This window comes from Armigeres subalbatus, chromosome 2 (genome assembly GCF_024139115.2).
Source record: "Armigeres subalbatus isolate Guangzhou_Male chromosome 2, GZ_Asu_2, whole genome shotgun sequence".
Classification (NCBI taxonomy): Eukaryota; Metazoa; Arthropoda; class Insecta; order Diptera; family Culicidae; genus Armigeres; species Armigeres subalbatus.
The window spans coordinates 240,736,816-240,808,904 of NC_085140.1; the positions used below are offsets into that span (position 1 = coordinate 240,736,816).

The 72,089-nt window shown below is 42.8% G+C and overlaps 2 protein-coding genes across 2 annotated transcripts in view; both read left to right on the forward strand.

Annotated features, from left to right (window-relative positions):
* LOC134211979 (DNA repair and recombination protein RAD54-like) overlaps window positions 1-1,913 on the forward strand; it is a 2,974-nt gene extending 1,061 nt beyond the window's left edge. Inside the window, exons 3-6 of the mRNA XM_062689418.1 lie at window positions 1-242; window positions 307-1,131; window positions 1,193-1,356; window positions 1,433-1,913. The exon at window positions 1-242 is cut by the window's left edge and continues 254 nt beyond it. Of these exons, the coding sequence (XP_062545402.1) occupies window positions 1-242; window positions 307-1,131; window positions 1,193-1,356; window positions 1,433-1,808 (1,607 nt within the window). The 3' untranslated portion in view covers window positions 1,809-1,913. The remainder of the gene's footprint in view (window positions 243-306; window positions 1,132-1,192; window positions 1,357-1,432) is intronic.
* Window positions 1,914-13,753: 11,840 nt separating this feature from the next.
* LOC134211981 (ER degradation-enhancing alpha-mannosidase-like protein 3) lies at window positions 13,754-60,564 on the forward strand. The gene is made up of 12 exons (XM_062689419.1): window positions 13,754-14,409; window positions 14,491-14,637; window positions 37,513-37,665; window positions 37,735-37,888; window positions 37,951-38,514; window positions 38,574-38,663; window positions 38,748-39,000; window positions 39,063-39,325; window positions 39,398-39,629; window positions 59,007-59,102; window positions 59,312-59,484; window positions 59,555-60,564. The coding sequence occupies exons 1-12, from the start codon at window positions 14,261-14,263 to the stop codon at window positions 59,699-59,701; spliced, it is 2,421 nt and encodes an 806-aa protein (XP_062545403.1). The 5' UTR covers window positions 13,754-14,260; the 3' UTR covers window positions 59,702-60,564.
* Window positions 60,565-72,089: the final 11,525 nt, after the last annotated feature.

Here is a 72,089-nt window from a genome sequence, read left to right on the forward strand (position 1 = left end):
TGATTATCAGCTACGAAACATTCCGACTGTATTCGAACATTTTAAATAATTCGGAAGTGGGAGCGGTACTGTGCGATGAAGGGCATCGGTTAAAGAATTGCGAGAATCTCACCTATCAGGCATTGATGGGACTGAAGACCAAACGAAGGGTGCTGCTGTCTGGGACACCAATTCAGAATGATCTGACCGAGTATTACAGCTTACTGCACTTCGTTAACCCGGGAATGCTCGGAAGCACTCATGTAAGTCTTTTTATATAAATTTTGGTCACACTGCGCACATTCTAAAACTATTTTAAATTCCTAGGAATTCCGCCGTCAATTCGAGAATCCGATCCTCCGAGGCCAGGATGCCAACGCGACGGAGTCGGAACGTCAGAAGGCCACCGAACGGTTGCAAGAGTTGACTGCGCAGGTGAACCGTTGTATGATTCGCCGAACAAGCGCATTGCTAACCAAATATCTGCCGATCAAATTCGAGATGGTTGTTTGTGTGAAAATGACGGAAATCCAAACTGAACTGTACAAGAGCTTTCTTCAGTCGGATTCGATCCGTCGAGGTATGCTGGAGAAAGCTAAAGTGAAGGCCAGTTTGACGGCGCTTTCGAATATTACTGCCTTGAAGAAGCTATGCAACCATCCGGATTTGGTGTATGACAAGATTCAAGAACGAGCCGAAGGATTCGAAAACGCTCATAAGATTTTGCCCAACAATTACAGTTCGAAGGAACTGCGACCGGAATTTGGTGGAAAGTTGATGGTGCTGGACTGTATGTTGGCAAGCATCAAAATGAACACGGACGACAAGATCGTGTTGGTTTCGAACTACACTCAGACATTGGATCTGTTCGAGAAGCTCTGCCGGAAACGTGGCTATTGCTACGTTCGATTAGATGGTTCGATGACAATCAAAAAGCGTGGAAAGGTCGTAGACGAGTTCAACAAACCGGATTCGAAGGAATTCATTTTTATGCTTAGTTCGAAAGCAGGCGGGTGTGGACTTAATCTGATCGGTGCGAATCGTTTGGTCATGTTCGATCCGGATTGGAACCCAGCTAATGATGAGCAAGCGATGGCTCGAGTCTGGCGTGACGGACAGAAGAAACCGTGCTTTATCTATCGACTATTGGCTGTTAGTTTTGTTAAATTGATTTCTCGGTTATCTGACTTATCCGATTTTTTGTAAATTCTAGACGGGAACCATCGAAGAGAAGATTTTCCAGCGTCAAACCCATAAAAAGGCTCTGTCGAATACGGTTGTCGATAACGATGAGGATGGAGAACGTCACTTCACCCAGGATGATTTGAAGGATTTGTTCCGATTGGATGAATCTACCATTTCCGATACACATTCCATGTAAGTTTTTTCTTATTTGGTGCAAAAACTATGATCATCGACTGTTTTACTTCTTACTTCGTTTCAATAATTCCAGATTCAAATGCAAACGGTGCGTTAACAACATCCAGATGAAGCTTCCACCGGAAGAGAGCGATTGTACCTCGGATCTGTCCCATTGGTATCACTGTTCGAACAACAAAGGTATCCCGGACGACATTCTCTCAAAGTCTTGGGACATCACCAAGTGCCTTTCTTTTGTGTTCCACCATCGATCGAACAGTGCCGTGGTGGAACAGCAAATCGCTGAGCAGAAACGAGCCGAAGCGTTGAAGGCGAAAGATGAAAAGAACAGCGAGCAGGATCTTGCGGAGGAAATTGATGAAGAAGACGATGAAGACGACGAGAAGGAGAATGATGATTCCGGTTTGGACGATGACGATAAGGATGAAGATTTCGTGCCAAGAAGATGATTGGTGATGGTGGAGGATTAACATCAATTGTAATTATTATGTGTCATAGATTTGTCCACGGAAGTTATAAGAAATCTCTGAACCCAGAGACCATCGTATATAAAACTTGTAGTTTCCATATAAACAAATATTGCAAAATTGATCCTTTTTCCCTAATTGCTTCTATTCAGTAAAATGGGAGTGAACAATGTTTGAGCAACTTTACCCACCACTAACGTACAGGACTCAGTCGCTTTAAAAACAATTTACAAAAGTAATGTTTAAGTACCCTAGATTTTATTAATATTGGTCTGGAATGTCATGAACAAAATTTTCTCTTTACCACCGTTCAAGATTGTTTATGGCGTTCGGAAAAAGTAAATAAGCAAAAAAAGCTTTGTTACAATTTGGCTTGAACAGCAATAAAAAAAAGGCCTTTCCATTGGCCATTCGAGCAACGTAGGGCTTATTTTAAAAGTAGACGAACGTCGAAATTATCTATTTTCAGTCGTTGCAATTTAAAAGAGTGCCTCCGAGAGTCCGAGGGGACGTGAACATTATTTCTCTTAGCCGGCATATTTTTATAAGGGGCCATCCACAAAGTACGTCACGCTCCTAGGGGGGAGGGGGGGTTCCGAGCAGCGTGACAAGTCATACAAACATTTTAGAGCTTTAATACAAAAAGTGTGACAAAGGGGGAGGGGGGGTAGAAAATCGCCAATTTTTGCGTGACGTACTTTATGGATCTTCCCTAAAAGGTATTACCTATAGATATTTGATTTTGCATTTCCTGTGATATATTTTATTTAGTCCTATACAAGAGTTTTAATTTTATACTAAGGACACACCTGTGTACCGACGACTTGTACCGACAAGAAAATTATTTTAAGAGTATCTTTAATAAAGACATTAATCGGTACGGTACTCATTTCAAGATTCTTGTACCATGGTACTTATACCACCAGTGTGTCATTAGTATTAGCTATCGTTCTTGAAGAAAACCATTTTCTATATTTTTGTTCAACCATACAGCTACAGCAGCACATTACCAGTCATGTAATCTTGGACCTAACACGACTATAATATTTGGGTCTGGACAGGGTTTTGGACAGATTTATTAATTTTTATTTGATACTAGCAGACCCAACGAACTTCGTTTCGCCCAAAATTGATTTATTCTCTGTTTAATTCTCAAATTATGAAGAAATTGATGTTTCATTTGTATGGGAGCCCCCCTTTCCAAAAGGGGAAGGGGTCTCGAACAATCTTAAGAACCTTCCCCGGCCCCAAAAACCTGTGCATACAAAGTTTCACGCCGATCGGTTCAGTAGTTTCGGAGTCTATAAGGTTCAGACAGACAGAAATTCATTTTTATGCATATAAGAAAGAAGAGAAGACTGGGTAGTTGACCCAGCAGACGTTGCGCGTTATGATCGAAACATAATTTTATTTTTCACGATTTACTCAACTTTACTGATAGTGGTATCCCGGATAAAAAATACAATAGAGTTGCAATAAAATATCATAAACACACAATACATTTTATTGATGAGCATTAAATTCTATTGTTTTTATATCATACCAATTAAAGTGCCATATTGTTATTCAAATAGACGTACAATAAATTCTATTGCCAGTAAAAATTCGGCAATAGAATTACAATAAATTCATTTGTAATAGCAAAATTTTGTTCGAGAAAAAATCGATTTTTTTATTTATTGTAAAGATACATAAATAACAACCCCTATTTTTTATTGTAAAACTGCCATTTACAATAGGATTTATGGTGGAAAAGCTTCAATGTAATTCTTTTGTGAGCCACAATAGAGTTTAATGTAATTACTATTAATTTTAGCGTACTGTGACAATAATTTCTATTGTAATTCTTTTGGGATTTTTTATTAGGGATAACTCGCATAAGACGATCCCCACCAGTGCGTAAATAAAGCCAAAATAGCAACCTCTATCATGACGCGAACTCGCACCGGTCGTTGGTAAACGGGTTTGGGAAATGTAAACGCAACCTTCGGTGAATAGCGAGTTGGCAAATTTGGCGACCCGCTCCAACCGTTGCCAAACCATCACACGGAAATAAAGAGTAACGCATAAATAAAAAATGTGCCGCCTTCTGAAAAATTGTTCGGTTTTTCAAAAAGATATTTTAGTTACTAGATAAAGATTGTCGCTGTCGTCGCTGTCCGGAACATCTTTTGCTGGCGAGGATAGGGGAGCTAAATGTCAAAGAAGGAAAATCCATACGATTTGACAGGTATGTACCACACATGTTTCGGACAGCAGAACAAAGGGAATCGAAGCGACAATCTTTATCTAGTAACTAAAATATCTTTTGTTTTTCATCATCAAAACCATTGTGATGGAGGTCAGTTTAGTTTGGATTTCAACTGATTGGCGGCGCTAGTGCATATGAAATAACCCGATAGGTTAGATATCTCGAAATCTGGAATTTTTAGAATATTGGCGTCTTCTACAAAGTTGTTCGGGAGGTCAAAACCATCATGACGAAAACAAGTTTAATTTGAAATACAACCGCTTGGCGGCGCTAGTGAATTGGAAATAACCTAAAAGGTTAGATATTTCGATAGTTGAAATCTTAAGAATATTGCCGTCTTCTACAAAGTTGTTCGGATGACTAAAACCATCATGACGAAAGCAAGTTTAGTTAATAATACAACCGCTTGGCGGCGTTAGTGTATTGGAAATAACTAAAGAGGCTGCACTCATAACAAAGAGACGAAGTGTCAAAATTGGAACAGCGCATTTGCTGTCAAATCAGTTGTTCCAATCGAGCACAAGGTTGTTAAAGGTAGGAGTATTGCGTCTCTTTGTTTTTTCCAGGCTCGTTACACTGAGCTGATTCCCCATCTAAAATATATGTGCAACGCACATATATTTTTGCAATCAAGCTTCGCATATGTTATCTATTAATATTGCACATAGAATGGGATACTCTGTATCCTCTTATATTTTATGTGCAGCACTTACAAAAATTATTAATGCATCCTATATATCAATTATTAGTTCATTCTAATGTATTTTAAGTGCAGCCATTAATAATAGCTATTGGACCAGTTTTAATAAACGTTCCAATCTTGTTTGGCATTTCAAATCAAAATAAATAAACAATTAAATAATACGGAGGAATGTTTATTTTTAAATAGTTTCATTTTTACAGCCACAAAATGTTTTCTTATTAATATTTAGAGCTGTTATGTATTGTAGGATTTTTTTTTCTAAAACTAAGTCTATTTGCTGCGCGTTTCTTCCAACAAGCTCCAACCGAAAATGTAGCAGGATTCATAATAAACGAAGCGGGATCAACAGACCTATCATTTAATGATGTTCGGGGAAACTGCCGCTGTTACTGTTATATCGTCGATGAGCAGAGGAGGATGCCATCCGCACGCTCATCCATCCATCAGAACTTATCTGTTCTGCTATTGGTGCTGTGATGTCTATCGTTTTCTGCTGCTGTTGGAGCTTATCGATAGATAGTAATAAAAATCATAGAATCCGCAGCAGGTGGCAGCAAAACAGATCGGTTTCTATGCATGAGCGGACGGCTAGCTCCTGTCCATCGGTGCTGTAACAGCGACAGCAGCATTTCCCCCGGACGGCATCAAATGGTAGGTAGCTTCAATCCGATAATGCACAGGACCTAGGAAATACTTTTGGTTGCCAAAGAATTATAAGAGTTCCTCGGACAGCATCAAGTGGAAGATCGCTTCGATTGTAAGCAAAAGGCAGTTTTGTTTCCTCAAAGACCTTTTTATGATTGTAAATTTCAGAGCCTAGAATAAAAAAATGGTGCAAATAATATCATTGGTGTACAAAATGGATTCTAGAAATTACCTTTTTCAAAGTCTAACGTGGGTAGTTTTCATTCCAAATACCCACAAAAGTAATGTGCCGGATTTTACACACGCTTTCCTGGACAAATAATTAAACAGCTTTATAAATAAAATAATGAAAAAACGCTATTACCTTCAATAATCTACAAAAGATTTGCTCGGGATCTAACTAACAGATGAACAGCTAACTTTCGTGTTCTTCGCACCTCCGCCATTTTGGTGATTTGATACAAATAACTATTTATTAAACGCTGATGAATTATGTGCGCGTATTGATAAATTCATCAACTATGAGCCACTGCATTAGTAATTCATCTTCCGAATAAATAAATATTGAAAGTATGACATTCATTTATTATAGTTTTGCATTTATATTCTATTGGCAGCAAATATTATTTAAATGCTGCACATGAATCCGAATCGACGAAAGCAAATTTGCTTTTATATGGTTTGCGCACATAAAAAATATTGTGGATTTGATCTCAGTGTAGAAATAACCTGATAGGTATCTCAAAATGTGTATTTTTTAGAATATTGCCGCCTTCTACAAAGTTGTTCGGGTGGTCAAAACCATTATGACCAACGCAGGTTTAGATTAAGGTATAACCGCTTGGTGGCGCTAGTGTATAAGAAATAACCTGCTAGGTTAGATATTTCGAAAACTGAAATTTTTAGAATATTGCCGTATTCCACAAAGTTGTTCGGGTGGTGAAAACCGTCATAATGCAAGCAAGTATAGTTTTAAACACAATCGCTTTGCGGCGCTAGTGTATAAGAAATAAACTGATAGGTTTAATATCTCAAAATCTGGAATTTTCAGAATATTGCCGTATTCTACAAAGTTACTTGCCATAAGACGAGTTCGTACAATTCTATTTAATTCCACCACTTGGTTGTACCTTTGACAGATACTTATTTCGACTTCTACAGTAAGGCCATCTTCAGTGTCTCGTACTTGACTCGATTCGACTCAACTCGAGCGCCAACGAGTATTGCGGTTTCAAACAAAACTTCTGGTTTGACTACGCAGAAAAATATATTGTAGAAACAACAATAATCTGGATCAAATTCAACAATAAATATTGTTAACTCAGGGCTAATAATATTTATCGTTTGATTCAATCCATAATATTGTTGTTTTTACAATCAAAGCGTTTCATGTTTTGATGCACATTATTGTAGAATCAACAATATTATTGTTGAAATAATTATTCGTACATTATTGTTTTAATGATATATACAGATCAATAGACCTTTCCCGTGAAAAAATATTATTGGCTCAAATGGCTGTTTTTATTTTTCTGAGACACTTTTCCCAAGAAACCAGTATTTTTTTACGCCTGGAACTATTGAAAAACAATCAAAAACGTTTTTTGGATTTTTTCACCCCTGTTTCCTCTTTTATTTTTTTCTCCACAAAACCCATTGAACCCAAATCTACCCTTTTCCTTCCTGTCATCTTGTGTGGTGAATTTGAAATTGTTTTTGTTTTGCTTTTTTCGCTATCGAATTTTGGCCGGACGGAGGAACGAGGACACTTTCTCCCAGCTAGATTCAAAGGACAAGAACCGCTGGACAGATACACTCCACGATCTTCAACTGGAACGCAAATCACGCCCTCTCGTTCAAAGTTGAGTTCGCTCCGGAGCCATGAAATAAATTCGAGACGTCTTCACCCCAACTCTACCTATTCCTGCCGTTCCTCAACTACCTTTGGTCAGCTGGAACTGTCGCAAAAGCTGAAAAATAGACGATGAACCTCTGTCACGATCTCAAACAGCCGGATTATTCGGGAGAAAACAACGACAGGTTGAAATCGAAGGCCAATCGAGACGACGAAAAAAGCCAGGCTGGAGTCATTTAACTGTTCGTACGTTCGAATCCAACATCTTCGGCAATCACATCGAAGTTCAGAACGATTCCAACGCAATCGAACTGGACCAAAAAGAACTGCTACGGACATACCGTTTGGATCAGGTGACCACAATCGGGACCAGCGGGGATTACTACAGATCCTATTTCTTTCAAAGTAAGTTCCACTGAATTCATTTTCCGTAGAGTGAATATGATGAATATTCGCCTCCATCTTTTAGGGATTATTATCATTACTGCGGATTGTGTGTTCCAACACGACACGGCAGCAAAAAATCATTGCCAATGCCCATGATACGTGGCGTTCACTATATCACCATGATCCCAGCCAACTTCATCCTCGAATTATAACGAATCAGCTACATATCCAGGCCGATATGAAGCCCTGTCGTTCGATATGGTCTCGACCGAGTGCAAGCCAAAGTTTCAGGTCGAATACAAGAGAAAAAAACCAAAAACTGTTTAGTTCAATAATAGAGGAAACCAGTTCCATGATGCTGATGAAAACCGCTGTCTATTTGGGCAAGACGGTGTGCAATGCCGTTGTAATAGTACATGTGAACTGTTCAATGACAGCGTCTGTACTATGTCCGGAAAACACCGTGTATGTAATGAACACACAGCCACTGCCATTGCCTACGGGTGGTCTGGACGAAAAGACCGCTGACAAGCATTACGTTCAGATTTTCGATCTTGGTGGCTGAATCTATCCATGGTATTTTCGAGTTCATGATCACTGTCTGTGACATCCATCTTGGAGTAGAGAACTACGGCATTCATCTGATGAATCACTTCGCCTAGAAATGCAAGGGCAGTTATGAAGGTCTGTCGACACCCTGTGTTGTCTCCTCATTGAATGTGAACGCGTAAATACTCTATTGTAATCGACCCAGGCCAGCACTGGAATTAACTCACCGACCTCTACACCCGTGCCTGTTTCGAAGAACTGAACGCCGAAGATCGCCAACAATCAGCAGTCGCACGAACTCATCAAAACTGATAATTTGTTTACTTTTAATAAAATATGTATTTAGTCGAATATATTTCGTATTCCAAAACTTACATTTTCTCAGAATAACGAATACTGTTGAACCTAAATAAGAAATCGACTATATACATAATTGAAAATAGTTCAGAATTTAACAGAAACTGGTTTCCACACCCACTATTTATTAGACGAATCGAATCGTCTTTCAGGGTTATGCTATCTTAAACCATAAGGGAAGAACTGTAGAACTGATGCCTGTATCAAAATTCACAAAACATTCAAAAAATCTAAATAGGAGGAGGGCCGTAAAATACGCATAAACCAAGCAAAGCCATGGTAAAGTGGGCCCAGTTCAATATTCCGGTAATTATAACTAGAGCAGATGATAGAAGTTTAAAGCAACGATCACTAATATGGCCACCACAGGGATTGGGATGATGCATTGTATAGTGCTGAGGTCAAGGTTTAGGTCGTAAAATTTGACCTAGCACAGCTTGAAATGTGCAAAAGTGTAAACATATAAGGGGTCGTTCAACAAAGATGTCACAGGTTTTAGGGGGGGAGAGGTTTAAGATTTTGTGACACTACATATACTGCCGTTATACGCATAACTGTCCCATGTACATAGGAATTCCAGCAATCATGGGACAACTAGTCGTATGACGGCAGTATACTAGGTATACAAAAAAGTGTTTAAACGAGGTGGGAGGTGGGGTCTAAATATCTCAAATAGTAGTGAACGTCATATATGAATCGCCCATATATAGACCACAGTGGAATATGGAATCAATTGGAAACCCAGTAGAAGCATAAGTCCTTTTGAATCAACTGGAAACCCAATCAACATAACCAGTTGTGTGCTTGTCGAGATCAACCATAGCAAAGCCGTAATACAAGAGGGATGTCTTCAGTTTGCGACAGCGTTTAGCAGGCAATTTGGGAAATTATATATTCGTCTTTTTATTAGTACGTTATCGTTATCACACAATTTTAAACTTATCTTATAGCGCCAGCTTTAAATACTAAGTGGATTGTTCCAGCCGTGGACAGTTCCTCCGGAAAAAGTTGTCAGCAGGTGGACGTGGTGGAAATCGCTGTCCATAAAATCCTTTTCGCAATGATGGCAGCTCCTAATGGTGGTGCAAGCACACCTGATTCTTACGAACACCGCACTGTTCCAGTTTCTGAAAGATTGAAACAGACGATTGCGTACACAATATTACAAGCATTACCCGACAGCGTACGAGTATCTAAACCGCTTGAAACTTTCTGCGATGTTATTTCACAGACGATGTAAAGTAAACATTTATGAGACTTTGTACATACACGCACGCACAGAAATCACCTTAATTCGTCGAGCTGAGTCGATGGGTACCACGACGGGTTTCCGGGCTGTCAATTAAAAGTTTGTTCCTGGAGCAAACACATAGCCTTTAGGATAATTAGGAGACTTGGTTCTCATGTAGTGTTCAACCGTCAATTTGATTCAATTTGATTTGGCCTCCATGATCATTTCTCTGCTGGTTTGTTGAAAAATTGATCCTGAACACAAGTCTTTTGAGGTATTATAGAACCATGCGGAAAGCTTCTTGATCAGACTAACAGGTACTGCCATGAATCTGCTTCGAGGCCTGAACATCCTTGTTGCAATCGCCCTTATCACCTCCATTCGTATCGTATGGTATAGCAGCTCCACCGCATCCATCGGGAAGTTCTATTCCCACGTGTTGAAATCCGCCAAATCAATCTGGAGCGTAACGTAAAATTATAGATACTTGCTTTGCAACGCCTTCCCAGTCCAGAGCTCTGAATACGCACACTTCGAATACACACACTGCTATTTACTTCCGCTGGGTCGTAGTTCTCCCAGAATTCAGTGGTCGTTCTATTTAATCGATTTTGCTACTATAGTATATATGTACTACACTTTTTTTTAACTCGATCTTCAGTACTGGTGAAACGGTGTCGGAAGTTTTGCAATACCTATTTTCTTTGCAGGAGTACTGCACTTCAATCGCGTAGCTGATCCTCATCAATAATCAGCTCATCTCTGTCGATCCGCTGGTATCCAAGTCTGTCGTGGAAATCCCTCCAAAGTTCTAGTGTCGCCGCGTCTTCCGGGAAGGGGGCCAATGGTTGACCCAGTACGATGGAAGTGCAGCAATTCCGAAATATATTATTGTAACTGGAACTGATGGATTGATGTTTACACCGTTTGCACTCGTAAAGGGTGCCTAGAAGTGCTGAAGTCAACTGCATTTCGGTGGTTATAAGCGAAAAAGTATCCATTATCTTTGGAAAATACTGAAAATCTCGCGCACAAACTTATTTTTGTTTTGTTGGCTGGACGGCAAAGCGCACGACTTTTTGACATTACTAGAGTTGAAATAAACATGAGACAGTGTTGCCAGAAAAAGTTGTTCAGCGAAATTCTCACCACTGTATAGTGTTGCCAAAGTACGATTACTTTTAGGATCACCATCGTCTGGCAGGAATATTCCCCTCAAAAAAACAGACGATGTTGATGTTTTGAAAAAATTGTAAGAAAATAACCGTTTCATAAAAACAGCTTATTTTATGCGCAATGTTACCTAAACCCAAGGACGTTTTAGAGAAAAATACAAAACATAGGTGTTTGGTCGGACGGGAAAGGTCTATTCAACAATACAATATTGTTGAAATAGTAATGTAAGTAACAAGATAATGGAAAGTTCGCATGGGTACTTTATTTCATCGTAATATCGTATCGTTATAAATAAGAGAATTACACAAAACTACACCGTTTTTCAATTTACCGCAGCTCCAACCAGCATAGAACATGATGTTTCCGGCTAACTCTATTGGATTTCTTCAATATGATGGGTAACTTACTGGTAGTTCTGCGAAGAAAGAATATATTTTCGAACGATTTCAGATGATTTTATTACCCATACATACGTGTCTTTGGTGGTAAACGAAATGCCTCCTTGCCGCATCAGCACTGGATTGTTTTCACGTCTCTACTCCCGTCGTTCTTTTAAATTTTATTAATATAATCTACTATGGAACTAACGAGAAAACCAAGTTTTAAATCGTTGGCTTGACTTTTTGTTACACATAAAAAAACACACACTGATTGATATTCAAGCACGTTTATAACAAAAAGAAATATTGTTGAAATTAAAATAACATTGTTTATTCAATCAGAGATTATTGTAGGAACAACAATCAAATTCTTTTGATTCAACAATAAAGCGATTATTGAAATCAACAATATTTATCTTTAGTTTAATCATACCGAATTTCGCTGCGTGTAAATCTTACATAATAACAAACCTAACAGATAATTCGGATAACTTTGTAAAAGATGGCCACTTTCCAACTCTAACGGATTTAGAAATATTTAACCTAACAGGTTATTTCTCATACACTAGCGCCGCTATGCGTATGAATTCCAAACTAAACTAGTCTCCATCATAAATGTTATGGCTACCCGAACAACTTTGTAGAAGACAAAATCTTTCTAAGTCTTATAGATCTCGAGATATCCACCTCACTAAATTATTGCATATAAGCTAGCGCCACCTAGCAGATGTGTGTCTAGCTAATCTGATAATCACAAAATGCATTACGCACATATTTATATTACAAAAGCTCCAACTTCTGAAAGATTTGAAAATAAATAATAATTTTTTCCTGATTTTATTTATTTCCGTGTTTGCCTCAATAGCAACCGGATATTCACCACCGGTGCGAAGCATGATTGCACTTCAACAACCTTGATAGAAACAACCGGTGCGAGAACAAGTGCATAAATAAAATATGAACGCATTTCGTTCCTATACTAGACACTCATTTGGATACACATCGGTGGGGATCGTCTAAGGAAATATCGTAAAAACCCGTCGGACACACATATCTGCTGAAGATGAAGGAAAAGAAAAGATATTTTAGTTACTAGATAAAGATTGTCGCTTCGGTTCCCTTTGTTCTGCTGTCCGAAACATGTGTGGTACATACCTGTCAAATCGTATGGATTTTCCTTCTTTGACATTTAACTCCCCTATCCTCGCAGATCCTCGCCAGCAAAAGATGTTCTGGACAGCGACGACAGCGACAATCTTTCCCAGGTAACCATTAAGCACTTTAATAAGCCTTATATAAACCATAAAACAACATTTCAGTGCCTATAAGCTGTATATATGATTTTCAAGTGCTAATTAGCCGTATAAACTTCAAGCATTAAAAGAAGCCGTATATCGGAATATAACGCTTTATAAGCCTTGTGGATTCAAGCCGAATAAGGGAATTATTATTACCAATTTAGAGCTACTATCTATGACGTTTTGGTAGAATCAATAACAATCACACCTAGAATTTTATAACCTGTTTCTTTCACTCGCATTAGAAACATTTTTTTGTAAATCATAATCTACAACACATTGCATGGACCATGCCGGATAAATGCTGTATGAGCTGTGAATGTGTTCTACGGCAATATATTTATTGGTCTTTACCAAAAAGATACCTTTAGATAGGCTTCTTAAATACAAAAAAAAGTTCCGTCAATTAATTACATATGATTCATTTTTCATTTCCAATGCCTCGTTCAATGCTTTCTCGCCAAGTTTCTCGCCCTTTGATTCAAAGGCATCAGATTAAATCCTTCTGTTTTTATCCCTTCCCAGCCAATACACCCATTCAAATCCGTGATGGATCAGATGGTAGAGCAACAAACCTGAACCAAAACCACTGAACACAGTTCAATAGTTCAATCCCGGAATTAAATAAAATAAGCAAAAAAATCATCGAATTCCAATGGGAAGAAAAAAGAAAGAAAGCAAACAATTATTTTTCATTTCTTTTTTTTCGTCCCGTTCCAACTCGTCTAAAAATTTTGACATTTTGGCATAGGCGTGGAAAAATTGGTAGGGGCAAGCACTATATCAGCCAAATAATTCGCCAAAAGCGGCTTTTGAGCAGCACTAAAATATAATTTAAATCTTATTAGCACTGTTGTTCAAGTTTTTATTCGACTATAGAACCGAAATAAAGTCGGTTTTTACGGCTTAATGGTTACTTGGGTTATCTAGTAACTAAAATATCTTTTAGGAAAAGGAATCCATCCAATTATTATAAGCGCACCGGCCCTGGTTTCTCTCAAACTTCCTATCGCTCGCTCTTGCGGCGAATCCTGGAACCAAAAATGACAGCGGATGAATGAATGATTGAATGTTTTGTTGACACTTCGTAGCCCCGAAGTCGCCAACGACGAAGGCATCAAAAAGAACGGAAGAAAATACGCGCAAGGGAAAAGTGAAGGCTGAAAGAAAAACTAGGTGGCTGCTGCACAAAAGTTTTCCTTCACCCTTTTCCCGCAGTTTATTGTGTCGGATAAAACCTCAAAAATAACGGAACAGTGTTCGGGGTCTTCGTGCGGAAATGACTTGCATTCGCAGTGGATTGTTGGACTCTATCAGCTCGCGGTCCTGATGGTGCGCGGCTCAAAGCAGAAGAAAAAAATCAGCAGCTCCAGGAAGCTGCCCCGAACGGAGCAAATTTAGTGGCAAGACAACAACAAAATCGCAGGTTGCTAAGTGTTTCGTCCTCGAATGAAGTCGTCGTCGAGAATACCGGAAGAAGTGTGGTGATTCGCTGGAAGATTGGACGATTTGTTGGTGATTTTCCGAAGGTCGTTTTGTGAAAGTGCTAAGTGTGTTGGAAGAGGAGGGAGGGGGTTTGCTTTTTAGATAGTCTCGTTTAGAATGCGGACATTGGGCGGGTTCTGCTGCTTCCTGCTGCAGTATGTGGCCGTGTCAGTGGTGGTGTTGTCCAACGGCTGTGCTGCCACAACGGACCATATTCCGTCCGTTCCGACGCACAATATGTCGCACAAAGAGCGGAATGAGCTGAAGTAAGTTTCTCCCTTTCGTAAGCTGAATACGTGTCCTTTCGAAATGGTGAATATTTGTTTATTTTTTTCTTACATTTCCAGGGAAGAAGCAAGAGACATGTTCTACCATGCCTATGAGGCCTACATGGAAAAGGCTTATCCCGCCGATGAGTTGATGCCTCTGAGCTGCACCGGGAGATACCGAGGAGTTACCCCGTCTCGAGGAGATTTGGACGACGTTCTGGGCAAGTAAGTTGAAAATGAACACAAGGGAATCATTGGCAGATTATGAAGTTAAACAAGGCTTCCACTGCTACGTGTTCGATTATGATAAGGGTAACGGCTGTAAATGAAAACAGACTTCTTGTGCTGTGTGTGCTGATAAAAGTAAACAATGATAACAAGCATTGTGTGTGGGTAGAAGAGAACACCTGTTAAGTATTATCAATTCAGTTGGAATCTAAAACAAGTCATTTGCTATCTGGTCGGGGTTCAGCCAAACCGCACCAAGCGGCTTTTTGACTGACTTGTAATATTTTGTTCGCACAAAGAAAACGGGAACCATTTCATATCAATTCATACGTATATTTGATGTATGATATCGTTAGTTATGGTGTTGTGGGATATTCGATACGATATGCGATCAATTAAATCCACTAAACGAAAGCTTGGTCAGAAAAAATGGAGATTTTTTGTTGGCGCTTGGTGTGTTTTGGCAGAACCCCGGCCATCTGTTATTACAGTGGCGTAGCTACATTATTTTTTAGGGAGATGGTCGATTGGATGAATATGGTAACGGGCTTGGTGGTCATATGGCTACCGCTTCTGCCTCATCCGCAGGAGGTCATGGGTTCAATCCCAGGCCCGTTCCATTCCTCCTACTTTGTATCTTTTCATATATTTCTCATGTTCTAGCAATCTTTCATACCGTTTCATCTTCTATCCCTATACATACCTACAACTTGATTAGTTCTAGCAGGTAACTGTTAGAATTCGAAATGAGCGAAAAAGTTCGTTTCGGCATCTAATTAGAATACTACACCACCCTTTCATAACTATCGCATTGGCAACCCGTTAACCAAGACGATCTGCCATAAAACCTTAACCCCAAGATTCCAATAAAATTCCGCAGGAACTCGTGGCGAGTGCAGAGGTTCTCGGCTTGCAGTGGGCGAGCGACTGCATCATCAATTCCTTCCCATCCCCGATGACCGTGAAGACGTGGCCAGCGCCGTTATCGACTATCCAAAAATACTAGAGCCCTCGGACTGTACACATTGAGGTTGGAGAGCAAATCCCATGCTTCCATCCATTGGTTCCCTGTGCAATTGCGATTGTTCTGGTCGATCACGGAGTAGCAACTACGAAATGCACGGTCATCATGATGCTCATGCTCATGCTCAGATGGTCGATTGGATGAATATGGATTGGAAGTTTCTGAATAATATATAAAGCTCTTTTAGTGGAATGTATTCAACCGTCTAAGACGAATTAAGTACTCTCCATTTAATTCCACCAATTAATAATTAATTGGTGGAATTAAATGAAAAGTACTTAATTTGTCTTAGACGGTTGAGTTTCTGAATGGTTGCGTTTAATGAAGCAATTTCAATGTTTCATCTCTGCATCGTTCTCTGAATCTTTAGCGTTTTCTCAGTTTCTTTCTAATGCGCAATGTATCGTTTTACAATTTTAGGAATATTTAAAACAAACTTTCCCCAGCCAATCTTTCTTCTTCTTCAATGGCTCTACATTCCAACTGAAACTTGGCCTGCGTTTCAACTTAGTATTCTATTAGCACTTCCTAAGTTATTAGTTGAAAGCTTTCCTATGCTCGCCATTGCATGAGTATGAATCTTGTGTGGTGAAATAAATAGCAGGCCGCTAACGGAGCCTATGGGGAACCTGGGCAACCCCCACAGTATAAAGTTCCCTCACCACGTTATTGCGGTGCTCTGGTGTGGCGAACCTTTTTTTCTCGCGCGACTCCTGGCACCAAAATGGCGACCAAACCAAAAAAAAACAAATTTGAGTGGAGAGGGAGAAGCGTCTGACGAAAGGGTGGGTCCCATCGCCAGACGAAGTGGTCTTAATAGGTCGCCACACCGATCGCCAGGGGCAGGCGATACAGAAAAGCGTGGCAAGTCGGAAGAGCCGGTCATCGAGATCAAGATAGCCAGAGCCACCCTGACTAGGGTTATCATGGAAGTGATGACCAGTCACAAGGAGAGCGGAGCCCACAAAATGGAGGTGTTTACAGACGTAACGGACGTAACCATGTCCTTTTTGGACAACGGCGGGAAGTACAACAAGGACCTGAAGAAGTCCGTGCTGACGCTCTGCAGCATAGTTGTAGAGACAAAGCATGAGTGGAAGTCCTTGCTACAGGCAAGTAAGGAGGCGGAACGAAAGAACCGCCAACTTACCGAGGAGAAAGAATTGGTCGTGATTTGACCAATTCGAAGATTCGAGTCCTTGCTGAAGAAAAGCAGCTGGCAGAAAGCCACTGCAGAACTCCGCAGGCGCATGGCTGTCACTGGAGCAACCCCAAAGCTAAGTTAGGTCAGTATGGCAATCGACCTGAAAGGAACCAGCGCCATTCCGGTATTGCCCGAGAAAAAGGCTACTAATATCCGTCGGTAGAAGGTTCCCTGTCCATGGATAAGGGGCTTGACGTTGATATTTCAAGTGTCTTAAAAAGATTTTTATTTTATTTTTATTTTTGTTGTTTAATAGAGTGCTTTTTTCAAACAAAGGTTAAGTTCAACACTAAATTAAAAAATTAAGATATTTTTCCATTTTTTATATCTCCTTCACAAGAATATCGTTATTTTAATGGTAATGGTTTGAAAATAAGCTCCGTAGAGAAACTTTTATCACATCTTACTTAAATAAGGTCAACAGTTATACCAAACACTTGAGGTACCATGCCTCCAAATTAACTAATGGTTAGTGTCGCACGATCTAACAACAACTGCCTATTGGTAAATTTGGAGGTGCCGGCAGTGCTCAGTAGGGGTCTAACTAACATAACTCTAATACTAACAAGACCCTGAAACAAACGCTTATCCAAATAGCATACATCTATTTATACCTGTAGTAGTAGCTAACAATAATTCATTTTGTACCCGTATAGCTGAAGTAGAATTTTAGTAGTGAAAAGTAGAATTTGTAGATTTATTAATTTGGCATTGGAGATAGTGAATGTATCTATTATATCTTCTCGATAATCTTTTTATTTTAGTCTCTCTAGCTGCATGGATCAACGCAAAAAAACTGTTTCTCTCTTCCTTCTATTAGGTTAGTTAGAAAAATTAGCGGATATATAGGGGACATGACTTAGTGTTTCTCGTATTAAGACAAATTCCTTATAATTTAACCTTATAATAAAATAAATGACCGATAGTAAAATAAATGACTGAAATTTAATGATATCAAATAAATAATAAAAAACAAAAATAAATACATGACCATCGGTGGACAGAAAGACAAGAGACAGAGTTCTGTTTAGAATAGTTAATTGAGACCATTGCACTCACAAGATAGAGAATAACTAGTATTACTATTATTGCTACAAGACTAATAACTTGACCACTTACGGAAATGAGGATAGACCATATGATGCGTTCATCCACTATTATATTGAATATTGTATACCCTGAATCTGAATAACTGAATTTTAGACCTCATTATTTTAATAACTAATAAAGGTTTGAATATTAGAAAAGGGAATAGAACTTGACCAAAAAAAAGCAATTACGGAACAACTGGACAGGAATTTTGTATAATGATCACTATTAGACTACTGAAACTTTAACATATGACATTACTGTGACTGATAGGATACAATTAACTCGACGACGTATTGACAAACATCCGATACTCAACCGTGTTAAAATAAGGGAAGCTCTTCAATGTGTCCATTTATTACAATAGTACTTAAATTAATCTATTTTGAAACTACCCTACCAGAATGATATCATTACATCTTTATTCGAAATTGTTACTTGGAAATGGCAACAGTACCACCCGTTGTCAACATAGACTAGTAACTAAGTAACTAAGTAGTACTAAGTAACTAAGTACTAAGTAACTAAGTAACTAAGTAACTAAGTAACAAGTAACTAATAATTAAATTTACATGTTAACTACTTATTCAGAAAACATCTATGTACATGTTGAGCTTCCATTATTTGTTCGGTTTATAATTGACAGACTGTAGATAGAAAGAATAATGTATCGGTATGATCACAATACAAACCCAGGCCGCAGTGACCTAGTGAGCAACATAGCTTGAGTCGTCTGCTAGTATTGTGTATCACATGGAGAGCCCAGCCGAGATACCAGTCTATTAAGACTACAACTGGTCAACCCCCGAAAAAAAAAAAAAACAAAAAAAAATATCCGTCGGTAGAAGGTTGAGCAGGTGGCCGACCCTAAGGAGCGAGGGAAACCAGTTACTCCTTCTACGAGGACTACCGAAGTTCGCCGGGAGGAAGACCTGCCCTGGAGGGGAGTTGTGAATCACAAAAAGACAAAGAAGGAGTGAAAAGTGATAGAACAGGCGAAGGCGCCATTGGCTAAGAAGGGGAGTGCTCGTAGAGGAAAGGACACACCTTCCAAAGGTCATGGCAGGAAGGACAGAGGCGAAACAATTATCGTCAAGGCTGATGGTAAGAGCTATGCTGACGTTCTGAAGGCTGTCAGCTGCTTCCGCAGAACGCAGAAGGGCGAGATGATCCTCGTCCTGAAGCGGGATGCTGCGCGGAAGAGTTCCGCGTATAAAAAGTTGGCAGAAGAGGTGATGGGTGATGCGGTTCAAGTGAAAGCATTATGCCCAGTAGAGGACAACAGACAACAAAACCCATCCGGTGGACAGGCCTGTCCGGCCTCCAGACGGGCTCGGTCATGAAATTAGCTCAGCTAAATCTCAACCACTGCGAGGCAGCGCAAGTGCTGCTACAACAGTCGGTATACGAGAAGAAGACTGATGTTGCTGTCCGACTCGTACCGCATTCCTGCTAAACACTGGCGGCGCCAGCTATTGTTATTTGGTGGGGCACCACTTAGCGCAAGAACAATAGCCTATGAGAACAAAGGTGTGGTAAATGCATCGTGTGGTGCCCCACCTCACTCTCCGCCAGTGCTGCTAAACATAGCAGTTGGGTTGCGTATAAGTCCGGAATAGTGACCATCTAGACTTGCGGGGGTATCCCACCCAGGAGATAGTGTCATCTCCTGATTTGAGAGTTTTGTTATAGCAAAGGTAAACGGAGTTTACTCTTGCAGCTGCTACTGTCCTCCAAGATGGAGCATAGAGAGTAGTATACTAGGATGTTAGATAATCTTGTAGCGAGACTAACTGGTCTTTTTTTTTTTTTTTTTTCTTCCTAAACAATGGAGGGGGAATCTGCTCAACAGACATCCTGGGTTGACCAGGAAGTGCTGGGTTAGGGGCCACCTCCAATGAGGGAGGCAGGGCTGCATCCCCGACCAGCTAAACCGTTTCCATTGCAGCCAAGCCCATCGTCCCTTCGGTACAACCAGAAAGTAATGCTTCAAAGGGGGGCCAGTGCATGACGCACCATCGAGGTTAGCTGCGTGTCCTTGCAGCATCGAACATCGTGACTCGCTTTTTTAGAAGAACACCATAGTATCGTGCCAGCGCATTGCCGGCTTTCCAGGTGGCCTTACCACGCCCTATATCCTCGGAAGGTGGGCAGGGTCGACTTCGCGCCTGCTTCCCTCTGCACGACTGGTATCAAGAATGATTATGCCGCGTGCACCCCAAATTGACCTTTCTGCGATAGGGCCTATTCGCCAGCACGCAGAGGGACTTGCCGACGCGAGGCCTACGCCTGCCCCAGCCTTGACGAGGACCCCTTTCCGTCCTCGGGCTCGGAACCCGCCCGGTTGACCGACGCCGCGAAAGCGACGATACCATGTTGTTCTTCGCGCGGCCACTTGTTCGATAAAAGGATCGAGTTCGACCACAGAGCATGACCACCGGTATGACCCATGAAGCCCACTCCGATCCCTTGACCACCTCTTATTTGCGCCTGAACTAGCCATCGCTTGAGTCCACGCGCCACCTTCTGTGTAGCTCCGAGACGATTTGGGCGATAGCCGATAAAACGGCGTTCCAGCCAACTTCGTCTTTACACATCATCCGAACTAGGTTGTCCGGGGTAGTGTCCAGACCACATGTGGCAAGCATGTGGTCACGCATTGCGCGAAAACGTGAGCACACGAACAACACGTGTTCCGCCGTTTCCTCTAAACCTGCGCACACCAAACACTCGGGCGAAGCCGAGCAAGCCAACTGCTTTACCTGCACTTTGATTTTGCAGCACGCTTAAACGCCGGGCACATCGAGCCCCCCATGGGGTGCTTGCTGTTCACAGCTTTGCTGGAACAAATCAAACAATTGGGAGGGTTCGTGCAGCATTGTGCCTTATGTCCCTCCAATCCGCAGCGTCGGCAGAGATTGCTTCTGTCAGGGCCTTTGCAGTCCCGTTGCTTGTGCCCCGGTTCCAGGCACTTGTAGCAAACTTCGGGTTGCTCGTATATGCGCACAGGGCATACCGACCATCCCACCTTGACGCTCCCTAACTTGGCTACCTTGGAGGCGTCCGCTGCAGATAGCCGAACCAATGCTACCTGCGTCCCTGCCGGACCTTTCCGTAGCCGAACGGCTGCGGTGGGCGTCTCCACTTCACACTGTCACCGCAGTGCCGTGACGAGCTCTTCGACTTCAGTGATCTCGTCCAGGTCTTTAACCCTTAGATTCACCTCCGTCGTGAGTGCCCTCACCTTGACCGTCTCGCCTAGGACCTCCTCCGCCAACTTCTTGTAGGCGGCGCCCTTTGCGAGACGCCCCGCTTCAGCTCGAGTATCATCTCGCCCATCCGGGTACGTCTTATTCGACGTACGTCGGCGCCGAGTTCACCGAGCTTGACGTCACTCCTCATCGCCTTCAAAACATCCGAGTACTTAGCCTCGTCCGCCGTGATGACTAGGGCATCGCCCCTGGAGCGATTGGCGCCTACCCTAGACTTCTTGCTACCCTCATTCGCCTGGGCCTTCTTTTCGGCCCTTGACGTCTTCGGTTTCCTCTTGTTCTTGACCAGGGTCCAGGAGGCGTCATTCCCTCTATTTCCCTGGTCTGGTGCGGCTGAGAACTTTCAGCCTGCCGTAACCCCTACCACCGTCTTGCCTGAGTGGACGGACCTTTCCAGGTCCTTCCTCCCCGGTTTTGGAGGTACCTACCTTTGAGGTAGCTTCCCAGCCCCACTACCCTTGTTCAGGGGTAGTAACCCTCCGCGTTTTGAGCGGCCCCAGGAGCTCATCCCTGGAGACTGTCTCCCCGTTTTGTGTCTGCTCCGTTGGAGTAGTCACCCCTGACGTACCCGCAAATACTTGAGCCTCAGTCTGGGTAGACTTTGGCACCACCGTCTTAGCTGGCACGCCTTCGGTCGACTCGACCTTGCCCGAGTCCGCGAATCCTTGGGCCTCAGTCTGGGTAGACCTCGACTCCACCGATTTCACGGGTTTACACTTGGCCGTCCCGACCGCCCTCTCCAGCTTGGCGTCCAGCATCGACTTTCGAAGTTTCTGCAAGCTCCTCTTGAGGTCCTTGCTGATATTATGCTTCGATGACGCAAAGTCGATGATGGCGTCCAGCTGTTCCGTCGCCACCTCGAAGGCCTGGTCTTAAACCATTAGTTGTAGCCGGTGTCTTCAACGCGTGGGCAGTGGATTGGGCCTCTCGGTTCACTAACTCTAGAGGTCATGTCATGCTAGAGTCTCTAGCGGTACTGAACGTAGTCCTGCTGAACGAAGGCCGAGCGTCAACTTAGTAGTTTGTCATAACTCATTCCAAAAGCTGAATTTCGAAATGTGTTGTATGGTGGACTTCTAGAGCGAAGGATTTTCTACAACTCTGCCTAATGGTTCGTTGCTAGAATTCAACTAATAACGGAGTTATAGCGCTAGTAGCAGTAGCTTAAACTAATTGATTGGAATTTTGTAATCATTTAATCTATGTTACTGAAACTATAGCTATAACTCTGTTACTAGTGGTATTCAAACACCAAACCGTTAGGCAGAGTTGTAGAAAAAGCTTCGCACTAAAAGTCCACCATACAACACATTTCGAAATTCAGCTTTTGGAATGAGTTATTGACAAACTACTAAATGATCGAACGCGAATTACTAAAGGATCGAACGCGAATTACTAAATGATCGATAACATCCTTAGAAGCGACGTGCTAGAACCGAAGCGGACAGGCTAGAAAGACGCCGGGTGTTCCAAACAGCTAGCAGAGCTCTGAACTACGAAATCAAATATAGTAAGAGAGCCTGCTTTGAAGAGCTGTGTAGGATGGCCAATAATACTCAATGGGGGAATGTATACAGGATAGTGACGGCTAGGACCAACAGCACATCTCCTGAGAAATCCCCGGAGATGTCAGCCAGGATCGTTGAAGGTTTGTTCCCGATGCATGACTCATTGGACTGACCCGCCACACCGTACGAGTCAGTGAACGTGGTACCGCTAGTGACTAACGATGAGCCTATCATCGTTGCAAGAAAACTTAAGCTAAACAAGGCAACAAGGCCGGATTGTATCTCTAACCTGGTCCTTAAGCACGCGATTCTTGCCGCTCCAGATATGTTCAGGAGCTGCCTCCAACGTTGCCTGGACCAAGGAAATTTCCCAGACCGTTGGAAGCGGCAGAAGTTGGTGCTATTGCCAAGCATGCGAGATCCCCGGGAGAGCTTTCGGCATACAGACCAATTTGCCTACTCGACACAACCGGTAAGTTGTTAGAGAGGGTGATCCTGAATAGATTGACGTAACCAGTATGGGTGCCATAAAGGCCGTTCTACCATCGAAGCAATTCGTTCGGTAACGGAAACGGCTAAGATAGCGCGTGGTTTGATTAGGAGAGGTATCAGGTACTGTGCATTGATTACACTAGATGTAAAGAATGCATTTAATAAGGGGCTGTTTATATACCACTTGGACAGGTTTTGGTCAGTTTCAGATACCCCCCTCCTCCAGCGTGGACAATTCTTCATATAAATTTTCAAAAATTTGTATGAACCGTGGACAGTCGACATACCCTCCCCCAAAATTGTCCACGTGGTATATGGACAGCCCCTAACGCTAGCTTGGCAGCTATAGCTGATTCCCTGCATCGCTTGAGAGTCCCGGATTATCTATGCAGGATTCTGACAAGCTATTTTCAGAACAGGGTATTGTTAGTAGACACCGACGCTAGTCAGCAGTCGATTGAAGTGTCAGCAGGTGTTCCACAGGGATCGATCTTTTGACCGGTTTATTTTTTTCAGTAGGGTGGGAATCTGCATCCAGACACCGGGGAGCTACCGACGAATGGGGCTGACTGCCGCCGACCTGCTAAAACCACTCTGTTCACAGACCTTGAGTCTCCCCGGTACAGTCTTGCGGCATTACTACCGGGAGAGTTTCTGAACTCGATTGATATTTTGAATTGCGGACTCGTGACTGTGATGAATAGCATAGACTACAATGTTGTATCGTTCTATTTTACGCTGTTTAGTATTTTCACATGGTTTGCCCCATTATCAAAAGATCGCCCGATTCGGAAGAACTCGTACCCAGAATGGATCTCTCCGACTGTTATTCAAGTTCTCAAGGATAAACGGAAAGCATGGAAGAAAAAGCGGAGAAACCCTACTCCGGAAAATATTGCCTCCTACAAGCAGCTTTTAGCAACTTTCAAAGTATTGCACCGAGAAGCGTATCAGGTGTACATCGCACGGGTTCAAAATGAAATTAAAGAGAATCCTAAATCTTTCTGGAAATTTGTGAACAGCAGACGGAAGAATGTCGGCATTCCGGAGGAGATGAAGAATGGAAACAAATCTTCCATCAATGGCCAGGACACTGCAGAACTTTTCGCTGACTACTTCAAGAGTGTTTACCGAAGTGCTCCCGTAAATGAAATCAATTTTCCAGATGTTGCTGCCACGGACTCTATGAATTTGTCACGAGATGAAGTAGAGCAAGGATTGATGGAGCTAGACGTAAGCAAGTCGGCGGGGCCCGACAGAATCCCAGCTAAGCTCCTAAAGGAATTTAAGGATGAACTTGCAGGACCATTATTTTTTCTCTTCAATTCATCGCTGTCATCTGGCTACTTTCCGCAACTATGGAAAATTTCGCACGTCACTCCAATCCACAAGAAAGGATCCCGCTCTAATGCTGAAAACTACCGTGGTGTAGCAATCCAATCCGCGATGCCGAAATTATTTGAACGACTAGTTTACTCACATCTCTATGAGCGCATCATCGAACAGGTCTCGACATCACAACATGGTTTCCTGAAAGGTAAGTCTGTTGTGACGAACCTATGTGAGTTCAGCTTCATGGTTACAGACTATATGTCTAAAGGTTTTCAAGTTGATTGTGTCTATACGGATATGAGCAAGGCATTCGATGTTGTTGGGGTGGATAGCATAATGCGCGCAGTAGGAGACTTTGCTATCAGAGGAATGCTGTTCGAATGGATTAAAACATATCTGTTGAGCAGAATTCAGTATGTGAAAGTTTTCAACAATTCTCGCTTAACTTTTCAAAAGGACCTAAGTAACATTTTTTTCATGATTTAATTTGAATAGCGCAATCAACACAAAAACATGAAAGCTTTTGATTGCAGTCAAAAATTAATTAAAATTAATTAATTCAAAAATTAATTAACTCAAATTAATTCATGAAAAAAATTTTACTTAGGACCTTTTGAAAAGTTAAGCGAGAATTCATCGGCTTCCTTCGAAGTTAATTCCGGAGTACCGCAGGGTAGTCATTTGGGCCCACTACTTTTTGTCATGGTCATGGATCAATTGCCTTCTTTCATGACTAACGCGATAGTGCTTGTCTATGCTGACGACGTAAAACTGTTCATGCCAGTGAAAGTCCTTAATGACTGCATTTTGCTGCAAAAGGATCTTCACAACTTCGAAAGATTTGTAAGCGAAAATGGACTAAGCGTTAATCCAAGCAAATGCTCGGTGATTACTTACACCAGGAGAGTTCAGCCGATATCATTTACGTACAGTTTGGGACATGCAATTCTTCAACGCGTAGATAACGTTCGGGATTTGGGCGTAATAATGGATCAGTCCCTGACATTCAACGACCATATCAATGGAGTCATTAAAGAGTCACTGCAACTTTTTGCGCTTATCCGACGATTTGGCCGTGATCTTACCGATCCTCACGCAATCCTAACAATATATACCGGCCTCGTTAGGACTAAACTGGACTTCGCGAGTGTGGTGTGGCGGCCCCAATACGACGTACACATTCAACGGCTGGAAGCAGTACAGCGGAAGTTAATTTTGTGTATAATATTTAAGCAGGGTAACGGGCTTACAGCCTATAGTCCAATATACCAAACCAAACCAACCAAAGAGGTCCGTGCGACTACGCCCACGCCCACATACTAGCTACCCGCTAGCTTCAAACTTTAACACTAGCAGCCCGCTAGTTCCTCTACCTCGTGACTTGCTACCCGCTAGTACCTCGCCCTCCTGACATCCTCTGGATAAGATTATCCGGGGTAGTGTCCCTCCCACACACCTCAAACATTCCGCTCCTTATTTCGACGAAACGAGGACATACGAATAGTACGTGCTCGGCAGTTTCGTCGACCCCTGGGCAGTCTTTTTTTTTTTTTCCAGTATGTAACTACCGATGGACATCCACACGTCCTGAGGTGGTGACGTCCATACGCCCAGGCCAGCTCACCTTCTCAGTTACCTCAGGGTCGGCTTTGGACCGGGGAAAACCGAGTAACCCTATACTTACCTCCTGCTGTCTATAGCGAACCAGGGAGAGGCCTATAATTGTGTTGGTGATTGGTCATGTACTAGTTATATAAAACAAAATGCATACTCGAGACATCAAATCTATATTCTAAGACAAGGGGGGGGGGGTTACAATGTTCTGTTTCTTACAATGCTTGTTTTTCGTTGGGGCCCATTGTTGCTGGAGGAGAGATCACGTTGTTGGGGGAGAGATGACGGAGACATACCTGGGACCACGTGTCCGATGTTGTGGTACTCGTAGAATGAGCGACGCTTGATGATCTGACGGCAATTCTTGGACTTTACGCGCCGCCGGGCGGCGGATTGGCCACTGTCAATTCGCAGAGATGCGTGCCGTGGCAAACACGGCTATTATTTGCAGGGTTGAAGAATATTCGCTGTACCGTTGACGGTAGGCACAGGAATGTGGGTATCTGGTTGTTTGTTAATCCGGGGGCCACGCGTGGAAGCGACATCGCGTGAGCCGGAACGTCCCGTTGAGGTGGAGTGGACTTTCATGCCGACGCTAACGGCGGTGCAAATCAGAAATCACTGAGCGAACAACACACCAAATTCTCCCTCCAAACTCCACCAACACTTGTTTCCATTCTATCACCCACTTCAACCAATATTTTATTGTCAGGAACTATTGCACAAAACGTGTGGTTGGCTTCCTATACCGGACTTAAGTGCCCGAGCTCAAGCGCACCATCTCTCTTCTTCCCTCCATCATCCTCGACACCTCCCCTCTCCTCCCCTCCATCATCCTGCTCCATTATATAGTCCTCCATTCCTCGGCAAAATGCCAAATTTAGTATTGTCGTACTCTAAGCTGCTCCCCATTCGGTTCAGTTTACATATAACGAGGGGTTCATGATTTTTATAAACTAGATTTAAATTTAATTTTCTTCAGGGGTTCTCAAATACTTCTCTTAACTAATGTTTATGTTTTTTTCATCTATCGGCAATTTATCATAATATAATTTATTTATTTAACTAACTAATTTTATGACCTTTCATTGTTACCGATTCTGTCGGTAACAAGTAGGGTGGGAATCTGCATCCAGACACCGGTGGGCTACCGGCGAACGGGGTTTAGCTATTGCCGACCCGCTAAAACCACCCTGTTCACAGACCCTGAGTCTCCCCGGAACAGCTTTTCGGCATTACTTCTGGGAGGGGTCCGTGCTACTACGCACGCCCACATACTAGCTACCCACTAGCTTCAAATCACAACTAGCTACCCACTAGTTCCTCTACCTCATAACTAACTACCCACTAGTTCCGCTACTACTTAACCAACTACCCGCTGGTACCTCACCCTCGAGACTAGCTACCCACTAGTCGGCGCTATCCGACTGCTGCTCGGCGCGCCAATTGCGCTGCAAGATGCTGGCAATCTGAGTGGTAGCGGCCGAGACCGCGTTCCACTTATCAACCTCTTGACACATCCTCTGGATAAGATTATCCGGAGTAGTGTCCCTCCCGCACACCTCTAGCATTCCGCTTCTAACATCGACGAAACGAGGACATACGAATAGTACGTGCTCGGCAGTTTCGTCGACCCTGGCAGTCCGGGCAGACGGAGAGTCCATATGCCCAAACCTGTGTAGGTACCACCTAAAGCAGCCATGGCCTGACAGGAACTGTGTCAGATGGAAGTGAACTTCCCATGCCTCCTATTAACCCATCTTGATACGCTAGGTATCAGCCGATGGGTCCACCTACCCTTAGAAGAGTTATCCCAGTCCCGTTGCCACTTGATAGTCGAAGTGACTCTAATGGCTTTACGGGCTCCTCTGGTTCCGCGCATGTCGAAACTCTCCTCGTCTTCCCGTATGACTAGTCCGATGGGTAACATACACGCAATCACACAAGCGGCATCCCGTGATACCGTGCGGTAGGCACTTATCACTCTGAGACACGCTAGCCTGTGTACACTCTCCAGCTTCTGCAGGTTACGTTCGACGCTAAGCGCCGAGGCCCAAGCTGGACCGCCGTATCTGAGGATAGATGCTGCAACCCCAGCTAATAACCTGCGTCTGCTGGAGCGCACTCCCGAGCTATTGGACATCATCCTGGATAATGCCGCAATAGCTGTCGAAGCTCTCCTGCAGGCGTAATCTACGTGACTGCCGAAGTTCAGTCTATCGTCGATCAGCACCCCGAGGAGCTTCACCTCCCGCTTGAAATGATCTCACAGTCGCCCACGCGAACCACTGCCTCCTGTACCGACTTACGGTTGTTAACAACAACCAACTCTGTTTTGTGATGAGCTAGCCCAGCTGCCTTGAGCTCATCCATTCCTCTACTACAGCGATCGCGTGGGCCGCCGTAAGTTCCACTTCCTCAATCGACTCTCCGTAAACCTCCAGCGTTATGTCGTCGGCGAAGCCAACGATCTTAACACCTGGGGAACTTCAGTCTTAAAACACTATCGTACATAGTGTTCCATAGCACCAGGCCCAGGATAGATCCCTGAGGGACTCCTGCGGTTTTAGAAGCACTACCCTTCATCGGTCTCGTATAAGAGTACGCGATTCTGGAAATAGCTTTCCAAAATGTTGTACAGGCCCACCGGAATGCCCAACCGGAGTAACGAGAGCGCGATGGCATCCCAGCTTGCGCTGTTGAATGCGTTCTTGACGTCGAGCGTCACTATCGCACAGAATCGAGTTCCCTCCGCTTGCGTTGTATCGCTACTTCCGCAGTTTTCACAACCGAGTTGATAGCATCCACCGTGGACCAACCCTTACGAAACCCAAACTGATTGCTTGACAGGCCGTTCGTACCTTCGGTGTACGGGTAAGCCTGTTGAGGATAATCCTCTCAAGCAACTTCCCTGTGGTGTCCAGTAGGCAGATTGGTCTGTACGCCGATGGGTCACCTGGTGGTTTTCCAGGCTTCGGCAACAGCACCAGCTTCTGTCTCTTCCACCTATCGGGGAAACTGCGCTCGTCCAGGCATCTCTGCATGGCTGTCCTGAACATGTCCGGGTTAGCCATGATCGCTGCCTTCAGAGCGAGGTTTGGAACTCCGTCGGGCCCCGGAGCTTTGTTCGTGTCAAGGGTTCGGGCCACCGCAAGCAACTCTTCGTTCGTCACCGCTGCCACTTCAGCCACTTCAGCACTCGCGTTCTGCGGTGCTGGTTGTGGCCAAGGGCTTGTGGCATGGGACGGGAAGAGAACCTCGATAATGCGATTCAACCTTTCCGGCGACCGTTCGGGAGGCGCCAGCCCCCCTCTGGTCTTCGCCATTACTATCCTGTAGGCATCGCCCCAGGGATTAGCATTGGCGTTCAGGCATAGGTTGTCAAAACACTTCCTCTTACTGCTACTGATGGCCTTGTTAAGGGCCAACTTCGCAGCTTTGAACGTCAAGCGGCGTTCATCCCTCAACTGCTCAGAGCGAGCTCTCTGCATCCTTCGCCTAGCCCTAAGGCAGGTTGACCGAAGGTCTGCGATTGCTGCACTCCACCAGTATGCTGGAGGTCTACCGTTCCTCGGTGGTGCCCTCCTCTGCATACTGGCATCGCATGCACGTGACAGGACAGCTGTCAGTGCGTCCCCTGTAAGACTGTCGGTGTTACCCTCCAGTCCCAGCGCCGCGGTGAATACTTCGCTGTCGAAGCTTTGGGCCTTCCACCCACGGACCTGACGGGATTTCTCAACCTCGACTGCTGCACACCACAGCTGATCACGTAGCGGATGGCTGGGTGGTCGCTGTGGGTGTAGCCTTCGTCGACCCTCCAGTCCCCCGGCTAGGCTGGGGCTACAGAACGTAACGTCAATGAACGACTCCACCCCGTTCCTACGGAACGTGCTGGTTGAGCCGTCATTGACTAACACGACCTCCAACTTTGCTAGAGCCTCTAGCAAAGCTTGACCTCTCTGATTGGTGCAGCGGCTTCCCCACTCCACCGCCCAAGCATTGAAGTCCCCCGCTATGACAACCGGCTTCCGACCTACAAGGTCGGACGATAGCCTATCGACCATCCGGGTGAATTGCTCTATTGGCCACCGTGGTGGGGCATAGCAGCTACAATAGAACACCCCGTTGATCTTAGCTATGGCGACACCTTCGACAGGTGTGTGTACGACCTCTTGGACCGGAAACCGGCCCGTTGTGCAGATCGCCGCCATCTTGGAGTCGTCCGCGACCCAGTTTCCATTATTGACAGGGACACGGTACGGATCTGCAAGAATAGCGACGTCGGTCTGTGACTCAGAGACCGACTGCCACAGCAGCTGCTGGGCAGTAGCACAATGGTTAAGATTCAGCTGTGCTACCCGCACGGCGATTTCTTATTGCCACCACCGAAGGGACAAGTAGGTCCACCCATAACATGGTTACGGGCTTGCTTCCTACTAGCGCAGATAAGGCACCTTGGTGCTTTATCGCAGGCCTGTGCAAAATGTCCCTCCTCTCCACAACGACGACACAGGTTACTTCGATCCGGCCCCTTGCACTCCCATGACTTGTGACCAGATTCGAAGCACCTAAAACACTTTTCGACTAAAGGTGGCTGGAATATGCTTACTGGGCATATTGACCATCCAACCTTCAGTTTCCCGACCGCCAGGACCTTTTTGGCGTCCGCTACCGGTAACTTGAACCAAGCTACCTGTGTGCCAAAAGGTCCACCTCTAAGACGAATAGAAGACCGCTCGACTTCTATATCGCACTGTACCTTTAAAGACGAAATGAGGTCCTCTGCCTCGGTGACTTCATCCAGCTGTTTACACCGGAGGGTCACCTCGGTGCCCAGAGACCTCACTTCCACTCCCTCACCCAGGATCTCCTGGGCCAACCTCTTATAGGCGGTACCGCTCGCCTTTGCTCCACGCTTCAGCACCAAGATCAGTTCGCCTGCCTTGGTGCGTCTGACGCTTCGCACGTCCTCACCCAGTGTCGAAAGTTTTTCGGCACCTCGCATGGTCTTAAGAACGTCGGCGTACCTCTCTTTGTCGGTCTTGACCAACAAGGCTTCGCCTCTGTCCCTAAGTTTCCTTGCGGGGTGAGGACCCTCTCCCCTCCTCTTAGATCTGCTAACGAGCTGCCAGGGATTTTCGGTCCGCTGAGCAGTCGTCGCAGGTTGGCTACCATCACCCTTGGGTTTAGTAGCCTGGGCCGCACCGTTGCCCTTCCCTCGTGGTTTCGCCTGATTGGGTGCCCTCTCTCGACGATCGGGTGCCCTATCGGACTCGACCGTACCGCTGTCCGTAACAGTAAGGCGCCGCTTAACGTTACCGGACCGACCCTCTGACTGCTGCCGGGCGCGTTTGGAGCGCGCCGCAGTCCCTCCCTCGCCGACACTCGGGGTGGTACCAATCACCTCTTGCGTCGAAGCCTTCCCTCCAAGGAAGGAGAAGGGTCCTGCCTCCTTCTCGCTTCCAACCTCCCTCCTGGTGAGCGTGCCATGTTCGCGTTTTACCGCTTGAACCGACTGTCGAAGTACCAGAAGTTTCTGTTTCAGATCCTTGCTGATATTATTTCGACCGCTCGTGAACTCGATGATCTCATCGAGCTGCTTGGCGACTAACCGGATACCGGTTAAAGGCTCGCCTGGTGTGTTGACTGCCTGAGCATCGCTCTGGCTGTCAACCCCTCCCGCTGGGGTAGTGCTGGGCCCGTGCAAACCAGCTACTGCCTCAACACCATTCTCCTCCCTAGTGAGAGGAGACCTCGCTAGACCCCTACTTGCGAAGGGGTCTCCCGTTGCGCCTACGGCGCCCCTACCTCTTGAAACTGGAGTAGATATAGCTCATGGGTCCCCCTTGCAGCTGCCATCGAATCCTACTGAAGTAGTCGCCTCTATGATCTCATGGTTGTCTATGCTTGCAAGCAAGCAGGGAGGCCATGCGTGGGTTGACACTTTCGTGTTCAGAGCCAGATCGGCGGTAGTCAGGGAGTTCATCTGAGCCTACTTCCGTCTGGTCACCAACCAGACAGCAGAATTGGACAGCGTGCCGCAAGGCCCGCCACGGTTTTATGGGACGGAAGGCAGCCTTGCCATTAGCCCACCCGCCGTTTCGAGTCGGTTTCACCCGGCTCTACTAAGGGAGTAGAATGACTCGGCTGTCAGCCCTCGCAATACACAATATAACAATATACAAAACACACAACCTTTAACACGCCTGCCATAACCGTAATTGAGACTTAAATGGCAGCCTAAGTCTCAATGCGCTACCGCGCTCCCTCGTTTGTAGTCCATTTAGCCGCCTAGCCCTTCAACTGCCGTTGATACGCTATCGTTTCCAGCGAGCACCGCGCGGAGGCGAACTACGCTGCCCGCCACCCCTGGGCAGTCTTTTTTTTTTTTTTTTTTTTTTTTTTTTACAAGGGAGAATGCATTTACACACTAACCCAGTACACGTGCATTGTAGTTGCCAAACTACCACACGGAAGTGTACTGGAGTGTCGGACTCGACCATACCGGTAATACCGACTAAACTCCCTTGGGCTCCACCATCGTTTCCCCCAGGAACTACCTCGCAGTACTACTTCTGGGGGACGGCAGTACTAAGCGTACTCACTCATTATCGCTCACACAGGCACTCGTCCCACGCGAGACTGACTTGGGTGCTCGCACCCCATTCACTCCATTTGAGTCTTACTTGGATGCTCTCCCGGACGCTCCGCTGCCATGCCTCGAGGTGTCAATAGCGGTAACTGCCTGGGCCTACAGATATTGCGCTACGACACTCTGCCTCAGCACGAGCAGATCAATCACACCACTGCCGAAGCAGACCATACGCTACCCTGCCGAAGCAGGGACACTCCCCATGCACCACATGTGCACAACTGTAGGTGTGTGGGTACAACCCACTGCTACCCTGCCGCCGAAGCAGCTTCTCCAAAGACCATTCGCTCCATCTGACTCTCCCTCAACGGCGCTCTCTAACACTCCACTGCAATGCCTCGAGGTGTCGATGGGATACCTCGACTCCTGCCTCAGCATGTGCAGTCCATACTCAGACTTCTGCTGCGCTTTGAGGTGACAATAGCGGCGGAGACACGCTATGACACTCCTGCCTCAGCACAACCAGATCACTCACTCCCTGCCGAAGCAGCTCACGCGCTACCCTACCGAAGTAGGTACACTCCACAACTTATTCTAACACTCCACTGCCATGCCTCGAGGTGTCGATAGCGGTATGTGGGGACTAATCAACGATACTACGCTACGACACTCTTACCTTAGCATGTGCAGTCCATACTCAGACTTCTGCTGCGCTTCGAGGTGACCATAGCGGCGGCGACACGCTATGACACTCCTGCCTCAGCACAAACAGATCACTCACTCCCTGCCGAAGCAGCTCACGCATTACCCTACCGAAGTAGGGACACTCCACATGCCAATTGGCACTCCCTCCCTGGGCTTGTGCTTTTGAAGCGGCACACAGTCGCTTTGATAGAGTCCGCTTACGGGCACTTGTGGTTTTTTGGGAGGGATTTTAGCAGAGCCCACTGCTAAATCCCACCACGCCCTAGGCAGTTCTCCCTGACTCGCAGACAGCTGGGGAGGGGTCGTCAAGCCCTTGGACATCATGCTGTTCCTGCTGTCCCTGCTGCCCCCCTGGGCAGTCTGGGCAGACGGGATAGTCCGTATGCCCAAACCTGTGTAGGTACCACCCAAAGCAGCCATGGCCTGACAGGAACTGTGTCAGATGAAAGTGAACTTCTCCATGCTTCCTATTAACCCATCACGATACGCTAGGTATCAGCCGATGGGTCCACCTACCCTTAGAAGAGTTATCCCAGTACTGTTGCCACTTGATAGTCGAGGTGACTCTAATGGTTTTACGGGCTCCTCTGGTTCCGCGAATTTCGAAACTCTCCTCATCTTCCCGTATGACTAGCCCAATGGGTAACATACCCGCGATCACACAAGCCTCGCCTCTGTCTCTCAACTTCTTCGCAGGTCGAGGGGTGTTCGACTTCCGCACCCTACTGACCAGCTGCCAAGGATTTGCATCCCCTTCGGCGGATACCAATGTCTGGCTGGGGCCAGCTTATGGCTCAGTAATTTTTGCCTGTTTAGTGCCTTTCACCTTTTTAGGTACACGCCCTTCAGGCTCCGGTGCACCATCCAGGCGACGTTTACCTTAATGGTAGCGCGTTTGGGTCGCTTCGAGCTTGGCGTTTTCTTACCCTCACTGGCCGTAAGGGTGGTCGCCTCTTTCGCCGCAGTAACACCGCTAGGGGAGGAGAGGGCCTTGGTCTGCGTACCTTTGGCTACCTTCTCTGCTGCCGCTACACGCCTGATATAAGCGTCCTGTTCTTGTCTTGCGACACGAACAGCTTGCCGAAGCACCAACAGGCTCTGCTTAAGCTCCCCCTCTCTAATAGGGGACCTCGCTAGACCCCTTTTGGCAAAGGGGTCCACCACCTCCATCTCCAAAGATTTTTGTCTTTCAAGGCTCATTGCTATATGGGTCCCCCTTGCGGCTGCCGCCGAATCCTACTGGAGTAGTCGCCTTTAGTGATCCCATGGTTATCTATGCCTGCCTTGCGGCAAGCAGGGAGGCCATGCGAGGGTTGACACTTGCGTGTTCAGAGCCAGATCAGCGCAAGTCAGGAAAGGGCATCTGAGCTTACTCCCACCCAGTAGGCAAAACTGGATGGCAGGATTGGGCAGCGTGCTACAAGGCCCGCCACGGTTTTATGGGACGGAAGATAGCCTAGCCATTAGCCCACTCGCCCTTTCGAGTTGGTGTCAACCGGCCCTACTAAGAGAGTAGAATGTCAGACTGCCAGCCCTCGCTTCACAATATTACAATATACCATACACATAGCCATGACGTGCCTGCCAGAACCATAATTGAGACCTTGCTGGCGTCAGCCTCAATGCGCTACCGCGCTCCCTCGTTTGTAGTTCATTTAGTCGCCTAGCCCTTCAACTGCCGTTGATATGCTATCGTTTCCAGCGAGCACCGCGTGGAGGCGAACTACGCTGCCCGCCATCTTGAGATCTCCTAGGATCTTGCATTGATGTAGGACTGTGCGGTTGTCTGTTCTCTTTGCTAAAGGAAGTTTTTAATACTACACGCAAAAAAAGCGTTCATGAATTCGTGAACTAACAAGTTCACGGTGTATTTTTTCGTGAACAACAGCCACGTTTCTGGAACGTTCTGGAAAACGTGACTGGTGTTCCTGAATCCATGAATTAAATCACGGTGTATTTTTGCTGGTTCACGAATTCGGGAACGCTTTTTTGCGTGTACCAGTAGCTATTTTTATTTCCACAGTGCTTCTCAGCGCTATTTGTACCTACTGATCCCGTTACGATCTTTGCTTGGACCCGCGCCTTCGTTTTACGTTGGACCCGTTTGCGGAAGTAAAATTCCGACAAGCGGTAATCCTGCAAGGACACCGTTCTGAAAAAAAAAACTCTTAGAAGGTCACGTCTCCACGCTCTCCACGCATGAACTGAATGAGTATTACGATATTCAATTTCAATATGCATTTTTTCTTATTAACTTCCAATGAACATGATAGCACCGCTCAAATGTTGACCGGTTTGGCTGAAATTTTGTCCAGAGTATGGGGTCGTACACTTATTACGCAAGCAAATTCCCCCATGGGTTCCCCCCATGAAAGATATCTTTCATAAACATATTTGAGGGGGTCAAATGCAAAGGGGTTAAAGTGACATAAACTTAGTTTTGTGAGTTTTGGGTGCAAAGTTTTTCAATATTTTTTTTGTTCCATCTTCTTCTTTTTCATTGGCATTACATCCCCCACTGGGATATTGCCGCCTCGCAGCTTAGTGTTCATTAAGCACTTCCTAAGTTATTAATTGCAAGGTTTCTAAGCCAAGTGATCACTTCTGCATTCGTATATCATGAGGCTAACACTATAATACTTTTATGCACAGGAAAAAATTTCCAATCTGGAACACAAATATAAATTGTATAAAACTTCAAAAATTTACTAATTTTCTATGAATTTTCACATTTATTATAAACATCGTAGAAATTATATCAGCATATTGTCGCAAAGCATTACAACCAAAGCATTTTTTGCTGTAGTCAACTCAATTTTGACCAAAATTTCATTTACAGCCCTCTGCTTCTAACCCCCTCATTTTTTAGCCTTTCTCGAACAACAACATTTCACTCCAAAATCAAACTTTTTATAGAATTCTCAGAAAACCATGATGTTATAAACCAATCGACTCAGCTCTTCGAGCTGAACAAATGTCTGTCTGTCCGTGTGTATGTGTGTGAGTGCAAACGAAAACAGAAAAAACATTAGGCACTTTTTCATATATTAATTCTTGATCGATTTTCTCGCAACAAGTTGCAAGTTGCAAAGCCTTGTTGATCACTATTAAATTAGATAACGATAAACCATTCCGTTTAAAAGTTATTAAGAAAATGGAATCGATCTATATAAGCGCCATATAAGGTTGGTGTCTTGGCTAAATGCGAGAAAGGCAGTATCACCACTCGGTGAATTAAGTTGGGTTTTTGCCTTTCTCGTACAACTAAGTTGTACCGAAAGGCTCCGAATACGAACTTTTTATAGAAGCCTCTGAGACCCATAGTATTATATACCAATCGACTCAGCTCGACGAGCTGAGCACATGTCTGTCTGTCCGTGTGTATGTATGTGTGTATGTGTGTGTGTGTGTGCACAAAAGCTATAAAAAAACATTAGACAACTTTTCGTACAGAAATCCTTAACCGATTTTCTCGCAACAAGTTTCATTCGACATGGGACAAAGCCTTGTTGATCACTATTGAATTTTATAACGATCGGTCATTGCGTTTAAAAGTTATGAAGAAAATGGTACATCGGACCATATAAACCCCATATAAGGTTGGTGTCTTAACTAAATGCGAGAAAGGCACCACCAACGCTAGGTGTATTAATCTAGGTTTTTATTTATACGATGCGTAAGACCCCCCTTGCCCTCTAGGTACTTACTTAATATGTGTACGGTCCCTATCAATGCATTAATAGAACGGAATAAGAATTTGAAATAATTTTTTTTCAAAAGTAATGTGAACCATCCTAGTTCTTATTCAGTTTAGTATAATTCTAAGCTAAACATTCATTCACTCCAAGAAAACAAAAAGATTTTTTTTAAATATTAAATGCTATGTTACAAATAAAACACAATAATTTTAAGCATTTTGCAACTAAAGAGAAAATAATTCTTGAACCGCAAATTTAGTATAGTAGAACGATTTTGTTAACTAATTTGTAGTAACTAAAGTGTATAATGATTTTGAATAAAAGAAATATTAATAATTCCAGCTTTTCGATGACGCTCGTTGACACATTGGACACCCTTGTAATTCTTGGCGATTTGGAGGAATTTGAGCGAGCGGTAAAACTGGTTATTAAGGACGTAAAATTTGACAACGACATCGTCGTGTCCGTGTTTGAAACCAACATCAGAATGGTTGGGTGAGTGTCTGTCAATAATGACTGTTGCATTTTTCATCATATTTCATACATACAATGTTCCTATTGCAGCGGTCTATTGTCGGCACATATCTTGGCAGAATATGTTCAAAAGCAAGCTGACGTAATGCTGTGGTACCGTGGTGAGCTGCTCGAAATGGCAAAGGATCTGGGCTATCGATTACTGCCAGCGTTCAACACATCGACTGGAATTCCACACGCAAGGGTAACCATCATCAGCTGACCTTAATGTTCAATAATAAAGCTTATTACAATGTTCTTCTGAAGGTCAATCTAAAACATGGAATGAAAGTGGAAAGTTTGCGTCACTCTCGAGAAACATGCACGGCGTGTGCTGGTACGATTCTGCTGGAATTTGCCGCCCTGTCTAGGTTGAGTGGCGAACCCATTTTTGAGGCCAAAGCTCACGCAGCTATGGATGCCCTATGGAAAATGCGTCATCGGAGCTCTGACCTGATGGGAACGGTTTTAAATGTCCATTCCGGGGACTGGATCCGGCGCGAATCGGGTGTCGGTGCCGGTATAGATTCCTACTACGAGTACTGCCTTAAGTCTTACATTCTGCTGGGTGATGAGCGCTACTTGGCGCGCTTTAACCGGCACTACAATGCCATTATGAAGTACATCAGCCAGGGTCCGATGCTCTTGGATGTGCAGATGCATCGCCCGCACACCAAAACGAGAAACTTCATGGATGCTCTGCTGGCCTTCTGGCCGGGATTGCAGGTGCTGTCCGGTGATTTGAAACCAGCCGTGCAGACACACGAAATGTTGTACCAAGTGATGCAAATGCACACCTTCATTCCCGAAGCATTTACCTACGACTTCCAGGTATGTAGATCGGATATGTTGATTGAACTAGAACTTGAGTCTCTACACTTTACTTGAAGGTCCACTGGGGACAACACCACCTACGACCGGAGTTTATTGAATCCACATATTTCCTATACCGCGCAACTGGAGATCATTATTATCTACAGGTAGTGCAGCGAATTAAGTTATTTGTTGTGTTTAGATTATTCTAATTAATGTAATCTATCATTATTATGAAACTTTCAATACAGGTCGGTAAGAAGGCGCTAAAAGCGCTGCAGAAACACGCCAAAGTTCCTTGCGGGTATGCCGCAGTCAATGACGTTCGTACGGGTAAGCACGAGGACCGAATGGATTCCTATGTGCTGTCGGAGACATTTAAATATTTGTACCTGCTGTTTTCCGATCCTTCCGATTTGTTGCTAAATATCGAAAACTTCATCTTCACAACCGAGGCCCATCTACTGCCACTGACGTTGGGTCAACTGGGCAATCATACTTTCAGTGAGTGTCTCCATTACCTACTCGCCACGATTAGGTATTTAATCAATATTTTCCATTCACAGACATCAAAGAACACGAAGAGGGCAACATGCTCGACTTTATGCGGTCCTGCCCGAGTCCGAACAAGTTATTTCCTGAAACGGTTAGACGTCCCCTTAGAGACCTGGTTACGGGAGTCTGCCCGCGCATATCGAGTGCCAAAAGACTTAGAGCGGCTGACTTTCAGGCAAGCAATGCAGATCATCTACGGACAGTTTATGACATGGGTATTACGATGGTTTCTCTAGGCGAGGGAAAGGTGCAGCTGCTTCATAGTTTCTACAATGTAAGGTTTTTTAAAATGTTTTTTTAAAATAAATTTATGCTTAGGTTTATGTTTTTGAATATACATTTACAGGCCAAGTCACCCGAGGATGCAGAGCGTGGGCTAATATTCATGCAGGAAATGGTGGAACTCTCCAAGTCCAACGCGATTCCGAAAACGCAATTACAAGAGGTATCATTCCAGCGCGGAGGCGAGGAGCTACAGGTGCTAAAGGCGGGTCCGAGCCATTTTGGTCCGGAACTGACGGGGGACATGTCACTTTCTCAAAGAGCGGTCTTTGCTACTCCGTCCAAAGTTTGCAATAGTGAGTATTTTCTTTATTTTCTCAGGATGAAGTTGGCGTAGCATTGAGTAAGATTCAAAAAGTATGAGAATCATTTTAAAACACACAGTCAAAGTTCTAGCATTGATCGACAACCATGACTGAACTGAGTGTTTCATTAGAATAAGTGCGCTTTCGCAACGAATCAACTGAACAACTGACTGGTATTGGTTAAGTATTCTCAGTGTGCAAGTTTCAGTGACTCAAACGTAAAATAATCAATAACGAACGGTGCCGGCGTTTCTCAATTGGAATTAGCCATGGGTTCGATTCCCAGCCCCTCCCTGCACCAAACCCTCGTCAGTCGCTAGAAGCGCAGTCTGTATGGTGGCGTTTTAGGGATGAAGATTGACAAAACTGTTCTTCTCGGAGGAAATCCTCCAACGTACTTCGATTAATGGCAACCGAACAAAGCAACCATCACTGGATTTGTCATATGTACAAATGGACACAATGTACTCATGAAGAGAAGAACTGGCAATGACAATGATAATGAATTATGGACATCTAAAAATAGATTCTGTGTGGATTCTCTCAGCCATCGCATGCTGAGTCGTTCACAGCAGCAAACCACCCAATGCCTTGAACATGGCCAGAGCTCGAAAATACCGGTTGGTTAACTACTACTGAAATCTTATAGATTCACAATATGCTCTCCGGCGGGATGTTTTGTTGGAGAGATACTAATTCCAAGAACAACTGTTCAGAAAACTGATCATCTACATTACCATCTGGGCGCTTTATCATGAGTTTCAACGAATCGACTGCATTCAGCTTTGCTCTTTTCTCGTTGTTCGATGCAGGAGAAATGGCGGTCCTTTTTATCGACTCTTCTAACGAGGTAGTGGATGAGCCTTCCGAGCGTTTCTCATCTTGAGAAGATAGCAGTAAGTCTTCATCCATGTTCTATATAAGTTAAAAAAATATATATATCGAGTAATTTTGAAAGTTGGCATGAAAATGCAACGAAATTCAACTTACATGATATTATTCAACGGATATTTCGTCCGATTCATTTAGGGAACTTGTGGTGCGTAAGGACGGTAAGCTACAACTGTTTCAGTATTGCAGATATTCACTATTTGTTCATTACAGTAACACGATTTGACTGTGAAGTATGTTTGAAGTACACATGTGTGTGATATAATATACACTACTACTGAAATTTTTTTAGATTCACACATACGAAGCATACATTTCAAGAAGATATGCATGTATTACAGAAATTACCTTTCTAAAGACCTTCATGATGACACTTTTTAATCCAGAAAAAATGACCATGCGTCAGAATTAAACTCCTTCGCCAAACCCATGTGACGAATAGATCGAAAAGATTATTTTTCATCCATTATACACATCACTTTAACGAAACAATTTAATATAGCACAAAAGAGCCATATCTGAATTTACTTTCAAATCCAACAACGCCCTTCTTGAATACATCTATAATTTTAAAGTAATGCTGAATTGTGACTACCCGAGTCCAAATAGTATTATAACTTGGAGACCCATATCAAATGATTATTTAATAAATAATTTGTTCAGACTAGATTTGTACTAAAAAAAAACTCTGAAACAATTTTATAGAAAACAAATTTTGTGAAAATCTGGAAATCATGATTATATTTTCTAATCATTTTCACCATAATACACAAAATGTGTATAATGGATCACATTTTGCGCATTTAGTGCATACGTATTGAATTTGATTCGAACCGGGATGACATCAGAATCTGATAGAAGAGAATATGAAAGATTGTTCTTGCGTACTATTTAACTTCACTGTGTGTGCGCTTGCTATAAAAGTCACAGTATATTATGCCTGGTAGTGTTGTTTCAAATCACAGAACAGAAGTATGTGTTGTTCAAGACATATGAAAAGCGATATGCAATAGTGACAACGCGTCATAAACACAAATCAATTGTTATAACTGAAAAGTATGGCGACGATTGGTAATAAACCAAACATCAATAATATGATATATTACTATTATACGTTATAGATCCTTTGTTTGGTAGTTTTTAGCTTCACTATATTTTATAAGGTACTTATCTTTCCTGTATGGATCGAGTCTCTGCTTTCCATTATGTGCATTCGTAACTGCACCAACGTTCGGTTTATTTATCAGTACATGCATTCACACATGATTCCCTCTATGAAACACCCAGAATTTTGCACTTTTTACACATTATTTCTCAACAAAACACAAGAAACGCATTATTGAACATCACAAGGAGTAAATGACAATTCAATGACTGTGAAATTATATTTTTTTGGAATCTTAGAACACCACAAATAAACAATAATTGTAGACACGGTTTTACACACGGCTTGTCAAATTGGTATCACAATGGTATCCTTAATAACTTCCCACGAACTCGTTCACTAATGGTGACAGACGACGGAAGATGATCTGGGATATCACTTTGTAGGCGGCATTAAGGATGGTGATCGCTCGAAAGTATGTTTGGGCCATATAACCCCTTCCTTCCACTCCTCCGGTAGCTGTTCAGTTTCCCAGATTCTGACTATCAATTTGTGCAGGCAAGTGGCTAGCTTTTCCGGGCCCATCTTGATGAGCTCAGCTCCGATACCATCCTTACCAGCTGCTTTATTGGTCTTCAGCTGTTGGATGGCATCCTTAACTTCCCTCAAGGTGGGTTGCTGGTTGGCTTCCATCGTTCGCTGAACTGATGTAGTCATCCCCTCCGCTGTCTTGACTTTCACTGCCTGTACTCTCAGCGCCATTCAAATGTTCCTCGTAGCAGGGCCGGATTTAGCCGGAAGGGGGCCCCGGGGCCGACGGTATGTGGGGGCCCCAATATGTACAAAAAAGGTTGGTTTTGGTACATAAGATTTGTGGGGGCCCGGGGCCACGCCCCCCCCATAAATCCGGCCCTGCTCGTAGTGCTGCTTCCACCTTTCGATCACCATACGTTCGTCCGTCAAGATACTCCCATCCTTATCCCGGCACATTTCGGCTCGCGGCACGAAGCCTTTGCGGGATGCGTTGAGCTTCTGGTAGAACTTGCGTGTTTCTTGAGAACGGCACAGCTGTTCCATCTCCTCGCACTCCGCTTCTTCCAGGCGGCGTTTCTTCTCTTGAAAAAGGCAGATCTGCTGTCTCCGCTTCCGTCTATAACGTTCCACGTTCTGCCGGGTACTTTGCTGTAGCGCGACCGCCCGCGCGCACTCTTCGTCGAACTAATCGTTCCGTTGACTTCGTCCCACATACCCGACGTTGTTCTCCGCTGCGTCGTTAATGGCTGCTTTAACTGTATTCCAGCAGTCCTCAAGAGGGGCCCCATCGAGCTCACCCTCTTCCGGCAATGCTGCCTCGAGATGCTGCGCGTATGCAATGGTGACATCGGGTTGCTTCAGTCGCTCTAGGTCGTACCGCGGCGGTCGTCGTTACCGAGCATTGTTGATGACGGATAGTTTTGGGCGCAGTTTAACCATCACCAGATAGTGGTCAGAGTCGATGTTAGCGCCACGATATGTCCTGACGTCGATAATGTCGGAGAAGTGCCGTCCATCAATCAGAACGTGGTCGATTTGTGATTCTGTCTGCAGTGGTGATCTCCAGGTGTACCGATACGGAAGGCTGTGTTGGAAGTAGGTGCTGTCATATTCTTGGAGGCAGCGAAATCAATTAGTCGTAGGCCGTTTTCGTTCGTCAGCCGGTGTGCGCTGAAATTCCCAATAGTCGGTCTAAACTCCTCCTCTTGGCCAACCTGAGCGTTCAAATCTCCTATTATGATTTTGACGTCGTGGCTTGGGCAGCTATCGTACTCACGTTCCAGCTGCGCGTAGAATGCGTCCTTATCATCATCAGTGCTTCCGGAGTGTGGGCTATGGACGTTGATTATGCTGCAGTTGAAGAACCGGCCTTTGATCCTCAACCTGCACATTCTCTCGTTGATCGGCCGCCACCCGATCACGCGCCTTTGCATATCGCCCATCACTATGAAAGCTGTTCCCAGCACATGTCTGTTGCCGCAGCTCTGGTAGATGGTATGATGAGCCGATCCCTGTTGTGAGCCGATCCTGACATGGAGAACAGACGCCCAATAAGATTTGCACCTCCGGAGAGGAGCAAACCCCCCTTCCCTGTCAGAATACGACCATAGTTCCCACCGGGGTTGGTTACCCGATCTTCCCTAAGGTTGCTCGTATCCCGGCCAACTCCGCGGGGAGGTAGGGATAGAAGTTGCTGGGTAAGAGGCTAAGGACCGCGAGCTGGGGTCTATTTTATTCCTTGAGGTACGCGAAGTATCAATGGTACGCTTTACCCAGCATTTGCCGTGCCGGGATATTTGAATACAATCTACATATCTCGGGTACTTATTCAAAAGGACGTATGTGATTTTGTAAACAAAGATTCAAACGTCGATTTGTCCAATCTGATAGTACTTTTCACGCAAACCATCACCACAGATAGGTAGAGGAAGCTTTCGGCTACCTGTTGGTGGTTTGGTGTGCGTGAGAGTGCCATCAGATTGGAAAAAAATACGTTCGAATCTTTGTTTACAAAATCACATACGTCATTTTGAATAAGTACCCGATATATATACCTTCTTTAAACGATTTGTTCATAGTTCTAATTTTCTGAATTCCTCCAAAGCTTTGCCTGGAGTTGTATGTTCATGTGATATTCAGGTATTATATATTCTTAGATCAATTATTGTGCCTTGCAACAAAACAACAACTTTCGTGATCATTTTCCATGGCCCTCATATAGATGTGTAAAGTTTATCCGCAGTATAAATAGCACATGCTATCGAAGCATTCATTGCAACCAATCCACAACGTGGCGGCCAAATTTTCTGGCACCGATGAGAGCGGCTGCTTCTTCTGGATCTATAACACTGTTCTCCATAAAATCCGAGAGTTCAAAAAAGCAGCTAGTAAACGAAATCGTTGTCGGAAAATGTAAATCGGTTGAACGGAAGTAGTGGTCCATTGGCTGTTATTTATGGCTACAGTGGGCGGCAAGCTTAATAACGTGAAGGCACATTCCATCGCTCGGTCAATGAATTCAAGATTTTTTGTATGGATGCTATGACCGTCGAGTACCTGCAGAACAGGATCCTCTGTCGACGATTTTGTATGCCGGATGAAATGTTCAAATCATCCAACCGCTGGAATTGCAGGAAAAACAGTCCCTGGAGGAGCCCCTAGCTTCAGCTTGTCTGTCATCCTAACTCGTGGGAATATCACAAAAAGTGGTACAAAGTGTTCGGTTACTGAAATACCAGCCATTTCAGCCAAATCGGTCAACGTTTGGGCGGTGCTAAACTCGTTGGAAGTTTATATGCAAAAATGTATGCAGAAACATCCAAAAACAGTGAACTGCAGTTGGACGGCACAACTTACGATGAAGAACTATGATACTCATTCAGATCTTGGAGAATTTATTACAGAATATTATGCAGAAAACCGCGAGAAGATTTGAGTTTGCCCGGCTAAGTTATTAGCATTTCTCTGAAGTGAGGATTGAGCAAATTTCGTTTCTTTTACCTTTGAAAAGAAATAAATTCACCCCTACAACACTCCAGTAAAATACTAATATCTTTGCGTAATAAACTCTAATCTTCTCGCGGTTTTCAGCATAACATTCTGTATTTTATTTTAGGGGCCGTACACTAATTACGTAAGCATTTTTTCTAGGTTTTCCAAACCCCCCTCCCCCCCCGGTAAGATTTTTCTCATACAAATCATTTTTTATTTATATTACGTAAGAAAATGGCAGACCCCCCTCCCCCCATAAGTGCTTACGTAATTAGTGTACGACCCCTTACAAGAACTGAATGAGTATCATGGTTCTAGATCTTAAATTGTGCCGTCCAACTGCAAATCACTGTTTTTGGATGTTTCTGCATACATTTTTCCATATAAACTTCCAACGAGTTTAGCACTGCCCAAACGTTGACCGATTTGGCTAAAATTCTGTCCAGAGCATCAGGGCATCAAATAGAACCGAATAAGAGGGCGGCCCATCAAAAAATTTGAAAAAGTGTTTTTTGAGCCACCTTAATATGCATGCAGTGCTTAACACTCCCTTTTCAGCTGTAGTTAGGCAGCCTAGCTGCCGCCTTCCCCGTAAAGCTTGGAACGCTTGGACTGGACCTGTAAAAGAAAAAAGTAAAACTAAAATATGTATCACCGGAATGATGGAAGTCTCGTCTACGTTATAAATTCTGTAATCCAGTATATTCTTCAAACGGATGGTATTTTCAAACAAATCGAAGAATTTGCCCACAGCTACACGGTTAAACACGGACAGCAGACCTGGACGATGCTCGTGGAGGACCAACGCGCACTGGGAGTTTTCGAAAGGAAAGTGCTGCGTGCCATCTATGGTGGGGTGCAGATGGCGGACGGTACGCGGAGGAGGCGAATGAACCACGAGTTGCATTAGCTGTTGGGAGAACCATCCATCGTTCGCACCGCGAAAATCGGACGACTGCGGTGGACCGGGCACGTAGCCACAATGTCGGACAGTAACCCGGTGAAAATGGTTCTCGACAACGATCCGACGGGCACAAGAAGGCGAGGTGCGCAGCGGGCAAGGTGGATCGATCAGGTGGAAGATGACTTGCGGACCCTCCGTAGACTGCGTGGTTGGCGACTTGTAGCCATGGACCGAGCCGAATGGAGAAGACTCTTATATACCACACAGGCCACTTCGGCCTTAGTCTGAATAAATAATAATAATATCCTTAACAACAGATTCTCGTTTAAAAGCTGTAGATCCGATTTTGTAACAAAAGTCAATAGTAGAGCGCTTGCGGGAGATTGTGCCACGTTTGGCCTAAAGTCGTTTGGCCTAATGCCGTTTGGCATAAGGTCGTTTGGCCTAAAGTCATTTGGCCTAATGGTCGTTTGGCCTAATGGTCGTTTGGCCTAATGGTCGATTGGCCTAATGGTCGTTTGGCATAATAGGTACATATAGGTGTAAACGATTGAAATATATTGTTATATGAAATTCTTTTTGTAGGTGCAAAATAAAGCCATGTGCATGTGATCAAAAAGCGAAATACAAACTAACGTTAAAATATTGCAAATCACTTTTACAATACAATAAAACCAGGAATTTATAAAAAGAAAGGTATAAAAAACAATGTATCAGATATGTTTTGGCAATGTCGACATATGAAAACAGTATAACTTGAAAGATCTGATCATGCTTCAAAGAAGGCATCAACATTTTTGGAAAATGCTTGTCATATGCAATATCATAGCAACATGCAGTAAAACTCGAAAGAACAGCACATGCTTTAAAGAAGGTGTCAATCATATTGTTAAGATTGTATGTTTCCTATATAATGTCAAAACTTTAAAACTCAAAATATAAACCCCATTCGATTTTGGCATCACGTTCGGAACATTTATGTTGCCAAAATCGAATGGTTTTTGTTTTCTTATTATACTTTAACATTTCTTCACTTTTTGTGACGCTAGACACACTATGACCCTTTTTTACATTAAGATACTCATTTTTCATGTTGTTTCATGTTGTAAAACTATGTTGATTTTTCTCAAAATTGAGCCCACAGAATTTTATTTCGAAATGAAAAGTGAAATGAAACCCAATTTTAATCATCTTTGAGGGGAATTGATTATTTTTCGACGGAAACATTTTGTTTTATTTTTAAAAATCAAAATTTTTATCCAGAATATTTTTTTCAGGCAAAATATACATTGAAGAAAGTGAGTTTCCAAACAAAACATCAAAAACTGTACTTCAGACAATATTCGCTAAAAATGAATTAAATCGCATACCAGCAGAATGAACCCAAACTTATGGCCGGTTTACCATATAGTGGGTGAACCCAAACTTTTGGCCGCCAGTCAATAATATTAAAAAAACTTTTGGCCTATGCATACTATGTACTTGAGTAAACATTTTGATTTTGAAAAATAAAACAAATTTTTTTCCGCCGAAAATCATCAATGCCCCTCAAAAAAAATTTCACTTTTCATTTCGAAATTTTGTGGGCTCAATTTAGAGAAAAATCAATATATTTTTACAACATAATATAATAAGACAAATGAGTATCTTAATGTAATATTTTAGTACATAAAAAATGGAAATTGTTAGTTTGAAATATCTACGGTGTAAGATCTACTCAAATTCTTTGTATCGAGCTAACAATACCCGAAATCGGATGTAAGACGGCGAACCGACGGCGACCAAAAACTTTTGCCTATATTTTTCGAGGGTGAACCCAAATTTTTGGACGGGAGTGTACATATCGTATGTGACTATCGGATAATGTTGTTATACATCAATAATAGTCATGTGGATGACCAAATGTAGCATTAAATAAAATATTAACATTTTCACATAATTTACTAGAAAGAATAATTTACGTTTTTCAAATCATGCCAAACAACCATTAGGCCAAATGACTTTAGGCCAAATGACCATGAGGCCAAACGGTCTTATGCCAAACGTCATTAGGCCAAACGACTTTAGGCCAAATGACCTACAACCCTTGCGGGAAAATGAAATTACAGAACATTTACTTATTGGCGTTGAGGACCGTTCAATTGATGTCGCACTATTTGACGAAAATGTCGAGTTGACGTTGTAGAAACAGAGCATCCTGATCATCATTAATAGTCCAGTATAATTTGAAATCATCGGCAAAAGAAAGCTTGAAGGATTCGAGCACAAGATTCTCATCATTCAGATATACTAGAAATATCAGAGGTCCTAAGTGACTACCTTGTGGCACACCTGACGTAACACCAAAGTATTGCAAGGTTGAGTCTCCAATGATGATGGCCATTTTCCGACCAGTTAGATAGGATTCAAGCCATAACAGAAAGGGTCCGGAAAAACCTAGGCGTTCAAATTGTCAATTGTTATCCTGTGATTGATCTTATCGAAGGCAGCCGAAAAATCAGTGTAGATAGAGTCAACTTGAAATCTTTTCTGCAAAGATTGGGCGACGAACGACGTGTAGAAAGTCAGATTCGTATTCGTTGAACGCCTTGGCATAAAACCGTGTTGATGCTCGGAGATGAAATCTTGACAATTGTGGAATAAGAACTTATAGACTACTTTCTCAAACAGCTTTGAGGTGGCGCAAAGTGCGGCTATACCACGGTAATTGCTGACATCACTCTTATTTCCTTTTCTAAATACCGGGAATAGGTAAGATTTCTTCCATTGCTCCGGAAACGTTCCGTCTTGAAGCGATACGTTGAAGAGACTGGCTAGAGGTACGGATAGACTATTAGAACAATTCTTCAAGACGTACGCAGGAATTCCATCTGGTCCACAACTAGTCGAAGCTTTTACGGTACAGCAAATATCAGCTACTGTGTCTGCATCGACGATTGGGTGGTTTCCAACTGGGGGACGAACAGGGACGTTGTTAGCGGCTTCATTGATTTGGTGTAATTCCAGGGAATCGTCGGTGAACTTTTCTTGCGAGCATCAATAATCGTTTCGCAACAAAGACGACCTGTTTCCTTGTAAAATTTCTTATGTTGCCGATGTACTCTTATGTTTCTAGAGCTTAAAGGGTAGCGTTGGGGAACGGTTTTCCATAAAAGTTACTGTTTTCATAGCAATTTTCATACAAACTTCAAATCGCGCGTACTCACTCAATTTATATCCAATCTTGCTAAAAATTTTGGAGGGTTAATAAAAAGGCAAATGCAATCGTTTAAACATCGGGGGCGAAAAAGTCAAAATTTGAATCGCTCTAATGTCCACACTGCCCCATACAGAACAGAAGTGAAAATAGTATACGAGAAAGGCAAAAAATCTTGTTTTAATGTAAATTTAGTTTATTATGATCTCAATTACGTGCACAAAATGTTCAGTGATAGTGTGAATATCAATTGTTATGTAAGTTTCATCCGAATTGCCGGTTGTTGTTCTTCAAAAGCTTATTTTGGAATCTCAAATCTAATAGCAAATTTTCCGTTGGGGGCTCACTATTTATGGATTATTTTCCTTTTTCAATCGAATTTTGATATAGTTTCCACAGTAAGCCAACTTTGAAACATTCCTCTCAATATCCTATGAAAAATATTAAAAAAAAACAACTTAATTCACCGAGTGGTGATACTGCCTTTCTCGCATTTAGCCAAGACACCAACCTTATGACACACACTTATATAGTTCGATTCCATTTTCTTAATAACTTTTGAACGCAATGGTCGATCGTTATCAAATTCAATAGTGATCAACAAGGCTTTGACTCCTGTCGAATGCAACTTGTTGCGAGAAAATCGGTTAAGAATTACTATATGAAAAAATGGCTAATGTTTTTCGGTTTTCGTGTACACACACACACACACATACACACGGACAGACAGACATGTGTTCAGTTCGACGAGCTGAGTCGATTGGTATATAACATCATGGGTCTCCGAGACTTCTATAAAAAGTTCGTTTTTGGAGTGAAATGATAGCCTTTCGGTACAACTTTGTTGTACGAGAAAGGCAAAAATCATGCTATAATAGCCAAATTTAGGGTGGCTCATATTGCCCCGTATGTTCATGTTGCCCTTACTGCCACTATCATATCTGACGCTCGTTTTTCGTTGTCATTAAAAACAAGCGATTAGTAGATTTTTCTATTCACGGTATAATATTTTAGATTGTAATAAAAATACAGTTGATGTTTATCAAAAACATCCATCAGTAATTAAAACGGCAATCTCTGTGTTGATCCCGAATTTTCTATAGAAGCTACAACCGTGGAGATAATACTTCAGTTTCTCTGTGACTTTAGGATAGTTCCTTAATATAATTCTTCCTTTTTACATTCCACGTCGAGCATCCGTGCGAGACGGTTGTAAGTCCGCGTACGGTCTGCTTCTCATTCGGTTTTTTCCTTAAGTACAGGTAGTGGTTTTTTTTCCGAAAGTGTTTTGAAGCATAGTGCTTGAGTGGAAGTGGTGCTTAGCTGTAGCAGTTAAGTAGCCATTTCGTTGGTTTTGCAACTACGCAAAACTTTGCAGTTTATTCGGCGTCCATCGCAGGCGCAGGCATCATCGTCCCACGCCGACAGTCATCGTCCATCGTGCGTCTCCACCAACACAGACGCCGCCGTCCTGCCACCATCCATCCACCCAGTTGCAGTGTTGGGTGCGGCGAGAACACCAACAATAGCGTGGTTCGCTTCGACCGCACCACCGGCGAGTGTCCATCGAGCTAGTGTGTGCTGCCAGAACTGTTAGCCGGCAACACAGCAGTGTGAACGCAAGTATTTAATTGAGCTCCCTCTCATTGTTCCCCTCTTCTCCATCTTATTGGAATAGTTTTTTCTTTCTTTTTACTCGTCTTCCCTCTGTCCCAAATCATTATTTTGTTTGTGTGTGTTTTTTTCTTCCCTTGTGATAATTCTTTAGTTTTAAAATAGATTGTGCCTCGCTGCAGCGGCGCATTTCGTGTCCGCAATGCGCGAAGGCGAAGTTGGCGGGGTACTTCGTATTCCATGTCAGATGTTTCGTTGCATTCGGGTGTTCCAAACCAAAACGAAATGGATACCAGCAACGCTAAAATTTCCTCTACGAGCCCCCGTCCCAAGGTCTACCCTCACGACTCTAGTGGGCCGTATGTTGTTTTCTTTCGACCCAAAGGCAAACGTTTGAATATCAGCCAGATTAGCAAAGATCTGGAAAAGCGATTTTCGTCTGTCACGACCATTGACATGGTTGGGTCCAGTAAACTCCGTGTCACGGTCAGTGATCGCAAACAGGCCAACGAGATTGTCACCTGTGAGCTTTTCACTCTCGAATATAGGGTGTATTTACCGTCAGCAGTGTGTGAGATCGCGGGGTGGTGACGGAGGGAAGTATGACATGCGACGATTTGAAACAAGGTTTCGGTCGTTTCAAGAACGTTTCTTTGCCTCCTGTTGCGATACTGGATTGCAAACAAATGTATTCGGTGTCGCAGGAGGGAGAGAAGCGGAGTTATTCCCCGTCTGACTCTTTCTGCGTCACTTTTTCCGGGTCCGCACTGCCTGACTACGTAGTGATTGGCAAACTTCGTCTACCTGTTCGGCTGTATGTACCGAAGGTGATGAATTGTGTTAATTGCAAGCAGCTGGGCCACACCGCTCAGTACTGTTGCAATAAACCTCGCTGTGCATCATGCGGAGAGAAGCACGTGACGTGCAAGACGGCACCGAAATGTGTCTATTGTAACGAAAGCCCTCCACATGCTCTTGAAGCTTGCCCAACGTACATACAGCAGCGAATCCACCAGAAGCGGTCTCTTCAGCAACGTTCTCGGCGAAGTTACGCCGAAATGTTGAGGAAGGCCGCTCCTCCACTCGTTTCTGACACCATCTACTCGTCTCTTCCTTTGGACGATCAAGGTAGCTCTGACTCCGAGGTTGGAAATGGGGTTCCCTTTGTTTTCAATGGCTTAACGAGGAAGAGAATAAAACAGAGCCAGCGACCCTCGAAAAAGCCTAGAAAACAGCCTCAAAGTGAGCCCCAATCCAACATGGTCAAATTCAAAGCGGGAGGAAATACTCAAAAACGATCAACTTTTGTGGTTTCACATCGGGATGATCGAGAGTTTCCACCGCTTCCGGGAACATCTAAAATCCCAGATGCCCCATTTTTTGCGATTTCTCAGCCAGAAAGAGAGCATACAGAGCGAGCAGAAGAACTCCTGAGCGCTCCAATGTTCACACTTTCTGGCATCGTGGAGCTCATCCTCAACTTCTTTGATGCTTCCGACCCCGTGAAGAACATGGTCAAAACTGTTCTTCCTATTCTGACTCCTCTCCTGAAGCAGCTGGCTTCGAAAATGCCCCTCCTCGAGTCATTTGTATCCTTCGATGGCTAACTTAGTCAATAAGGGTAACATGATTTCGATTCTACAGTGGAACTGTCGAAGTATTCTTCCAAAATTAGATATTTTTAAATTTTTAGTTAACAAATTACAATGCGATGCTTTTGCTTTATGTGAAACATGGCTAACACCAGATGTGAACCTTCATTTTCCTGATTTCAACATAATCCGCCGCGATCGGGCAAATCGATATGGAGGGGTGCTTTTAGGGATCAAAAAACAGCACTCCTTCTATAGAGTCGATCTTGCGCCGATGTCTGGCACCGAAGCTGTCGCATGTCAGGTGACTATTCGAGGAAAAGACCTCAGTATCGCCTCCATATATCTTCTTCCAAACACCGCGATATCTCGAAGAGATCTCTCGCACATCTGCTCGGTTATGCCCGAGCCACGGTTGCTCCTGGGAGATTTTAACTCCCACGGAACAGGCTGGGGGGAACTGTACGACGACAACCGTTCATCAATGATATACGACCTCTGCGACGACTTCAATATGTCAATTTTGAATACAGGAGAAGTTACACGAGTGGCTCCTCCAGCAAGAGATAGCCGTCTAGATCTTTCCATTTGTTCGAGCTCATTATCGTTGGACTGTACTTGGAAGGTGGTCCAAGATCCCCATGGTAGTGATCATTTGCCGATCGAAGTTTCGATTTCCAATGGACATAAGCAATCTGCTTCCATCGATCTTTCATATGACCTCACGAAGCACATCGATTGGGGCAAATATGCGGACGCCATCAGCGATGGCATACAGTCGATAAAGCACTCCCCCGCGGGAAGAGTACAAGTTTCTATCGCAGTTGATTCTTGAAAGCGCTCTTCAGGCACAACGTCGGCCGGTGCCAGGAGCTTCGGTTCGTAGGAAACCCTACAGTCCGTGGTGGGACATCGAGTGTACGCAACTTTATCGCGGGAAATCCGCCGCGTTCAAAGAATTTCGGAAACACGGGGCGATCGTTCTTCACAAACGATACACCGCGCTCGAAATCCAGTTCAAGAAACTGGTCAAAGTGAAGAAGCGCGGATATTGGCGCACTTTTGTTGAAGGTTTATCGCGCGAGACTTCAATGAAAACTCTGTGGACCGTCGGGAGAAGAATGCGCAACGCGTCGTCCGTAAACGAAGATCGTGAAAGCTCGTCGCGGTGGATACTTGACTTCGCAAAGAAAGTTTGTCCGGATTCGGTACCGGTGAGGCAAGAGCTACGTGATGCTTTTGCAGACAGGGATGATATGGATCGTCCTTTCGATGATTGAATTCTCACTTGCTCTCCTTTCATGTAACAATTCCGCTCCAGGGATGGATAGAATCAGGTTCAATTTGCTCAAAAACCTCCCAGACGTCGCGAAGAGGCGCTTATTGAACTTGTTCAATCAGTTACTGGAGTGCAACATTGTTCCGGATGATTGGAGGGAAGTGAGGGTGATAGCCATCCAGAAGCCCGGAAAACCCGCGTCGGATTGTAACTCGTATCGCCCCATCGCGATGCTGTCATGTCTTCGGAAGCTGTTGGAGAAGATGATTCTCTTCCGGCTAGACAAATGGGTTGAATCGAATAGTTTGTTGTCAGATACACAATTTGGTTTCCGCAGGGGCAAGGGAACGAACGACTGTCTTGCGTTGCTTTCTTCAGATGTTCTGCTTACTTTCGCTAAAAAGAGCAAATGGGCTCAGTGTTTTTGGACATTAAGGGGCTTTTGATTCAGTTTGCGTCGATGTCTTATCTGACAAACTCCACGAGTGTGGACTTTCACCAATTTTGAACAACTATTTGTACAATTTGTTGTCAGAGAAGCGTATGAGTTTTCTCATGGTGACTCGGCAACTTCACGAATTAGCTACATGGGTCTCCCCAGGGCTCATGTTTGAGCCCCTTCTTTACATTTTTACGTCAGAGACATTGATGAATGTCTCATGCCAAATTGCTCGTTGAGACAGCTTGCAGATGATTGTGTTGTATCCGTTTCGGGGCCAACATCGGTTGATCTGCAAGGACCATTGCAAGATACTTTGGACAATTTGTCCACTTGGGCTACGAAGCTGGGTATCGAATTCTCTCCGGAGAAAACTGAGATGGTTGTCTTTTCAAAAAAACATAAGCCGGCAAAGTTCCCGCTCCAACTGATGGGTAAGACAATCACTCATAGCATATCTTCTAAATACCTCAGGGTCTGGTTCGACTCGAAATGTACCTTCGAAGCACATTGTGTATCTGACACAAAAATGCCAGAAACGGATCAACTTCATGCGATCAATAACCGGAACATGGTGGGGAGCGCATCCCGAAGATCTTATGACGTTGTATAGAACAACCATTTTGTCGGTCCTCGAATACGGTAGTTTCTGCTTCCAGTCCGCGGCTAAAACACACATGCTGAAGCTTCAAAGGATTCAGTACCGCTGTCTCCGTATCGCGTTAGGATGTATGAATTCGACACATACAATGAGCTTGGAAGTACTTGCGGGAGTACTGCCACTAACAGATCGTTTCGCGGAATTATCGCTCCGGTTCCTCATCCGCTGTGAGGTTCTCAATCCATTGGTCATTGATAACTTCGAGAAGCTGCTCGAACAAAACCCTCAATCTCGATTCATGAGTATTTACCACTGGTACATAACGCTGGAGGTAAGCCCTTCTTCGGTAGATACCAATCGTGCTAACTTCTTAGACTCCTACAGTTCCTCTGTTACTTTGATCTGTCCATGAAGCAGGAGGTTCATGGAATACCAGACTTTCTGTGTGCGGAGGTCATACCTCCATTATTTGCAAACAAATACGGGCACGCCAGTGAGGAGAGAAGCTTTTTTACAGACGGGTCAAAAATTGATGACTCCACTGGTTTCGGTGTTTTCAACGTTTTTCATAGCGCCTACTTTAAGCTCAAAGAGCCTTGTTCCGTGTATACTGCTGAGCTAGCAGCTATACACTATTCACTCGAGCAAATCGCATCCCTACCTCCTGACCACTTTTTCATCTTCACCGACAGTCTAAGTTCCTTGGAGGCTGTTCGGTCAATGAAGCACTCGGTTAAGCACTCAGCGTATCTTCTAAATGGGATACGGAAAGCTTTGAGTGCCTTATCACAACGGTCTTACACAATCACCATGGCTTGGGTCCCTTCTCATTGCTCGATCTCGGGAAATGAGAAAGCGGACTCTTTGGCTAAGGTGGGCGCTATGGAAGGTGATATTTACGATCGGAAAATCACCTTCGATGAATTTTTCACATTAGTTCGTCAGGAAACCTTGAACAGCTGGCAACAGAAATGGACAAATGGGGAGTTGGGTAGATGGCTGTATTCAATTCGCCCGCAGGTGTCGAAGCGTCCATGGTTCAAAAATGGAATATGGGACGAGACTTCATTCGAACCATGTGTCGTCTAATGTCCAATCACTACACTCTAAATGCACATCTTTTCAGAGTGGGGCTCTCGGAAGGAAATCTCTGTGTTTGCGGCGAGGATTATCAGGACATCGATCATGTCGTGTGGGCGTGCGAGGAGCATCGTGGCCCCAGATCTGCGCTAACTGAACATCTCCGGGTCCGAGGAAAACAACCAAAGCCTATTAGGGAAGTGTTGTCGGGCCTTGATCTCGAGTACATGTCCCTGGTCCACCAATTTTTGAAAGTTGCTGATGTAAAACTGTAATCATTGTCTGCCCATTCCCTTGTCTGTCGTACCCCATATCGAATGTCTTCCTCTTGTTGAACATTTCCATGTCTGTCGTTAATCCCTTCCGTATGTCTTCCTCTCGTCGTTGTCTCCCAAAAAAGTATGTTTGTCCCGTTACAGATGTAAAAATGCGAGGAATGTCAACTTTGTGAACATCAGCATAGTAATTACTTAAGCACCCTAAAATCCTTTCCTTTCCTACTGTATTATTGTATTCCCTAACCTCGACTAAACCGCGAGTCTTTCGGTTCCCCAAAACTAACACTATGTATAAGAATCAAGAAATGTATTGTTAAACTTGATTTCGGCTCCGTAACGCTTCACGGCAAATGAGCCTTCCAAATAAACGAAAGATAAAAAAAAAAAAAAAAATTCTTCCTTTCACAAGTTTTTTCAAACTCTTTTGGTTAGTGTGGTGTGCACAGCCAACAAATAAGAAGACACAGAGTTTATCCGATTTTTGAACAGATTTTAATCGCATCAGTTAAAAAATACCTATAGAGATAAACATTATGGATCATTTCACTGTTTATCATATCATACAACACACTTACGTTTTGTTTCCTATAATAGGTTCTTCCTATTTGTTGTAGATTCTGTATTTAGAAGATTACTGTACTAGAACCTGATATAATTTAAATTAGTTTCGCAGTACTAGGCTATGTGGCAAACTACTCACGGTTGTAATAATTCTTCTAATTCATAGCAATACTTCAGGTGTTATTACAAATTATAGAGGTTATCAAATTCATTCGGGTAAATATCTGTATGTAGAAGGACATGATTGAGTTCAGTTTCACAGGCACCAATTGCAAATAATACCTTAGCAAATTAACAATATTACTTATGCAAATTAATAGTAGTAAATACGTAAAAATATGATTCTAATAACTGAAATCGTTACACTAGACCACGTTCTAATTCATTTATGTTTAGCCTTTTCTTTTCTTTGTCTACCACATCTCTCTGTCATATCGGTCAGTCAATTGTCAGTGACCGGCACTCATGGTACACCTAACGGAGATCCAGTTGGTGAGTTGCGCCGACCGAGGGGTCGTGACAGTTAGCCTTTTTTTTCTAGAGTTCTTTAACGAATGTTAGAAACTCTAGAAATTTCCCATTTTTATTCAAATTTTATTTGGAATATCTCCTAGATGGGATTTTTTAGAAAATTTTGCCAAGGAATCTGCAAGGATGTTACCATTGGTTATGTTAAATTGATCATTATATACCGGAACCTTTACAAACTTCATCTAATTTGATGTAGATTTTTTTGTGGAATCATAGTATTATTTAAACCGAAAGTCACAATTGACAATAAACAAACGACGTTCGTAGTTTGAAATGTTTTTCTGTGTTTACTGTAATGGATTTATGTGAATCTGTAAGGCTTCGATACTTGAATAGCTGGGATTGAGTAAGAATTCTTACGACGTCAGTATACTTGAAATCCAATTAAGGTTTTTCGATGTCCATAATAATAATCCGGGAACTACCGTGGACTTATCTGAACCTCTGTGAACCTCAAGAATTACTTTCGGATTTCTACAAATCCTTAATATTCTGCTTCTAGTTAGAAGTTATTTGAGTTCCAGCACAAAACAGATAGATATCATAGAACAAACAGCAAAATTCAAAGTGAACGGCCTTCCCGGGTATCCAAGGCGATAGAGAGAAACGGAAAAGCATGCGCTGCTGCTCTGTCTTATGCTCGTTGTTGAGTAAAGCTTGACTTCCACCGCTAGGTTCGCTAGCGTTTCTAAATCAGGACCACATTCTACGGCAAAGATGCCTATATGTTATGTGGTTCCAGTAAATTAATAGCTTGCAGAGTTTTTCATATACTTTTCATATACTATCAGGAATCATTCAGGACTTGAAGCAATTTTTATAAATATTCAAAATATCTAAACAACATTGTGATTTTTTTTTTAATTAATCGATAACAGTGTTACAATCTGAAAAAAAATCTCATGATCAACCTGTCATAAGACGAGTTTATACAATCCCATTGAATTCCACCACTTAATTGTATCTTGACAGATACGTATTTCGACATCAACAGTAAGGCCGTCTTCAGTGTCAAGTACGAGACACTGAAGACGGCCTTACTGTTGAGGTCGAAATAATACGTATCTGTCAAGATACAATTAAGTGGTGGAATTCAATGGGATTGTATAAACTCGTCTTATGACAGGTGAAAACATTCCACTAAAATGCTCAAAATAATTTTCTTATCTCATGATCAATTCAAATCAAGCACGTCAGGATAATCTCCCAAAACAAATTTACGTTAATTGATTCATTCGTTTGAACCATCGCAAGATTTGCTGTGTTCTTCGCATGGATGAATAACATTTGAATTAAAATAACAAACGAGTTTTCTCGCTCTTGATGGCTGCATGATTGAGATTTGAGAATGGTTTTACCAATACTGCTCACTGGAATCTTGTAGAGGTTCTCCAGTCCCTATTCATTCATTTTAACCTTTTTTCTAGTTTGGAATAGTCAGGGAATTTTATTTCCAGATTTGTACAAGGGAACAAAATTCGATAGAATTTTGATATAGAAATCTCATAGTTTAGACAGAAAATCCATTTATTCTACTTAATATTATAAATGTATTTCGGATTAAATTCTCTAGGAGTCTTAACTTCACCGAGGACTTTTCTCCGGAGTTTGTCGAATGTAGTTGGGATACAATTACTTTGGGATATTTCATCGCGGGGTGCATCGATGAGCTTGATCGTCGATCTGGTAACCTTATATCACCGCCCATGCTGTAACATCTAGATTGCTTTCACGTATTGCATTTGTATCCATTATTTTTTTTCTATTTGCAGGCCTTCGAAATGGCAATGAACTCAAGGGAAAAATTGCTATCCTTGAACGCGGTGATTGCACATTTGTGGACAAAGCTCGAAGGGTTCAAACAGCTGGTATGATCTTTTGATATTTCTCATTAAAAAATATACAGGGCAAAAACTTTTGGGTTTTTTTAATAATCAGTGTTAATTGGATTTAAAAAAAATCAAAAGTACCTATCTAGATGCCATTTCCAAAATCCAATCGGGACTGACATCCGAGCACCAGTATTTCGACATGGTCCTATATGAATAAAAAACAAAATGATTAATGCTCTCCACAGGTTCGGTAGCTGCCATTGTCTACGACAACATGCCAAATACGTCGATCGACAATCAACAGATGTTTGCCATGTCTGGTGATGGGCGGGACGACGTTAAAATACCGGTGGTGTTCCTGTTCACCAAGGAAGCGGAAGTATTGCTCGCTGCCATCAGAGCGGATCCCAGCCTCGAGGTGAGTTTTGCAAGAGCTCATTCAGAGCTGAATAATGAGTTGTTTGTTTCATCAATGCGTGGAGTTACAGATTACGCTGAGGGCGGTGAAGGAGCTGGGTGACCTACAGTCCTCCGAGGCGGCCAACATGGACACGAAAGCACATTCACAAACCAAGACTGATTCAGCCCGGACCTCCAGCAGTAGTAGCAGTGAAATGAAATCAAACAAGCCATAATAGTAAGTGTGCGGCATTCGCCGAGTGCTATGGGCAATAAAATCCGTGTAGGTAACATTTACGATAACGAAACAAATTGGCATTAGCGAAAATGTTGATGAGACAGTGTAAAAAAGTGTGTAAATTTTCCATTTAGCTAACACTGCGCGCGAATGAGACAACTCAAGAAAAAAGAGATAAAAGAATACGCGTTTAGTTTAAGTCGTGCATTTTTTTTTCAAAGTGATACATTTGTTGACGAGAAGTATAAAGTGTAATGTGATGCAGTTTAAATGTTGAGCAGTACTGTGAGTAGTTAAGACTAGTGTAAATTTTAGCATAAGTTAGGTTAAAACAATAAAACAAACGTGGAAGAATGGCAGCAGGTTGTTATGCAGTTAACTGAAAGGAAGATGTTAGTAACATATCAGAAGGATAAACAATTGTTGAGAATGAAACGGATTGGTCGAGCTAAGGTGTTCCGAATCGGTGCTAATCAAAAATATGTTTCCTGCAAAAAGAAGCATGAATCGTAATGTACATAATTTTTCCGATTTTATGATTGCATGAAGCTGATAATAGAACCACTGACGAAGATCCAAGATACATCAGTTTTCTACTAATCATCTGATGAACTGCAGTTATTTGCATGTACATAGCACAGAAATGATCCTGTTATTTTTTTTTTGATAGAGAAGTCATTTCCAAAAGCATCAGCAGCATTCGCTAGTTAGTCACAATCAAGATGCAATATGATAAAGAATTTATCCAAAACCTTATAGCGAAGACTAGTTGTGAATAAAAAGATATAATTGCCTACTAAAGTAAGTGATTTCTTATATCATTGTTCTAATTTTGTAAATACAAACGAATGTTTTATGATATATTAGTTTATATTATTTATAGAACAATTCCTGTTGGGGAGGACATGACTATATTCGCATTAACATCGCGTCGGAATTGAACACGCAACCCTCAATAGAGCTGCCCCATATGAAGGAGTGGCCAAAACTACCATTATGTCATATTCAATTTCGGCGTGTAAAATATGATGACCAGTATTTTTTATAATCGGCGCGGTTTCAATTTTTTACATTTTTAGAGAGGGAGGGGGATGTGGGTGTTCAAACTGTCCCGTCCTATAAATGACAATTTTGTGTTTTCAATATAGGCAGCTTTGTCATATTTTCGTCTCAAAAGTATCATATTTATACATCGTTACAAAGCTTTTGAACAGATCTACGCAATAGGCTTGATAACGTAATAATAGCTCCGTCCAGATTTTAGTTTTAGTAGTTTTGTAAAACTATTTTACGCAAATTTCACAAACAACACAGTTTGATACCCGCTAATAAACATCATGCACTACATTGCTGAAGTTTTAGGGACCATGCATAAAACTCTGCCTAAATTCACCATTTTTGTGAGATACCGTGAAGTACCCCAATTTCGCGCATTTAAGATTTGACAAGGTTAAAACGTTCATCGAAAAACATGTAGTGCTCATTCGGGAACATTTGCTACTGCATCACGTAGTAGAATTCTCGCTTAACTTTTCAAAAGGTCCTAAGTAACATTTTTTTCATGAATTAATTTGAATAGTGCAATCAATAGCTTTCATGTTGTTCTGTTGATTGCGCTATTCAAATTAATTCATGAAAAAAATGTTACTGAGGTCCTTTTGAAAAGTTTAGCGAGAATTATTCTGGGTTCTCAAAAAATGTTACTTGCGAATTTTGCTACTATGTAAAAAAATTGCGGTATAAATCTGAGACCATTGTATGTTCCTATTTCGCGCATTAAAATAGGATGGTTCCTAATTTCGCGCATGTTTAAAATTGAATATAGTTGTTGGTTTGATGAAATATGATCAATTGATCAATAGAAGCATGCATCCATTGTTCAAAATACGTAGATAACGGTATCAGACACCCGTCAGTATCCATTATTTAGTCGGAATGTTATGCCCCTATTTTTTTTACTCATTTCGTTTATTTTACAGGCTTAGATGTTTACAATAAAACTCTACGGAGTCAAAAGCTCATAAACAATTCAATTTTATTCTGAAGTTGTTTCTGATGTGCTGTGAAAAATATCCCTGCGAGAGGTTTTCTTCGGTGGCGACCGGCCTATGGAACTTGCCGTAGTTAGATCTCGTCGCTGATTCGCCAATCCTAATTGTTTTTTCTCCTGCTCCTTCCTCAATGCGCTTACACACTCTGTGTAGCCCATTACTCCTTTCTTCATAAACCAGATCCGATCAGTTTTATTTTTGAAACTCATTGTTTCCGCCATCTTCTCGCGTTCGATCATAGAATAGGGGATGGGCACTGTTTCCGCTTGTTTTGTTGCCGTCGACTCAGTGTCTAACTCAACTGCATCCTCTTCGATTACCTCATTTTCCATTATTTATACTGACGATTGCTCCGGTGCTGTCCGTTCAAATCCGATCACCACTCCGGAATATGTTCGGTTTTGTCCGTCTCTGCTTTTCCCTACTTGCTTGTCATGATTCTGGTTTTCCCGACTCCTATTCTTCCATTGTGGGCACAAGTCCTTCCGATGGCCTTCCTCTTGGCACACGAAGCATTTATTTCGAAGCTCTCTTGGTAAAATATTCTACCGGCCCAATTCAGTACTTCAAGCGACGGTGGAACTTCTTTTTGAACATATAATCCAATCCTAAGTTGGGCGGAAATCTTTCCCGGATCACACGCTCTGCTTTTCCGTATTCCACCAGACGCAACAATAATTCACTATCCGGTAATTCAGGTGGTAAGTCAAATACACGGATGTAGTGGACATTACTGTCTGCAATCACCATATTTACTTCTAATGTTTTTCCACTAGAATAATGAAACTTTCTTGGTTCCACATTTTTCTTCAATGCATCCTGCATTGCATCCAGTGTAACAAATTTCACAAACAGTGATCTGTCCATTGCTGTTTTGTAAACAGTTTCCATACATGTATGGACATTAGAGTGGGGCGTCATGGTCATTTTTTCAAATCAATGGTTTTTCGGAGCCATTCTGGGTCCTGAACAACTGTGCAGAATTTGGGACCGATTGGTTGCTTCCTCGCTTTCCGCATCGCGTTTGGAGTTTGTATGGAAATTAGTATGGGAAAACGTATATTTTTGCATTTCTACTACTAGAGGTTTCAGTTCATCGTAAACCAAGTGGCACATTGCGTTAAAGTATAACCCAAAGGATGCCGAAAAACTTTGCTGAAGAAGGTACGTTGCTGGAACGTCCACGAAAAAAGTTATAACGCTTCGAACATTGAGTGATCAAACCATATGCAAAAAATCGTTTATTCTGCCAGCACTGCCGTACTACGTAGACCAATAATTTAACTGAGTGTTTTATCAAAGTAATTGATTTTATAGAGCTTTAGAGCTAATGGTAGCTATCCGGAATCATTTCACAAGGAAAAAAATCCGACAATAAGGAAGATGGGTTTTGCCCTTCGATAACCATAGGTTGTCCGATAGTGCTGGCAGAAACATTGATTTCTTGCATATGGTTTGAACAATCAATTTTCGAAACGTAATAACATTTTTTGTAGACTTTCTAGCTACGTGCCTTCTTCGGCAAAGTCTTTCGGCATCTTCCAGACTATATGCTAACATATTGAGTCACGTGATTGATGATAAATTGAAGCCGCTAAGAGCAAAAATGTAAAAAAGTACGTTTTCCCATACTAATCTCCATGTAAATTTAAAACGCGATGCGGCATGCGAGGTTGCAACCAATCGAGCCCATATTTTGCACATTTGATTGGGGTCCCAAAACAATTCAGAAAAACCTTGATCTCACTTGATCGGACGAAGTTTGCGATTTTCCATACAACTGCGCCCCACTCTAATGGACATGTATACTTCTATGTACATCTAGAGAGTATGGTGAGATCTACATAATATCAACTCTCTCATCTCCCCCCTTTAAAATTCTAATTCACTTTTGTTTCAATATAATGTTCATCACTTATTTTAATCAAATTCACTTATCGTAATTCTATCAAAACTTAATCCAATATAAATCCTCTTATTTACTATGTTTCATTTTCCTTAGAAAATAAACTATACTAATCAAATCCATTTATTTAATTTTTTTTTAAATTTTCTTTTTCTTAATGATAGATTTTATGTTCATATTTCTGTATTTTGAATTTTGAATTCTTGTTGAGCGGCGTAATGTTTCGTTTAATTTTTGCTTGGGTTTTGTTCCTAATTTAGAATTGCTTCTAGTAGTGCCTAATTTTGAATCTTCTTCATTGTTTTTGTTCTGTACATTATCAGTATCTATGGAATTTTTCAATATAAATGGTTTCTGCGGAATACATTTCAACTGATTTTTATGCGCTGTGCGTGTATCCCCATTCATACAAATTATGTACGTGAGATTAGACATTCGTTGAACGATAGTCGCTTCGGAACTGATTGCTCGCCCATTTGCTTTAAACGTGGAAATTACTTTTTCGTTAGGATTGAAATCTTTCTTTACTATTTGATCTTTACCATCATCGTTGAATAGACTTTTCATGCTCGATAATTCTGTACGAGGGAGAAAAAAAGATTCTTTCATTTGGAATTATTTTGTCTTCTGTAGTAGGAGTTTGTCGATGGTGGTGTAAAATTTGTTTACTTCATTCTCGATCTGTAACGATGAAGCAGATTCATTCTCGATAAGTTTCTTTACACCGCTTTTATGGTCTGCACTGCCCTTTCCGCCAGACCATTACTGGCAGGGTGGTATGGCGGAGAAAATATATGCTTAATATTTCTCAATTCGCAATACTTTTTGAAATAGAAACTATTGAATGGAGGCCCGTTATCGCTAACAATCACTGTTGCGAATCCAAACACTGCGAAAATATTATCGAGTACTCGTGCAACAGCATCTGCGGTCGTTTTGATCATTCTATGTATCTCTATCCATCGTGAATATGCGTCAACTAATATTAAAACGTTCGATTAAATTTTGAAAAAATCTATATGGATTCGTTCGAAGGGTTTGATAGCCGAGGGCCAATTTCCGTATACCCTAGGCGTCCTATCTATACCTAAAACTTGGCATTTTTACAAGAATTAACGAATTTCTCTATATCTGAGCCGAAACCATCCCAATACATAAACCGTCTAGCTATTTGCTTCATTTTTTGAATGCCGCGGTGGTTTGAATGCAACAACTGAAGAGAAGGAAGCTTTAAGGATACCGGCACGACTATGCGTTCACCAAATGTTAAGCATCCAGATTCTACGTCTAACTCATGTCTTTTAGCATAGTAGTTCTTTAATTTTTGATCCTTTACGTGACTTGGCCAACCTCTTCGAACATATTTTAGTACGGTTGATAATAGGGTATCTTTTACGGACTCTTCGCTTATAATTTTCGAATTTAGAGTTACTTTTCGATCGTCCTCCAAATAGTTCAGCTTATTGAATGAACTATATTGATTCTCTAATAAATCTGCGGTATTTAGTTCCTAGGGCATTCTAGATAAGCAATCTGCTACTAAATTTTCCTTACCAGATGTATGAGTGATGGTGAAATCGAATATAGACAACCGCAAAAAATATCGTTGTAACCTTGTGGCTATTATAGGTGGTCCACCTTTTTTACTATTAAAAATACCTAGTAAAGGTTTGTGGTCGGTAACAATTGACACTTTTTGTCCAAGCACATACTTATAAAATTTTTCCATGGCGAAGACGATGGCTAGAGCTTCCCTGTGTAAAATCGGATATTTTTGTTCTGCGTTAGTTAGACGACGCGAGACGAAGAAAACGGGCATTTCATTTCCATTTATTGTGTGACTTAATATTCCAGAGATCCCCTCATCACTAGCATCGCAAGTTACTGTAATTGGTTTGGATGGGTTATAATGAGTAAGAATTTTCGCGCTACAGATTGCATTTTTACTTCTTTCAAAAGCATCATTACAACTGGAGTCCCATAACCACTGACTATCTTTTGTTAAAAGATTATAAAGAGGGGACAGGACTATACTAAACTTAGGAACAAATTTGATGTAACACGTGATCATACCGAGAAATGCTTTGAGTTGCGTTCTTGATTCCGGCACTGACACGTCCGTGATCGCCTTCACTTTCTCCGGATTAGGCGATTCTCCTGCCTCCGAAAGAATGTGACCCAAATATATTTCACTTCGGGAACGAACCACTGGCACTTTTTGGCATTAATCTTCATGTTGTGCTGCGCCAATCTCTTTAGTATAGTTTTATTCTTCACTCAAAGCTCTGCTTCCGATTCTGCCCCAAATGAGAATGTCATCTATGTACGTCTGAACGTTTGTTATACCCTGTAGTATTCTATCCATTACAGATTGGAAGATAGTAGCCGCCGGCTTCACTCCGAACGGTAATCTTTTATAAGTAAACAAACCTTTATGTGTATTTATAACTAAAAGCTTTTTGGTAGCCTCTGAGACCACTAACTGCTGATATGCTCCTTTTAAATCTATAAGAGCAAAAGTTTTTGCTCCGCTCTTGTTTGTTATCAGCTCTTCAATTACCGGGAGCGGGTAATGATGTGTTGTAATAAATGGATTTACTGTTTTAGACCCGTCCATACAAACTCTAATATCTTTTCTATTCGGTTTCACCACCACTACGATTGGCGAGGCCCATTCGGCGTATTCAACTTTTTCCAGAATACCCTTGTGTTCAAGATCTTCTAAGTGTTTAGCTACCGTATCTCTGTGTTTAAATGCTACTGTGTAGGGTCTATGTACAATAGGAATCGCGTTTGGGTTCATCTTTATGTCCACTATCACATCTTTGATTGGTTCTGTTCAGTTTGTTTACTGTATTTTTAATCCACAATTCTCTTTCCTGCTCACATAAAGAGTTGAGTTTGAAAGTTTCTCTCCATCTTGGCCATATAAAATTGAGCCAGTCTCGACCTAATAGAGGTACGAAGCTTTTAGGAGATTCCACTATAAGTAACCCGAGAGTCAAAAGTTTTTCATTTACCCTCACTTCTACATTAATTTTACCTAGAACACTAACAGATTCTCCCGAAATAACAAAGAACTTTCTCTTATCCGGTATTATGACCTGCTTACTGAATCGCTCGTTGTATGTGTCCAGAGAGCAAATGGTTACACAAGCACCCGTATCGCATTCCATCAATAGTTTGCTATCATTTACCAGCAGTTCCACAAAAGCAGGTGTTACATTATTGGACTTACCTAGCATCACATTGTTGATCCAGTTCGGAGTATCCTCTACGACGTCTATCTCAGTCGCGGACTCGTCGTCATCGATGTCGTTGTCTTCTTCTATACTCATTTTAAGGTCTTCCATAGCTGCCGATAATTGGTTTATCCTGTCTTCGTAAACTCTTCCTGTTAAAGCTGCCTTTTGCTGATTGCGCCCCCTGCCGCGGCTTCTTCGCTTTTGGCCACGTACAATGGTATGATAAATGCCCCTTCCTATAACAATTGTAGCACACCGTTTCCTCACTGACCCTAGCATTTCCTCGGTGGCTTGATACATCGCTATGTACCGGTTTTACGCCAGCTTGCTCGTTCAACCTTCCGGCTTTGATAATCCCCTTACTCCGCGCCCAATTACTATTCCCAACATAATTGACTTTATTTATGTCCTGTTTAGCCATTTTCCGCGCCTCCAGGGCAGCAATTTCTATTTTTTTGGCCTTCTCTAATAGCTGAGCCAAATTCAGCTTGTGATCAGCATCACGTAACATTGTCTACCGAGTCTTATCATTTCGTAGACCGGCCACGAATACTGATTGCACCAGCGTAGTTTCCGTTTCTACACTAACACTACAGTGTTCTACAATATTCTGTAGATCAATTGCGAAGTCGTCCAACGATTCGCCATCTTCTTGCCGCCGCGTTATTAAACGATGACGCTCGGCGAACACATTTTTATTCTCTTCATGCAGTAATTTGAATTTTTTCAAAATTTCTTCATAGGACTTATCGACGATTTTATCTGGCTTGAAACTGCCAATGATTCTATTGGCTGTTTCTTGCCCAACACTTGTTATGAACTCCAAGGCTTTCTCGTCATCAGAGGTCTTATTTAACGCGAAATAAATATCTACAGTTTGCAGATAAGAATTTACATTGAGACCGGGTGAATACAATGGAAATCTTCCTTTGGTTCTTTTGTCCATCACCACTGCTAAAGGCTTATTATCCTCTTCTTTCGACACGTTTGGCATTTTACCGTACCAAGTCAATCACTAATTCGAAAATCCGCGAGGTATTAGATCTTCTTTGATCCTTACAGATCCTTATAATCACGCTTCCCGTTACACTACACGCAATTCCGCGCCGTTTGTCCTCGTCGCCAGAATTGTTACGACCGAAGATCGCCTGTTGGATGTTTCGGATAGATTCTGAGGAAATAGTCGATCTTTACTCTTGCGAGGGTCAATCCAAACTGAGCTTTATTAACTCTGTTACTTCTATGTACATCTAGAGAGTATGGTGAGATCTACATCATATCAACTCTCTCAACATCCACATCTAATTGCCGCACAAACCCGGCGATATCAACCCAGCTAGGCCGGGGAGCAGAAACAGGGAAACGAAATTAAACCGTATTCTCTATCATTTCGCACTCTATTATCTACCGCGACAAATAAAGCAGCCCTGCTTTGCCGGCAAGCAAAGCAAAAAAAAATCTAAACTGATCGGTACATCGGTACCTACAACGGTTGCCGTAGTCCGAAACCAATCTGCTGCTAGACGTCAACGATTGACGAAAGCAGAATAACAACTCAATGTTATGCCCCAATATTCCGACTCTAGAACTTTGCTTATATAGACGAATCCGAGTAAAAATAAGAAGAAGACACACGACGGTGTTAACTTTGACAGATCCTACAGCTCAGCATAGGGAGATTATTTTAAAATGCTTATAATAAATTCTAGACAAAATGTAATTAAAATCTGATTGATGTATGATACGGAAGCCACAGACAAACAGACATAAAACTCGTGAAATTATCATCGTTCACTGATTTACTGGTCAATTTAAATGATCTTTAGTTGGCCAATCGATCACTCGTGGCGCGCGCATCGGATTTGCTCGAGTTTGACGTTTGCTCACTAACGCCATCTGGTGCGTGATTTGCCCAACTTAGTGAAAACAACAGATGTCGTTAGTGTGTGGACGACGATGAATTTGATGAGTGAATGTTCAATGTGTTATGTCTGTTTGTCTGTGCGGAAACAGTTCCGAACTGTATGATAGATACATTTTTGGAAAATATTCAAAAAATTGAGATAAGCTTTCAGATATGTAATTCAGAACTTTTTCCGTACCGTACATCAATCAGATTTTAATTACATTTTGTCTAGAATTTATTATAACCATTTTAAAATGATCTCCCTATGCTGTGCTGTAGGATCTGTCAAAGTTAACACCGTCGTGTGTCTTCTTTTAATTTTTACTTGGATTCGTCTATTTTGCTTTATGATTTTTAGTTCACACAAGTCATAATTGACCTTTCCCGTCAAAAATTGTATCTTTTTTTATTGTCTCAGTCGATTCTTTGGCTTATTTAAGGTCAACTTTCCCAAAGAACCCATATTTATTGAAGCCTCTAACAGTTTAAAATTCGAAAAAGTGCTGTTTTTTTAAAGATTGGCCCGAATTTGAACGAACATTTGGTGAATTTTTTCAGGCCGGTTCACACGTGCAGTACTTTTTCGGTTATTGTTTTCGATTTTGAAAATAGTGAGAGGCTTAAAAAATATGGGTTATTTGTGAAAGTTGACCTTAAATAAGCCAAAGAATCGATTGAGCGAATTAAAATTTTTGACGGGAAAGGTCAATTCCTAATGTATAGCTCCTTCTGTAATATTAATCATATTTTAGGAAAAACCCAGATTAATCCACCTAGCGGTGATGATGCCTTTCTCGCTCTTCATAAAATATCACGAAAAGTTAGAGAGGTCAAATCAGCATTTAATGGGGATAGATCCCATTATTTTCATCATATTTGTTTTCATGCATTTATTTCATTAATTTCAAATGTAAATCAATTCATGGCTTTGGCGTTGTCGAAGTTCACATATTATATTATCGTTTTATGTTATATCTGGTTATAAAGCACGTAATCGTAATTATTTGCATCATTATTATCATCCTAGGCTAGGACAAGAGCGGGTTACAATTGAACCATTGAATATTCAAATTGTGCATAATTAGATACCCACGCTGTACGTGGGATTTTAATCTTTTCATTTTGTAACTCATCACTTTTCTTAATCTTACCAAGCAAGCTAATAGAACGCTCGATACATAAGTAGCAATAAAGTTATCATTAGTTATTTAAATCAACCTCGTGACATTGGACATTTCAGAAAAGATGAAAATGTTATCTAAAGCAAGGAATAATTTTGCACTCGCCTGAATCAACAACAGCCAAGAAGTAATAATCATGCTTTTCACGATGGATGAGCTATCGCGCTGAAATGAAAAGTAGCCCACAATGTTAAAATGGAATAAATTTGAATTTGATTAAAGCTGTGGATGCCGCTTTGAAATCCACCAAGCTTTATTACAAATAAAGAAGATCTAATGAAACCAGAAAACGTGTGCATATTGGAGAAATGTAAACTCACGGGATGGAAAATCTGATCCTATTTTGTTTAGGGGCCATCCAGAAACCTTGGATTTTTCAACCTCCTCCCCCATACAATTTCCCATTAAATAGAATGATATGCGCTTGAAATCGAATATCAACCATGGTGGCCACTCTTGCAACCTATGAGGTGCCAACGGGAAACCAGTAGAAGGGGACATTTTTCTTTTTGACATCAAAATATTGCCGCGTTGTGTAGATGGTTATGCGCTTGAAATTGATTAGCGACCATGTTGACTAGTCTTGGAACGTATAAGGTACCCCCGGTGTACTCGTAAGAGGGACAATTTTGTTCCTACATCAAATATGCCATTAAATTTTATTTATTTAATACCAGACTAAGGCCGGAGTGGTCTGTGCAATACATAAAAGTCTTCTCCATTCAGCTCGGTCCATGGCTGCACGTCGCCAACCACGCAGTCTGTAGAGGGTCCGCAAATCGTCCTCCACCTTGCCCGCTTGCCCGAGAACCATTTTTAACGGATTACTGTCCGACATTCTGGCTACGTGCCCGAGCCACCGCAGTCGTCCGATTTTCGCGGTGTGAACGATGGATGGCCCAACAGCTGATGCAACTCGTGGTTTATTCGCCTCCTCCACGTACCGTCCACCATCTGCACCCCACCATAGATGGGACGCAGCTCTTTTCTTCAGAAAGCTCACAGTGCGCGTTGGTCCTCCACGAGCATCGTCCAGGTCTCGTGTCCGTAGAGGACTACCCAACTAACCAAAAGTTCCTTTGAGAGTACGTTCTTCGCTTAAGCAGCTCAGTGAAGCTGATTGAGCGAAAAACGGAGGAACTTTTAATTACTTGGGCTACCGGTCTAATCAGGGTTTTGTAGATAGTCAGTTTGGTACAGCGGCGAACTCTATTCGATCGGAGCGTTTTGCGAAGTCCAAAGTACGAACGATTTCCTGCTATAATGCGTCTCCGAATTTCTCTGCTGGAATCGTTATCGGCGGTCACCAGTGAGCCCAAGTACACGAATTCTTCAACCACCTCAATTTCGTCACCACCGAGAGAAACTCGTGGTGGGTGGCTTACATTGACCTCTCTTGAGCCTCTTCCTATCATGTACTTCGTCTTCGACGTGTTGAAGACTAGTCCAATCCGTTTAGCTTCACTTTTCAGTCTGATGTAGGCTTCCTCCATCCTCTCAAAGTTACGTGCCATGATATCAATGTCGTCGGCGAAACCAAATAACTGGATGGACCTCGTGAAAATCGTACCACTCGTGTCAATCCCTGCCCTTCGTATTACTCCCTTCAAAGCTATATTGAATAGCAGACACGAAAAACCATCACCTTACCGTAATCCTCTGTGCGTTTCGAAGGGACTCGAGAATGCCCTGAAACTCGAACTACGCACATCACCCGATCCATCGTCGCCTTGCTCAACCTTATCAGTTTATCCGGACATCCGTTTTCGTGCATTAGCTGCCATAGCTGGTCCCGATCGAATGTATCATATGCGGCTTTGAAGTCGATGAATATATGATGTGTGGGCACGTTGTATTCGCGGCATTTCTGCAATACCTGACGTACGGCGAATACCTGGTCTGTGGTAGAGCGTTCACCCATAAATCCCGCCTGGTACTGCCCCACGAACTCTCTTGCAATTGGTGTTAGTTGGCGGCATAAAATTTGGGAGAGTACCTTGTAGGCGGCGTTTAGCTATGTGATTGCGCGGTAGTTGCTACAATCCAGCCTATCGCCCTTTTTGTAGATGGAGCACACGTCACCTTCCATCCACTCCT

Bases quoted from the DNA above. Each gene is read 5' to 3' on its own strand.
- LOC134211981 (XM_062689419.1), top strand. From the start codon at position 14,261: ATGCGGACATTGGGCGGGTTCTGCTGCTTCCTGCTGCAGTATGTGGCC. The intron at 37,666-37,734 runs GTGAGTGTCTGT...TTCCTATTGCAG, and splicing joins ACCAACATCAGAATGGTTGG to CGGTCTATTGTCGGCACATA. The intron at 37,889-37,950 runs GTAACCATCATC...GTTCTTCTGAAG, and splicing joins CTGGAATTCCACACGCAAGG to GTCAATCTAAAACATGGAAT.